The following is a 72,089-nucleotide window of genomic DNA, read 5'->3' on the forward strand; positions in this document are numbered from 1 at the left end:
TTACAATGTCACGTCTCAACACTATTATATTTTTAATTTATTTTCTATAAATTATTTTGACACCAAATTTTGGATGTCCAATCCTCTATTAAACTCGCACTAGCGAAAAATATAAAAAAATATTTTCAATAAAATACAATGACCAAAATACCCCTGAAAAATTAAAGGGGTATTTTAGTCATTATATTTTATCGAAAAATTATTTTTAATATTTTTGGTAGGTATGCCCCAATGAGAAGATAGAAGGTACCAAATTTCAGATTAATTCAATTTTTATAAAAAAACTAAAAATAAATTACTTTGAGACGTTGGATCTATGATCAAATAGTGAGTGGATCTCTTGATCAAAATTCGACGGCTGGATGGTAGGGGAAGCATAGATCTTCTATGTTGTAGGGGAAGTATAGAAACCTTTTCCATTAGATAAAGTCGTAGAAAATTGTAGAAAATGGCCGATATGATGCAAAAAAATAAAGAACTGCAAAATGATCCTCTCATTGGATAGTAATTATGGATATAAAAATTAGAAAAACGTTTATATAAGGTTGCAGCCTTAAAATGTCGAATTGTAGATGTACCTCAAAACTCCATCGGAAAAGGTTGTTTTAATGTTGAAAAAACCTCTAATTGATCATCTCAACATCGAGATGTATGAAATATATATATATATATATATCTAGTCCAAAAAATAGTGCATCTTGCAGTACATTATCTAGACCATCCATTTTCAATATTTTCAAATGTTTATAGATCTACTTGATTTTTAACCATTATTGGAGTTTAAAGTTTTATAATTAGATATGAAAATAAATTTTGAGATAATCCTAAGAATGTTTTTCACTAAAATTACATGTTATGATAAAATTTGGAGGTGCGCCTTAATTGGATTGTTTAAGCCACACCCTAAAAAGAATAGAGCTGAAGCCCTAAAGGACATTAGAACATGGGTTATCTAGACTATCAATTTTTTCATTGATCTATTATGTTTCCACCGTTTTTTAAGCTTCAAATAGTATAATTACGGGTGAAATTGATTTTCAGGCCATTATAAGGTTTTCCAATGCAAAAAGTGCATTTTGTAGTGGGTTTGTAAGGTGCATCCTTTGTTGGATTATGAGGGAAGAGTGGATCCCTAAATTATAAAGATTAGGGGCAGTGTCGTGAGACTGAAGATCGCAGAGTGGAAGGTTTTCCAGAACAATGAGAACTCAAGCTTCTCTGTGTGTGTACCTCTCCATGATCATGAAAAGCCTAGTTATAGAGGATGGAGGTGGCCGTTCTCCAACGTTCGGCTTTCTCATTAAAACTTTGAGAAATGTAACCCTGTAATCTTGGGATGCGGGTGGTTATTTTCTACCCGTTAGATAACAATATTTTCTTTCTTTAAGAAGCCTCCCTATTTTAGTGATAAAAATAGACTTTAAGATAAGGAGAGAAATATTTGAGAGCCCCATGGCCACCCACACGTGCCAATATTCTCCCACTTGGTCATGAGGGCCAGATATATTGAAATAATATCACTTAGTGATCTAACATTTATGAGCATATCCTTGTCATGAAGCTTTCTACGCTAGTGCGGTTATACATCTCATAATAAAAAATATCCAAAGTCATGTCATGGGTTTTTCATACTAATGCGGCTTTTCCTCTCATGACCAAGATATCAAAGAAAAATATCCCATTTGGGAGTTCCTGACTTAAATATTTTTAAGTCCCATCAAAGCTACATGCTTTGATAATATCTCTGCACTCAATCCCTTTGTTAAAGAGTCTGCAATCACATCTGAAGATGGCAAATAACTTACAGTTATTTCATTCTTTTAAACAATACCACAAATGTAATGATAATCAATTTCAATGTGCGTACCCTTGAAACTTTAAGCTCCATTTCTAATTGATGAAATAACATCTTGATTATCACAAAAAATTTTAACGGGTCCATAGGCTATATTCAGCTTCAAATCATTTATGAAGCGTTTAATCTAGACGACATAAGTTGTTGCAATGTTACAAGAAATATATGGTTTCTATAGTATACTAAGCTACACAACCTTGTTTCTTGTTAGACCAAGAAACATATCCACCTCCAAAGAGGAATACAATCCTGACGTTGATTTTCTATCATTTGGGTCTCTTGCAAAATCTGCATCAGAGTACCTAGTAACCTCTAAGTTGTCAGCTTGGAAGCACAAATTGTAATTTTTAGTTTTCTAAATATATTTGAGTATCCTTTTTACAGCTTGCCAATGAGCCATCCCAGGATTACTCTGAAATCTACATACAAGACCATATTCATGACTCAAACCAGGTCTTGTACACAACATGACATAATTTATGCATCCTACAGCTTGAGCATATGGAACTATTTCTATTTCAGCTTTGTCACTATTATTTGATGGACACATTTTTTTTTAACAATTTTAAGCTTTTACAAACTAGTGTGTCTATGGGCATGCAATATTCCATCTTAAATCTCTTTAAAATACTTTTTAAATAATTTTCTTGAGATAAAGATAGAAGCCTTGAACTTTTATCTCATGTTATCTTACTGCCCAATACATATGTGGCTTTTCCCATATCTTTCATCTCAAAGTGGGAACTTAGCCATGATTTGGTATGGTCAATCTTGCCAATATCATTACCAGCTATCAAAATATCATCCACATATTGTGACAATATAACAAAATTGTTCCCACTATTCCAGACATATACACAATGGTCTAACCTATTGGCTATATAACCAATTTCAGTGATTGCATTATGAAAAGTAAAGTACCATTGTCTAGAAGATTGTTTTAGACCATATAAAGATTTCTTAAGTTTATATACTTTGTTTTCTTGGCTTTTAATTACATATCCTTTTGGTTGTTTTATGTATATATCTTCTTTTAATTCTCTATTTAAGAAAACTGTTTTGACATCCATATGAAATAATTCTATATCATAATATGCAAGGATGATTCTAATAGAAGAAAATTTTTCTACAAGAGAATAAATTTCTACATAATCTATAACCTCCATTTGGGTAAATCCTGTAGCTACCAACCTAGCTTTATATTTATCTATGAATCTATTTGCATTAAGCTTTTTCTTTAGGACCTATTTACAACTGATGACTTTTCTATATTTAGGGAGGTCCACCAACTCCCAAACTTGATTTCTTTTAATATAATGAAGTTCATCATTCATGGCTTAAGTCCATTCAGTTGAATCATGTGAGTTAATAGCTTCATTGTAGCTTCGAGGTTCATCTATCGTATCCTCATTCATTGAAGACTAGTTATCTTCATTCATAAATACATAAAATTATTCTAAAGTCATAGGTGCGGCTCTAGTTCTATTAGGCATGTCTGGTATACTTGATTCAATTGAATCATTCTTACCAAATGTAGAGGGAGTCAGAGAAACAGGGTCTTCCAGACCCTTATCTTTATCAATTTCATGTAAGTCAACAGGCTTATTTAAAGTATTTTCATCATATATATTTTCTAAGAAATGACGACTCTCTATTAATGATCTAGTATAATGGTTATAGAATCTATACCCATTAGAATTTTCTGAATAGCCTATAAAAGAGCATTTTATGGTTTTACTTTGTAATTTATCTGTATTTTGTGGTGGTATAAGCACATGTACCCAAAAACCCCAAACTTTCAAGACAGTAAGATCAGGTTTCCTACATGTTCATAATTCATATGGGGTCAAGTCTATAGATTTATTTGGGACATGATTAATAATATACATTGCAGTATTTAGAGCAATGTTTGCAAAGTCGAACTGGAATGGTTAACCGGTCATGAGGCCGGGAGCGGTTCGAACTGGAATCAGACTAACCGGGGCGGTTAACCGGAGTAACCGGTCAAGTAAATTTTTTTATAAAAAAAGAGTGGCTCAAATTCCCCAAAAAAATTAAAAAAAATAGAAAAACTTAGATTAAGAATACACCATCATATTACATATATTTATCTTATAAAAAAAATTGAAACAACTTTTTATTTAATTTAATATTTAAATATTATGAAAATATGCAAGACAATTTATAATTTCACATAAATTCAATGGGTGAAGTTACAAAGTCCAACTAACAATGGATCATGCAACAATATATGCTTCTATATTGTTTTAATGTTGATGTTGAAAAATGTTGTTTTAATATTGAAAAACCATTTAATACGGTTTAGAATTGGGTTTGAGAGCGTATTTTTTTGTAGCATGATGTTCCCAATTTTTCCGAAGGGTTGTGAGTCAAGTAGTAAGTAAGAGCACCTCATTTACTTAGTAACTTGTTAATCAAATACAGGGTGTGGGTCAAGGTGTTAAGTGCTGCTTCAAAGGGCCAAATGACATACTTAAAAAAAATATGGCCAAGTCGATTTTGAAATGGGCAAATCGATTTTGAAATGGCCAAACCTCATTTATAACCTTTTGAGTTTTTAATATGAATATATATATATATATATATAAGATGGCAACTTTAAAATGTAAAATTAAAATGCATATTAAAAAAAAAAAAAAGGTTAAGTTTTTATCCATTTCAGCATGTGGAAACATGAGAGATAAGTAAAACACTTTTTAGTTTCTACCTCTTTTCTTCATAGAGGCTAATAAACATATTTAAGGAGTATGAAGTTGCAACAAATGATAGATAGCTTGTAACAAATAAAAAAACAAATTAGAAGAAAATGTCACAAATAAACAAGGAGTTGAGAACACAGACATAAGTAGCATACACCAAAAATAACTTGAAAAAGAAATAATTTTTTTCCCATATTCATCACAAAAAAATATTTTTATAAAAAAAATATATAACATTAAAAACAATCCAACAAACTCATCAAAACTATATAACATTAAAAAGAAACAAATATTTTTTTCTCATATTCATTACAAAAAACCACATTTTTGTAAAAAAAACATATAAAATTAAAAACAATCCAACAAGCTCACCAAAAAATGTATAATTTTTTTTAAAAAAAGAACATATTCTTTTTTTCTCATATTCATCACAAATTACATATTTTTATAAAAACAAAACGTAATTTTATTAAAAACACAATTTTTTTTAAGAACCCTAAAATCAAGCAAAAGAACACAAAAACTTTAGAGTCGAAATCGACCCCAAATCTTTCATTTTTTGAAAAAATTGACATGGGGATATGATAGATACTTCAATCAAGATTCCAATTCCCCAAATTTCATGAAAATTTATTCACTATTGAGATCTTTATTCAAAACGAAGCGGATTTTTCATGTCACGAAAATTTCAAGAAAAAACGTAGCAAAAAAAATCGATATAAAAACATTTAATCAATAGAAAATTAAAATAAATAGTTTATTTGATAGATAAGGCCTTTATGATCAAACTTCAGTGATTAATTCGATAAAAATCGATCAAATGATCGATCAGAAATCAATTTGTTTCGATAAAAGCAGTTCTTCGAGCAGCTGTACTTCGGGCTCAAAAAAACCAAAAAATCTTCATCATTTTGGAAAACTTGAAATATGTAAATTTTGAATCCTTCAACAATTAATCAAAGCCCTCCATTTTTACGAAAATATTTGAGGTGTTAATTTCTAATTTTCAAAAATCCCCATTTCAATAAAACGAGAACTCTTTGTTTTTCGACTTTTGATTCAATAATCGATGATCTATAGAAAGTTTATGCTGTATAACATCAATATTTGACCGAAAAAACAAAAACAAACTACATAATGGAAGAAAAAAAAAGCTGCAAAATCTTTTTTTTGTAAAAAATAACGGGCATGTGTTAAATAACGATCGTTATTTGATGCGTTAAAACGGAGTTATAACGGTCTAAAACAACAGTAAACAGGATCGGTTAGGAAAACCGGCCGGTTTTGAAGAAAACTGCCGGTTCGACATTGAACCGGTCGGGTTTGGTCTCGATTTTTTTTTGGAGAGTGCGGTCTTACCTGGTGTACCTTAAAATTGGCCCTAACCGGAATCGCCACCCTACCAGTAGTGATCTAATCGGCCGGTTTTGCGAACACTGGTTGAGAGCCTTGCCCAAAAAATGAGTTGATAAATTTGAATGGCTCATCATGGACCTAACCAGGTCCATTAGAGTTCTATATCTCCTTTCAGCTGCACTATTTTGTTGTGGTGTATATGACATGGTTGTTTGGTGAATTATACCATGCTCTTTACAAAATTCGGTAAACAAGGTGGAGCAATATTCACCTCCTCTATCTATTCGAAGAATTTTAATATCTCTAACTAAATGATTTTCTACTTTAGCTTTATATCCTTTAAATGTTTCTAAAGCATCTGATTTTTTACTAATTCGGTATACATATCCATAACGTGAATAATCATCTATAAATGTCATGAAATATTCCATACTTCTATGTGTTTTTACATTTAATTGGTCCTGTATATCAGAGTGAACAATACTAAGTAGTTCACTAGGCCTTTTCTCTTTAGGAAAAGACTTAGTTAATTTACTAGAAATACATGGCTTGCTTGTTCTGAACACAATTTCTCATAAATTGGGGAGTAAGCCTTTTTTAACCATTTGATTCATTTTATCTTTATTGATATGTCCTAATCTTAAGTCCCATAAATATGAATGATCTATATAAGCAAAAGCATCAAAAGAGGCATCAAAATAACCAGAAAAAGATGCACTTTCATTAATACGCAGTTGGTACAAATTGACAACTTTAGTACCATACACCAATGCTCTAGAATGCTTCTTAATAGTGACCCGATCAGACCGGAAACTTATTTCATAACCCGTGTCGTCTAGCCTAGGGACAGAAATCAAATTGCGCCTCATATTGAGTGCATATAATGTATCAGTCAATAAGAAATTTGTTTCTCCTGGTAAACACAGCTTGAAAGTATCGAAACCTAGTACATCGCAGTAAGTGTCATTTCCCATGTAAATCTACTGGTTACCGGCTGCAATTTCTTTTAATTATGTGAATCTGTTCTTGGTCCTCGAGACATGTCGAGTGGAGGCTAAGTCGACCCACTAATTTCTCAGGTCATAGTCGACAACTATTGATTCCAGAACTACGGAGATCAAGTCCTTTCTTTTATTTTGATTATTTCAAACACGGTTATTATTCTGGTTCCTATTTTTATTTTTCAGCTTAGGATAATTAAACTTGATGTGCCCAATTTCCTTACAATAAAAAGAGGTCTTCTTAACCTTATTTTTTTTATTTTTAAAATTTTTCCAATTTCTTTTATACCTATTATTTTTCTGATTATTGAACTTGGGGATTTGAGAAGATGAACTTTGGGCAAAGTGGAGCTCAATTGACTTCTTCCTCATTCTTCTCTCAGTTTCAATAATGAGATGCATAGAAGGATTTAATATGGTTATCCCTTGTACAAAATGTTTCAATGCAATTACAACAGACTCTCAAGATAGAGGGAGATTGTTAAGGACAATGAACACTTGCATGTGATGGGGGACTGGATTCCCGGTTGCAGCAATATCTTTTGCGAGCACTGTTATTTTATTAACATGCTCGGTCACTGAGTCCATTTCTTTCATTCTACAAGAATTGTATTTTTTTACCAACAAGAAGTGGTCCCATACTTTTCAGATAGGGTACCCATCATACTTTGAGCTGTGGTGTGATCTTCAAAGACTCTAATTGAATCATATTCCATAAAGCATAACGTAGTAGTCCTAACTACTTTATCATCTTCTTACCATTTGTCAAGCTACCTTTTGGCTTGACCATTGGCATTAGGCTCCAAAACTGGTGGTTCTATATCCAGGACATAATCTACCCCATCTTGGAAGAGAATATATCAAAATTTTCTTTTCCACATAGAAAAATTGGTTCCCATTGAGTTTTTCAAGTTTTGACAGTTCTGACATGACTAGCCTAGAGGTCATTTTAAATTTTTAGATAATACCTAAAAGTTCAAAAAAATCAATTATGTTGAAGAAAGGGTTGTCTGCTAGTTAAATCATTAGGTTTGCCGACTCTCAATGAGCTGTAACCTCAAAGAAAAATTTTCTCGAACAGTTTATGTTCGCACTGTTGTGATGCAACAAAAAATTAATAAAGTAAGACAACATCTACTTTATGTCAAATCTTGCATAAAAATAATTTTCATAAATATATGTTTTAGCTCTAGAGAGAGAGTCTACAATGATATTTAATATTTTTCAAGAAAAATATGGCATAATATAAATCACAAACATTGAATTCATAAAATCAAGATCATGAAATTTTCTTACTTAAAAAAAAGGCCGAAGCATAGAATAATTATGCAATGCAATGATAATTATTATGCAAATAAAATATGTAGAAAATCCCTAAATTATAAGCCACAAAAAAAAAATGCATGCAATTGATATTACAACCTTTACTTGAATAGTTGTTGTGTGCATAACATTTTTTTTTAATAATCCAATAAAAAATATGCACTAATTTTCAGCAATAAAGTATGGAATAAAAAAAGATGCAAGCCAACTGATTTTCAGCATTTATGTGTCTCTTTGTCTCTCTCTAAAATTACAGTAACAATTCTGTGTCTCTCTCTTAAAATATCGAGAGTTTTGACTTTCTAAAATTCCAGCAATAGCTATATCTTTCTCTCTAAAATAAAAGACGAAAGATCTCTTGATATTGAGCAAAAGTATGATGTAAAAAACAACAACAAAATTCTGCTTGGATAAATTCTGCACTATTGACAAACTTTTAGTTGCATTTAGCTTTTTACATCTTGCAGTGAGTTTCACAAAAATTTGTAAATTCGTGAGGTTGTGACATGGAGGTATTCAAAATCAAACAGCAAAGTTCACTGAAATTTCAGTGAATTTCACTGATATTCACTGAATTGGAGAGAAAGAGTAAATAATGAAGGCAACACAAAAATGCGGTTTCAACAACCGAACCCAAAAAAAGGGGGGGAAAATGAATTTTTTTTTTTTTAATCTTTATATAGGGAGAAGATAATAGAGTTTTGGATTGGTACAAAGTTTTTCTTTCTCCTTTCAATACTGATGCTTTCTTAAAAGCGATAAGCAGAGAATATTTGAGAGACAAAATAGGATAACGAGAGAATTTAAAAATGGATAAGCAGATAATATCTTAAAAAAAAAAAAAGATAAGCAGAGAATATCTCATAGAGCGGACAATATCTTAAAGAGGGAATAATGTTTCTTTGAGAAAGTGTTCATCTATTGGGTTTTAAAAAAAGCTCAACAGAAGAAAGGATCATGAAAGAGAAAAGGAGAATGGAGTTAAAAAGAAAATTCAGACTGTTAAATTTAAGGTTAGAAAAAATTTACAGCAAGATCTACATGAATGGCAAAACACAATATCAAAGTTACTGTAAATTAAACTCAAGAAAAATAACATACAAAACTCCAATAAAAATGAAAGATAGAACCTGAGACTGTAGGTTATGAGCCCACCACGCTTCCACAACTTCGTTCTGATACCAATGTTGGATTATGAGGGAAGAGATGGATTCCTAAATTTTAAGGATTAGCGGCAATGTCTTGAGACTGAGAATCGCAGACTGGAGGGTTTTCCAGAACAATGAGAACTCAAGCATTTATGTGTGTGCCTCTCTATGGCCATGAAAGGATTAGTTATAGAGGATGGAGGAGGGCGTTCTCCAACGTTCGGCTTTCTCCTTAAAACTCTGAGAAACGTGGCCCTGTTACCGTTAGATAACAACACTTTCTCTCTCTAAGAAGCTTCCCTATTTTAGTGCTAAACATAGACTTTAAGATAAGGAGAGAAAAGTTTAAGAGCCCCATGGCCACCCATACGTGCCAACATCCTTGCCTTTTATTGTAAAGCTTACCCCGTACACTAACTACTATCTGCACCCATTTTGAAAACAACTCAGGTTTCTATAATGTAAAAGAAGGATGAAGTTTATATAGGGCCTAGGCTTTATGAAAACAAAATAAAGCATCACCTCAAATTCTTATTCGGAAAGCACTTTCAGCATCGGAAATCTTCATGATGGCTCTAAAATTAATTTTCGACACCCACAATAAAATTTGAAACACAAAAAATGGTATAGATCTTGAAGATTTGTGAGCACTTATTTTTAGAGCGAAATGGGTGGTCTAGATAATTTGTTGCAATATACACTAATTTTGGAATTTAAAAATCTAATTCTTTTGCACAATCATAATATTCAAGCTAAGATGATAGATTTAAAGGTTTTTCAACACTTGAATTGCAATTTTTGATGAGTTGTGAGGTAAGGATTTACAGAGAGCTGCAGCCCTATCAAACTATTTTCCATAAAAGAAAAAAATTGTATCCCTAGACTTTATGATTCAAAGTAAAGCCACAACTTGAAAACCGGTTGAAAAGTGTATTACTAACACCCATTGATTAATCATCTCGACCTCAACCATGTTTAATCTAAGACAATGGATTTGAAACCCTAAATGGAATGTACCTTATAGCACATTATCTATACTATCCATTTCCCCATTTTTAAAATTGCAAATTTTACATTGAGACGCCAAAATTGAATATGAGGCCATCGTAGAATCTTCCAATACCTGGAGGTTTTTAAGGTAACTTTAGTTTTTATGGTAATCCTAGGTCCTTCCCTACCTGCTTGCACACATTCTGGAAACAACATTTATTCTATGCTCCCACGAGAGCATATACTTTGCATCCACTCCCTTAATTAAAACACCTATTTGAAACCTTTTTTGGGAACCATCTAACAATCACTAGATGATTATTTTTAAAAGAAAAAATATTTGATATTTATAAAAGAAAAAATATTTGATATATATAAAAGAAAAAATATTTGATATATATATATATATATATCTTGTCCTTTTGAAATTGGTCTTGAGACATTATCTTTTTGTTCTATTACATTGTGAGTCCAATTAGGAATTCTTTTTTATTGAGGTTAGTCTAAAATGACTCGCATATTCCGTTTTACTAGTGGGATTAAATAGACAGTATACGCTCACGAGAGTATAAAATCTTTTGACTTTTTAATTCTATTGGGTTTGAAATTTTGGAAACCCATTAAGAATCATTAAGATGATTATTTTCAAAGGGAAAAAAAAAATGATTATTAGTTTTTTGAGATTTAGGTCTCACTCTTCAGACATTAGACCATCTTTAATCAACCTTGAGACATTATTTTTTCCTAGGACATGGAGAGTTCAACTAGGAAATCTTGTTTTTTTTAATAAGGCTTAATATATGGGCCCAAGATATTACATCATTAAAATTTAGGTCCTAAACTGACTCCTTTATTGGGTTTTACCCGTGGAATTAAATAAACAGTAAACTCCTACCGGAGTATAAAATCTTTTCGCTTTTGTAGAAGGTTGAGCATTTCTTTATGAATATAGGAAAGAGTTGAAATTGGGATTGTATACTATGAGACCATTTACTTTTAGTTTACGGAGGTCACAATCACTTTTAACCATTAGACTTGAAATCTAATAAATTAAAGTGTGTCACAACGTTTGAGAAATTTTATTTTAGAATTTGTGGCCCATCAATGACACATCGCCAACCATTCGATTTTATATCTTTTTTTTTTTTTTTTGAAATTTAAGTGGAATCTCATTGAGGAAATGAATCAAGTACATATACAACATGAAAGAAAAAGGAGAAGAAAGAGAGAAAAGGGATTAGGAGAGAAAAGAGAGAGAAGAAAGAAAAGCAAGAAGAGGACAAAAATGGAAAAGAAAGAAGAAAAAACCAGAAGCTCTCACCGGGTAAAACCTCCTTGTGTGGCCTCTTTTACTAAAGCATATGTAACAATGCTTTCTTCTCTATTAATATGAGAAAAAAGGACATCCTTTCCCTCCAAATAAGAAAGAATTTGGTCAAACAAAGATGCCCAGTACCAATGAATATAAGTGAGTTCCTTACATCATCTGATCACATTCATTGAGTCTCCTTCCACAATGAGTTGCAACTGATCAAGTGTCAACTTGGTAACCCCTTCCTTATGCGCTCTCAATTTAGCTTTATTAATAATGCACATATCTAGCCTCCCATTATAGGTCTACAAAGTATTGCCATGGTAGACCCTTAATAGACCTCCATATCCCCCCTGTTTGTATTGTATTCATTACGCTTTCATCAAAGTTAAGTTTCAAGCAGCCCTGTTGTGGTGGAGATCAGTTAGCTTTCCTAACGATTCTAGGGCTGCTACAAAGTAGAAAATTGTTTACAGCTCGAAATCGAGAGAATTTCAAGCTTGAAATCCTTAAATTATTGATATAAAACTAGTTAATTTAAAATTCCAGAGAGATTGTGTGGGTGACGATCAAATTATGATTTAAAGGCCTATCAACCCATGTAGGCCAATTTTCCTTTAAATCGTCAGCAACACTGGCTTGATCTTTCTGCCAAAAATAAAGGAAATTCTTTGCAAATTAAATCTAATTAAAATAATAAACCTAACTACAAAGTAGAGAAAAAATGGAGAAAAATGTTACCTACCCAAGCCAATTGGCCTGGGACACCCAAATTAGAGGGTATCACCTGTATCAGGACCATAGATTGTTTACACCTCTTGCCTTCAATATTTCTGTTTGAACTTCATCGAATTTCCCATCTAAATTTTATTGGAAATCGTGACCAAGGATGGCTGATGGAGGTTAAAATTGAACTAGGACTTTTGTAGCCCAAATTTAGGATCATGGTTTTTGGAATCTAGGGTTTGAAGTTATCATCTTAAGGCTAAGGTTAGGATAACCTAGGTTAAGGTTTATTATTCAGAATTTAGGGTTTAGAAAACAAAAGTTTAGGTCTCTAAAGGGTTAGGCTTCTTAATTCTAGGTTTTTCTTTAAGTTTCGGTCTCTAAATCGAAGATTATGTATGTTCATTTTGAATGGCCCAAAACAAAACCCTTACATAGGTTTCAAAAGTCAGTCAGAAATGATTCCTAGGAAAACTTTGAATTGACTAGTCAAAGGTTGGTAGATGCTGCACTGCACGTCTTTTTAGTTAAACTAGCTCAAATGATGTTGTTGTAGGGTATTTTTTGACACTTGTATCCCCGGTGCGAATAAGGACGATGCCAATAACAACCTAGGCCTATGAGTCCCAAAATACGTGTGGACTTTGGAAGTGCTGACCGAATAAACCCTAATTTTTTAGTGAATTTTGAAAGGTGTCAGATTGGTCATAACAGGCATGTGAGGGCAGCATTTGACTCCCTAATAACACCCGTAAAGTTTCATCGAGATTTGACAAAGTTAAAGCAGATCAAACAACAAATTAATTTTCAAATCTGGTTCCTAATAGGCTAAAAAGTACCTCATAATTACTGCTCTATTATCAGGGTCTCATATGAGTACTAGACTGCTTCTATTGGATTTATGAGGTCTGAAAACTCTCACATATCAAATTTTAGCTCATTGGGATGCTTTTAGGGCAAACTTACCCAAAAAGGTAGGTTTTACACTATTCTAGTGCACCCTCGGTGAACCAATTTTCATTTCTGGAAACTGTACTTTGTGAACTCGAGATCATTTTCCAAGGGTCATAACTTCTCCGTTTTAAGCCCAATCGATCTTAAATTTCAGAGAATTGTTCATCTCGTCAATGAGCACATTTTAATATATGGCACGACCCAATATGAAAGAAATCCTAGAGAGAAGTTGCTTAAAAAGACTCATGTATTGTAGAATTTTGAAAGAGAGAGACGTCTTTGATCAAGTGGCCGTATCATGAAGCTCCAACCTCAAATCGCCTTGAAATGAGTCCATTGTGATTATGACGTCGATGGCTTCGATTTGAGGTAAAGATCAAACATGATGCAAGACCAAAGACACCGTATATTGAGGTTAGAAAAGGTTAAATTTTTCGGTGACCGGAATCCCTTTTTCTTTTGGCAACTTTCCTAATTCAAAAAGTAACAATTCGGCAATCGAATCGAGCAATTTTTATTACGAAATGATTATGGCAGCTTGCCTGTCAATCGATGATGAAAAAATCGACCCAAAACATTAAGAAATGGACAAGATCGGGCATTTAAGATTTCAAGTTTACCATCTTTCGTTAGATTTCAAGAAGTATTCGAAACCTCGATGTAAGGACCAAATTATATGTCAAAATGATCGTCTCAACGAGACCATCACTTTTACGATGTTATTTTTATTGGAAGGTCGCCGGAAGGACTCTAAAAGGCCCCTATCATGACCATAGTCTATGGAGCCTTTTCGGGGACCATTCGATCATTTTCATGATTCTGGGTGCAGGCGAAATTGTCATTTTTCCCAAAAACGGGATTCAATTTATGATAAAGAAAACTGTAATATTTGACAATTTGTCTTGTTTTTAGTCATCCACCCTTGTTTCAAGGGTGTTTATACTTGAAATTGCGGGTAGGGGACTCCACCCCTGCCTTGATTTCGGGTGCAAACAAATTGATGAGTTAATCGGGTATGGATCCCGTCAAATCACGTTCCGAGGGAGAATAGGGTCCTAAAACCTTGTCTCTCTTGGATCACCGATGAAGCCGGCTCCCCTACTATCTTAACCTCGGAGCTCAACCAAGAAGATTTTAAAAAGGGTTTTGAGAAAAGAGGAAGATTTGAGGAAATAAATTTAAAAAGAGAACAAGGAAGAGAACCATAAATAAGTGACTAAACTAGGGAGATGCAAATAAACAGGAGTAAAGAATCTAACTACTAAATGCAAGAAAAATAAGAAATTGAAAAGCATGGAGATAAAATAGTGAATCTAATCTAAGCATGCATCGCATTCAATGAAAGAGAGAGAGAGAGAGTAATATGGAGATACGAGCATGGTTACGAATAAAGAAAATGATGAGTTCCTCATCAACAAAGCAGAGAGATATGAGTATGAAATGTGAATGAAAATAATAATATAACATGAAGAGAAATAAAATGGAGGAGAGGAGGGTAGAAGGTAGCTAATACTATTAAGTAACATGGAATGAGAGTAACAAAACGGGATATAAAAAAGAAATAAAAGGAAAGAGCACTAGAAAGATAGTTAAAATAAATGGAATAGAGAGAGGTAGGAGATGATTCATTAAAAGGGGGGAAGTGTCAAATAGATGGATGCAAGTTCTTAATAGAAAATAGTGAAAGGCAAGAAAAGTAAATATGACAAGAAGAGGAGAAGATAGACTAAGCTATTGAACAAGATACAAGGGAAAACGTAAAATAAGTATGAAAGAAGGTAGAGAATGAGAGTGGTGGAGGAATTCTAAATTATTAAATACATAAGAGGAGGAAATATGAGTAAACACAACCAATCGAAGAAATAAATAAAACAAGGAATGAAAATACTATCACCAAATAGAGGGGATGAAAGATTAAGGTGAGAAGAGAGAATCTATGCCATCAAATGGGCGAAACAAAGAAGAGATATAAATATAACAAACGAAAAAGAGTATTCGCTATAAAAAGAAAGAAAATCACTATTTAATGAAGAGAAAAGTAAGGAGAGACAGACCTGTACCATTCAATGAAGGAAACAAAAAATAAAAAATAAATACCCGATGAAGAGAAATGAAAGCACACACACTAAATCCTACAAAAAAAAGAGTAAAAAAGGAAAGAAGAAAATGAATATAACTAACCTAGTACAATAAATACTACATTAAATAAGGGAACATAAATAGGATCAGGAGTAATAGAAATAAAGGAAATTAAACAAATCTAGCTAAAAGGAAATCAATGCAAAGTTCATAAAAGGTGGAAAAAGGAAGCTACATCAAGAATGAAGAAGAAAATGAAAGAAGTCATAAGTACAAATGATAAATGAGAATAAATCTTAGAAAAAAAAAAAAGGGAGAAAAGAGAAGAAAACCAACATTTAGGCCAGGTCCGCATGCCGACGCCGATTCAGATAGTAAAGTTGCACAATCAATCTCGAACTTTTTCGATTTTTGACGGGACAAATAGAAATAGGAAAAAGGGGGTCCTGAAGATTTAATTATCCAGATTGCCTTCGGTTTGAAGTGTAGCTTAAAGGGGTTTGAAGTGTAGCTTAAAGGGGTTTGAAGTGTAGCTCAAAGGGTTTTGTAGTTATACTTTTGGATTGGAGGGTTTGGTAGAATGGAGATTGCTCAAATGGGGCTTACCTTGGGGCTTTTCTCACAACCTCAATCTTGAGCTTAAGATCAAGGGGAGTTTGGGCTGAGACTAATACTCAAGAAATTTTGGCATAGCTTAGGCTAAAATATTTTCAAGATCTTGGACCTTTTTGAATGAGGTAAAAGGGGCTTTTTATAGGCAAAATGGACTCATGACAGCCTGTAGGCCGGTTTTGTACGATTTTTGGGTCATTAGAGCTTCGACAACACTTGGATAGGTGCTGACGCTGGTTGGAAGGGAGTCATATCATTAATGTTGTAATAATGATGGCCAGTAAATATTAATTGCTCATTAATGCGGGCTTCGTACCAGATGTCAGATTTCGACACCATTGGAAAAGGAACCCATGGCATTCTGACTACCTTCAAATATTGTTAAGGACACGTGTCATGTTCTGATGTCTATGATTTGGTCCAGATGGACCAATCACAGCTTGAAGCTATTCCGACAAGAGCCTGTGACATTTGAACTATCGCCAAATACTAGCTATCCTACTGTTTTGATTCTACCTTCGTCTTATCATTAACTAATGAGAGTTTGACAACTGCGCTTCGTACTAATGCCTGACATGTCAGTATGAGTCTGCCATGTCTGTAGGTATGAACTGACATGTCAGCTCGTCACTTCAGTCACATCGGCCAGGATGGTCCAGCCTGGTGATGGACTCAGGACCTGACGTTGGTGGAAATGATGCTGGCGGCATTGGCACTACATGCAGGCTTCTTGGTTCTATTGTAGCTTGAACATGGAGGCCCAAGTCTTGGCGCCACTTGGATTGGTGCTGGTGCCATTGAGAATGGTGCTAGGCGTTTGTTCTCCCAGGTCGCCCATGTTGAGACTAAGGTGCCTTTGGTACCTCGCTGTGGGAGTTTCGGTAAGGCTTTGGTGCCTGTTGAGGAAACATCAGAGCCTTTCCTTCTGAATGCTTCATGATCAGGCCACTTTGGGTTTACATCGCCTTGTTTTGCCTCTTGATTCCTTTAGTCTCATTGGAGTAATAAAATTTTGGTAAAGGCTAGGTTTACTGTCACGACCCCACCCCCTGACCCCTACCATACTAGCCGGAGGGCAACAGGGTGCGGGCCCATGGTCGAAGGTATAAAATGTCACTCAGGTGGGAATGTGCGTAACACTTTGAAAAAGAGGAACAGAGCAAACCATGAAAGAAAACATAAAACTTCAAACACAAGCATAACAAAATCTGAACCAACTGAAACCAAACTATATACAAAATCGCCAAGTATTACAATTAGGTCCAGGGCTTCAAAGGCCCAAAAAATCCATTTACAAGATTTCAGAATAAACGAGAACTATATGGCTACCACCATCCAAAACATACAACTGAAATTAAACGACTTCCACAAAGACGCAGAGCTCCAACTGCCGGTCACGATTACTGTATCGCCTGTGAGCACCTGCGGCTATCACTCTACATAGATGAAGGTTAAAGGAATGAGCTATAAAGCCCAGTAAGTAGATCCAAATGCCATGCATCACAATTATATCTAACAATGTGTCGTAAATGATTATTTTAAGGGATAAGCAATTACAATGCAGATATCATATATCATATGAATTAGCAATTTATTAGGTCTTCCCATCACAAGCATCATAGCAAATCATCATAAGCATAACAAGTACAAACCACAATAACATGCATTAACCAACTCACTCCCTAATTCACGTACTCTCAAAGTAGAAGCCCTATCCACCAGGCCAAGCCAATCCCATTGTTTAGAACTTCTACCATCACTCAGGAGGGAAAACAATGACAAATTGGAAATCCATTTCGTGATGTTTTCACACACACATACAGTTCGTAGTAGGCTTTGGGGCTTTTGATAGGCTTTTGCCTTGTAAGACCCGATATTCTCCCTTTTACATTTCACAGAACTTTGGAGAACTGTCGACACCGTTTGGCAATGCAATACGCTCAAAACATGCCAATAAATTACATATCATCTCTTGGTCATGCAATAAGCTCCAAGCATGTCAAGAGATCTCATAGTCATGCCATGCAAAACGCTCAAAGATGGCTGATCAATCACATATCACAGTATGGTCTTGCAATATGCTCAAAGCATGCTAACAAAATCAAAATAACATATCACAATCATATTACTCTACCAATGAATGACTCGTTGCGTAGAGCCTTAAATCACATTCATATCAGAACACATTCTTATCATATCACATTACTCTACCAACGGATGACCCGTTGCATAGAGCCACATATCACATTCATATCAGAGCACATTCTTATCAAAGTACAATATGGTCATACTCAAACATGCCTATAATTCACATATCCTTCACTCATCTCAGAATCATACACACATATCACTGACCACATTGGGCTTTATCACATAATACTTATCATATGACTGACCACCCTGGTTATATTATATAGCAAACTTATCACATGGCACTTATCACATAGCACTTATCACATAATCATGTACACTTAGAATTTATCTCAGAATTATACATAAATAACAGAACATGTATCCTGAATATGTACACATATCATAACAGAGTATATCACAGCAGAGCGTACTTTCATTTCATAACAAAGAATTCTTTCACTTCATAACAGCACGTAATTTCATTGCATGACAGAGTACGCCTCATATCCCATTCTTAATATATCACATCACATCACCAATGGATGACCCATTGTATAGTGCTTCACACTATCAATGGATGACCCATTACATAATGCTTCATCTCACATTTGTGACATACCTTATTACAACCATATACCTTCGTTATCACATAGGCATGTCTCCTACAACCATGCACATTCATTTTCACATAAGCATGTCTTATTACAACCATGCATATTTAACATTTCACAAGCATTCACTATTTCATGGGCATGTCTTATTCCAACCATGCATAATCAATAATTCATAAGTATTCACTAATTTATAAGCATTCTCCATTTCATAAGCGTGTCTTATTGTGACCATACATATTCAATAATATGTAAGCATTCACCACTTCATAAGCATGTCTTATTACAACCATGCATATTCAATAATTCATAAAAGAATAGAAACTTCAATGTGACAATTCCTTGAAAAATTGGGCATAACTCCCAGTTCACAGAAAATTTGGTCATGGTTCCAAAATCAATTTAAAACTAGACTCACTCATATTTCATTTAAAACTGGTTTGATTTTAATCAGAGTCATTTTGGTTAGTAAACAGCTTATTACAAGATGTGTAAGGTTTCTGGAAATTCCTGCAACCACAACAGTGACACCTTTATAGAAAAAGGAGCATGATTCCCAATCCATAAGGAATTTCGGCCTGACTCTAGATGATTTTTGAATTAGAATCACTAATAGTTTATTTAAAATTGGTTGTAGTTCATTTTAATATTATTTGGTTAGTAAATAGTTCATTATAAACATGTAATGGTTTTGGAAATCACCTGTATTCACAACAATGACCTATTTATAGAAAAAGGGGCATACTTGCGAAACCACAGAGAATTTCGGCATGGTTACAAAAAGGTTTTCGAATTAGACTCACACACATTTCATTCAAAAGTATTTTGGACTCATTTGGACATAATTTGGTTAGTAGACAGTTCAGAATAAGACATCTAACAGTTCTGGAAATTCGTTGCAACCACAACAGTGGCATCTTCATACAAAAAGGAGTATAACTTCCAATCCATAGGGAATTTCAACATGGTTCTAAAACTATTTTCAAATTAAACTCACACACCTTTCATTTAAATTATTTTGGACTCATTTGAACATGATTTGGTCAGTAAACAGTTCACTACAACACATGCAACAGTTCTGGAAATTCATTGCAACCCCAACAGCGACATCTTCATACAAAAAGGAGGATAACTTCCAATCCATAAGGAATTTCAACATAATTCCAAAACTATTTTCGAAGTATACTCACTCATAGTTATTTTAAAATTGGTTTGGACTCATTTAGATATGATTGGTTAAATGAAAAAATTCAATGCAACAACCTACAATGTTCCTGGAATTCATTTCCATGTTCTGGCAAACTTCAAGAAATGAATAATAACATCCAAACAAAAATAGGAATTAATACAAGGTATTTTTATTATTAAAATATATTCACAATAGTAATTTCACACCAATTTTCATAACCAACAGAAATATCCTCAATACTCAATCTATCATACAAATAAGAGTCACAATCCTGGAAAATCAGGGCTCATTCTAGCATAAATTCTGTAACATACAACCACATCCATATTCAAAGTTTCATCAATATTCACACTTAAACTTCATGATTTGCATATCCATACTCATGTTTTTACAGTCACAAATTCATATTTATGCTTAAACTTCATACTTGGATGTACTAACAAAAACATGTATCACAAATCATAAAAGCATGGAGAATGAATCTACTTACTGTACTACAATGAATCCCAATGCATTCCACAAAGGCCAAGCTCCAAGGATGGGTTTCCAGCTTGAGGCTTTAAGGGGAAAACGTGGGGGAGAGAGAGTGTAAAGCGCTAGAGAGGGGTGTTTGAAGGGGTACTTATAAGCAATGTGGGGAGAGGGCAGCATACATAAGCCAAGTGGCATTCATGCAAAAGCTAAGTGTCATGCAAGTTCTATGCAAGTGCCATGTAAGTTCCATGCAAGTGCCATGTAAGTTCCATGTAGAGCTTATAAAAGAGCAAGCATAGAAACTGTCACACAAGGCTGTCAGAAGTCACATACGGCTGCTGCCCAAAACACACTCGGCAGCATGAACTCTCTACGCTCGACGACCTCACTCTCTCACTATCGTGCATGGCGGCCTCACTCTCTCACTGCCACGCATGATGGCCTCACTATCTCAATGCCGCACATGGCAGCCTCACTCTTTCACTGCCGTGAACGACCAATCTCTCACTGCTACGCACGATGGCCTCACTCTCGCGCTGCCGCGCACAGTGGCCTCACTCTCTCACTGCCGTGCATGGTGGCCTCACTCTCTCACTACTGCTCATGGCGGCATCATTCTCTCACTACCGCACATGGTGGCCTCAATCTCTCATTGCTGTGAACGGCGGCCTCACTCTCTCTCTGCCACACATGGCAGCCTCCACGTGCCGGCCACTTGCCCATGCACTTCAACATGTTGGAAGGTCCTAGTCCTTACATTTACAGAGAAGGGGTCCTGGTAGGGTGAATGGTTTATAATACTCGGGTGGTATGCCTGAGACATTTCAACCTAATCATAAATTCTCATGTCGTGATTGTTTAAAGGTATTTTTCAACACCTTGGTCCCTGGTAGGAAACAGGTCAATAAAGTTTACAAAACAATGGAAATTCTCGACTGTCTCCGAATGGCCCCTGAACTGGTCAGGATCTTCATCAGCACTTTGAAGGACTACCTGTCAAGTTTCATCGCGATCAGCCATGTCTAAAGCAGTGAACACAAAGAAATAATTTCAGCAAAATCGGTCTCTAGCACCTTGAAATGGACCCTGTAACTAAGATATCCTTTTAGTGCGTCAAATAGCTCTGGGACCACTGACATTAGATTCAGCACAGTCGAAAACCCTTATGGGGCAAGTTTCGGCTTCATCGCGCACTCCAAGACAAAGTTATGGGTAAAGGACTAAAAAGGGATAGGCCACACACTATTCTCGTGTGGCCTCACTGCACCAAAACACCATAAAAGGTGGCTGTTTTTACAGTCATGGGCAGTCACTTTTGGGGCCTATATCTCACTCTTTCCAAGTTGTATAGCTCCCAAATTCGGTAAGCGTGTTCGTCTCATCAAGACGAAGAATTCGATATGTGGTACGCCTCGTGACAACGTCCGAGCAGAGAGAAAAACTAAATCAAAGTCACTGATCCATGAAGGAAGTTGCATAAAATTCAGCAGCATCACACCTCGTTCGAGGAGCCAGATAACGATGCTCACATCCCCGATCGGCACAAAACCAATTGCATTATGTGCGTGAGGTCCGAGACTATCTCTTGTCCAAACCTCACGCACGATGAATGGTTGGATTTCACACACAAAGGCGTCAAAACTGCTGTAAATTTCGGCTGCCGAACTTCAAGATTCTGGCCAAAAATGCAAGATCACAAAATATTCATACGGACACGAAATCAAGCTACGTTCATTGTAACATGATTGTGGCGGCATGCTTAGTGTAATTCAATGAAGAAATCAAGAAGAAACATCAAGGAATGAGCATACAATCGATTCGAAGTTTTCAGGATTCATCCAAGATTCAAGACTCATGATCATGGTTTGAAACATGATTCATGGCTCGAAGTTGGTATCAAAATGATCGCCATATCAAGCCCTATAAGAAAACAATAATCTTTCGATCAAACAAGCATCAGAATAACCTCGGGTCAGCCACAAAAGATCACGCAAGTTATCGGGCAACAACAGGGACTGTTCTAGAATTTCACACATTGTTAGGTAGGGGCAAAACAATATTTTTATACGCATTTTAAGAATTTATTTAAATTCAATTAAATTATAATTATCTTCAATTCTAACTATTTTTGGGCGTATAGCCATGTTTTAGCGAAATTCTATATAAACATGCAAAGGCTAAATCGTAAGGGCCTTCGGTTCATTTTTGGATTGATTCAATAAATTTCCATTCCTGCTTTAGTTCGTGAGTACATCTTGGAGAGGGAGAGAGGAGAGAGAAGAAAAGGGCTTGTACTCTTTGAGCAGGTAACTTTCTCTCTCCTCCCCTCTTTCTCACTCTTCTTTCTCTCTCCTCCTCCCTTCTCGTCTCTATCTCCTTCTCATCTCTATTTCTTTCTCTTTCCTTCTCTCTTTCTCTCTTTCTCCTTCTCATCTCTATCCCCTTCTCATCTCTATCTCTTTTTCTCTCTTCTTCTCATCTCTATCTCCTTCTGTCACAAATGACGAGGCTTAGCGTCGGGTGGTTTTCTCCTGTCACAACTGACGAAGCTTAGTGCCGGTTGGTTTTCATCTTTCTATGTCAATCGATGAAACCTAGTGCCAGTTGGCTTAGTGCCGGTTGGTTTTCTCCTGTCACAACTGACGAAGCTTAATGCCGGTTGGTTTTCATCTTTCTATGTCAATCGATGAAACCTAGTGCCAGTTGGCTTTCTCTCTCCTTCTGTCTGTTAGTTAGTGAGACCTAGCATCGACTGGTTTTCTCTCTCCTCCTCTGTCAGTCAACAAAACCTAGCACCAACTGATCTTCTCTCTCCTTTTTTGTCAGTCTGTGAGACTTAGCGTCAGTTAATTTTCTCCTTCGTCTATCAGTCGATAAAACCTAACACCGGTTGTTTTCTCTCTCCTTTTGTCTATCAGTCGATGAGACCTAGCATGGACTGATTTTCTCTCTCTCCTTCTGTCAGTCGATAGACTTAGCACCGACTGATCTTCTCTCTCCTCTCCTGTCTGTCGGTGAAACTTAACACCGACTGGTTTTCTCTCTCTTCCTTTGCCAGTCGGTGAAACCTAACGCCTACTGATTTTCTCTCTCTTCCTTTATCAGTCAACAAGACCTAACACCGACTGGTTTTTTATCTCTTCCTCTATCAATCGATGAGACTTAGTGCCGACTGTTTTCTCTCTCATCTCCTGTTAGTTGGTGAAGCCTAGCACCGATTGGATTTCTCTCTCTTCTTTTAAACACAATCGGCTTAGCCCCGACTGCACCTTCCTTCCCTCTCTCTTCTTTATCCTCTCATCTTTCATACTATTCTCTTCCTTTCTTTCCCTTCTTCTCTTCTTATTCTCTCCTCATAGCCTTAATTCTGCTACTCTTTCGTTTGACTAAGAGGGATTGAGATTAGCCCCTCATGGTAGTCCTATCGCCTAGCCGTAATGTTGTTGTGCTAGGGTTACTAGGCTTGCGTTATTGCCACGGCATACTGACCTTCGTGCCTAGCTAGTCGATATTAGTAATGATGTTTAGTAGTAATCCTGTGAGCCGATCTTTGTTACTGAGCCGGTGTTACTACCACATCAGGCCAATTATCCATCAGCCTAGTCACTGCTCTGATCCTCTCACTTAGTAGAACTCTTCTCTCCCCCATCTTTCTTCTCTTCTTCTTTTTAAATGCGCATGCTTGTGTACATTCATCAAAGAGGAAAAGGGTGACGTCTAACCCACCTGTTTTCTAACCTTTGCCATATATATGTGTGATTGCAGAAAAGCAAAAAACAAGAAGAATACAAGCCAAGGGAGGTGATTTTGAACCATGTTTATTACTGGGGGGCTTTCTTTGTGATCTAAGAGGGCGACCACTCGAGTCAGCTCGAGTAAGTCCCGAATCCACCTTTTATTCCTCTCTCACCGGTTGGTAACACCTGCCCCCATTTTCGAATGGGGTTCCTGAGACAGCGATCTCAAAATGTCTCGGGTCTTCCCTCGAAACTCGAGATGCGTGCTGCTCGATCCTAAAAGGATCCGAAGGGCGAGATCGAGGCACCTAACCCGCATGGCGACTCCATTGGGGACTAACTACCCCTTAGTCGGATCATTCTTGTTTGGCTAGTTTCTTCTTTTATTATTTTCTTTCATTGTCTTTACACACTTTATTATGGCTTGCGGGTTCTGTAACCCATTTATCCAGATCGGGGATTTTCTTATCCCCGTATTTGAGAGTGCCCTTAAGGAAAAAGTTCCTTCAACTTTGTTCCCAACCATCCTCTTTAACAAAGACTGCTTGTCTAGCTCCTAGGTCTTAACCTGGACCGACGTGATGTGGGACCTAAAAATCTGTCACTCCCTATCTCCTCGCTCTGGCGAAAACTCCACCAAGGTGCCCTACATTGGAAGCACTTATGTTGTCCCACACAACATGCACCCATCCACTGGCAAGTCACTTGTTGGTCATGTTTTCGAGGTATGCCAGAAGGCTGCTCAGTTCCTTTTTGCAAAAGGCAAAAAACCTGCCATTGCTTTTGTGGGTCGCCATAAGGCTACCCCCACATTTCTGCACCATTGCTCTCTATCCCTAAAGGCTCATCACGTCGAGGTGGAAACCCCACAGTCTCCACCCCTCACACACCATAAGGCTCGTGGGTTACCCACTCGTGCCACACCTCAGGGTAACCCTCCTGTTACCTCGAGACTGTGTCCAAGATCGAACCTTTTAAGGACAGATCCTGCTCACGCTACTCATATGCATCGTACTGCTCGGGGCAACGCCAATGCCACGCCAACCCGAGTACACAGGAGACGACCTTCTCGTCCTCCTACTCTGCACACACAAGCGCACCGTGTAAGGGGCAGGCATCTATCTGTTCCCTTGCAGACACTTGCTCGAGCCCTGGTTGACCCCCAAGTCTCTCGTAACCCTTTGTTAAGGGGCGCATACGCGTTGCTATCACAAACGCCCTCTCGCCCTCGACTCAGGTCTCCTCATGAGTCAATCTTGCTCTAGCCCCCTCCTTCTTCATTGAGCAAGCCCCTTTAGCCTTGGTACTCAAAGGTTTTCTATAAGAGTTCCATCCTGAACCAGCCCCGTCACTTTGATCGTGTCTCTCGAGCCCACAAGAGACCTCGGGGCATCGAACTGATGGAAGATCGAGTCCTTCATCCTCCCCAGCCCAAAATGATTCCAGTTCTTGGCCCTCATCCATTACCGCACTTGATGGAGAAAGCTCTCTCCTGTGCCAAAAGAGCTGACCAGCCGCAACCTTGATCGCAGTTTTTGACACGATGTCCATCAGAACCTCAAGACTAAACACGATAGGGGTCTGCAAATTTTGACCAGGGAGGTGACCAAGGCAGTCAAAACAAACAATTATGACAACCCTTTTTGCCTGAATCCCTTCTACCCCCTTCAAACGATGAAGCCTAAAGAAGAGCTTGATGAGCCTTGTCCTGTGGTTACTGTTGTAGAAAAAGACCCAGCCGCTCAGCGGCCATGGTCCCAAGATCGTCGAGAAACGATCCAAACACAATTAGCATACAAGAGTCGAGTTCAGTCAGGGCATGCTGGCCCCCTGCTGACCGACCTACCACGTACAACCCGTCAGGTTCGCAAGCCTTCAGTTGCCACTAACGTTGACCTCCCTAGAGAAACGGTCATTGTAATGGTTGTAAGCAAGCCCGACGATATGCAAGAAGAGCGCATGAACAAGTTTGAGGATATGGTGCCAGCGATGATGGAAACGATCGATCGTATCGACACTGTAAGACAGTTGACTAACCATGAGGTTAATTCCCATCACTTGGATGGTGCACCTCTAAGGCAGCCCCCTCTTTCTACCTCACAGGATAATTTTGTCCCCATCCCGTCTCTCAGATAGACATTGATGCTATGGCCACCCATAGCCTAAAGAATAAACAAATCCTGGGGATACAGGGCGTAACGCCTTGTCAAACGCCATATATTGATCAGGTCCTATTTCCCTCAGATTATAAGAAAGGGAAGTTTCCTTTATTCAACAGAACCACGTCCTCGAACCAGCATATTGCCCATTTCCAGGCAGCATGTCGGGAAACAGCGGCTGATGGGAGACTTCTTCTCCGACAGTTCATTGAGACGCTTGATGGCCCAGCATTTCAATGGTATGCCTGACTCCCTCCAAACTTAGTCCACACATGGAAGGAGATGGAGAAGCTATTTTATCAACGCTTCTATGAGGTCGAGAGAGAGGTTCAAACCATCAAACTTCTCACCCTGACTCAAGACCTCGATGAGCCTGTGGATCAGTTCATATCAAGATGGAGAAGCTTGGCTTCCCGCCATCTTAACCCTATGCCTGAGAAGGAAGCAGTCCAAACTTGCATGCGGAACATGTGACCCACAATCGCTCTACATGTCGAGGCCTCTAATTTGACGTCCATGTTAGAGTTGATCTCTAAATCAATCCGCATTGAAAATCTATCATGCCACTATGATGCGACACGACAACCATTTACAAGTTCAGCAAAATGGTAAATCTCGGAATGACACAAGGGGTAGCCAACAGAAAGGAGTAATCAGTGCGGCCGTCTTGATCACTGATTCAAAGAAGGCTCCCTCCCATACTTTGGACCTCTCTAAAGGGGTAAGCACAACAAAGGTAGCACCCAAGCTGGCAAGCAACAATTGTACAATCGGGTACCCCCACCAGCCAACCTTGATCGAGGTGATTATTTCACCAGGCACAGGAACAAGGTCTACGCCTTCGCGAAGGAATTGGTCCTTGCACTGTTCTAGTTATTATTGGAACAAAATATGATCCAGCTTCCAGAAACAAAATTCCATGAGCAGCCTGGCCTTGACACTCAGGTGAATTATTGTGGCTACCATCGGAGGATCAATCATCCGACAGATGACTGCTACACGTTGAAGGATATTATTGAGGCCTTGATTCTGAAGGGTCACATAAAGCTTGAAGACTTAAAGAGAGCCTTCGAGGCAGCCTAGGCCTCTCATGTCCCAACCATCCAAGAGGAAGACGAAATGCCCGATATCCTTTACGCCTTCTTCATTATAATGCTTCAGGAAGGCATAATCACATTGAAGCAAGCAAGGTAGCCTCGTCACCTTGCTAAGGGGACTGAAAATCATTGGTGTCCATACCATCAGATAAGAGGTTATTATATATCAGAGTGCACAAGCTTCCTTGATATATTCGCAAAGAAAATGTAGAAGTGTCAGGAGTTCTAAAATCTCCCTATAAGTGATCCCCAAGTCATTCCCCTATCGGGGCAAGAAGATCTCACAGAGTAGGACCTTCCTATCAATGACTTGGACTTTACGGAACGCTTGATTCCCCAGCCATGGATAGTTTACCATGGCTGAACTAGACTCAAGTGCTTAAGGCGAGAAGCAGTTTACCAACCTAGGGTTGTTCGGCAGCTCAGTGAGATGAATCAAACATCACCTTAGAAAACCAGAAAAAGACGGCCACCAAGGTCCACTCGCTGAAGAAACAAGACGGCTATACCCATAGTTGGAAGCGATTGAGAAAGACCCTGGCACAGGCAGCAGGATTCCTAACAGTTGTTGATGCCCTGACAACTAAAACTAAAGTAGAGCCACCTTCTTCAAAGACGCACAAGGAGTCGAAACTAAAGAAACCCCCATGGCTCCCTGAGCCGTACTTCGTGCAGACACTAAGAGAATCGATGGGGCAAAGTTTTTATTCTCAAGAGGCTTGCCATATGGTACAAGTCTATGAAGCAAAGCACTACACACATCTGCGCAAGGGCCGTGTGATTCATACGAGGACACTTCACTCCCAACCTTTGCTGAACCCCAAAACAAGCTCCAACAGCCTGATTGGCTTCCCATGTTTGATGTCGACCCTTCTGTCCCTTGATTCGAGAAAGGCGCAAAAATCATGACATGCTCTGAGGTTGATGAAAAGACCTCTGAAAATAATGATGAAGAGTTTCAAGAGGCCTCAGAAGAATGGGAAGAAGATGGTAAGGCCACATCTTACGAACTCGAAGAAATAAATCTTGGAGACGAAGCAGTTCTCAGACCCACTTTCATTTCAGCGAATATGTCTCTAGAAGAGAAAGAGCATTTCACTGCCTTCTTGCTAGCAAACCATGACATATTTGCTTGGCATTATCATGAGATGCCCGGCTTAGACCCTCAAGTAGTTGTTCACCATCTCGGCATCGATTCGACTATCAAACCCGTCAAATAGAAATCGAGAAGGTTTAGGCCTGACCTCGAGTAGATAGACCCTGAGGTGATCAAACTCAAACAAGCAGGCTTTATTCGCGAAGTCAAGTACCCGAAATGGCTAGCAAATATTGTTTTGGTCAAGAAGAAGAATGGTCAAATCAGGGTGTGTATTGACTTTCACGATTTGAATACCGCCTGTCCCAAGAATGACTTCCCATTGCCATTCACCGAGACACTCATCGACTCTACCGCTCACTGTCAAATCGTTTCCTTCATAGACGGATACTCCGGCTATAATCAGATAAGGATGACGCTTAAAGATGAAGAGGCCACTGCATTCTTAACTCTAAAAGGGGTCTTTTAGTACACATTGATGCCTTTTGGATTAAAGAATGCTGGCACCACATACCAGAGAGCAATAACGACCATTTTCAAAGACATGATGCACGATGAAGCGAAATGCCATGTAGACAATTTGGTGGTAAAATCTAAAGAGGTGGATGCTCATATGAGAGACCTTGAGAAGGTATTCGATCGTTTGCATCTTCATCAACTTAAAATGAACTCGCTGAAATGCGCTTTTGTCATGTGCACCAAAACATTCTTGGAGTTCATCGTCAGACATCGAGGGCTTGAAGTTGAGCCAGTCAAGATCAAAGAAATCCAAGAAATGCTGTCACTAACGACGCTTCAAGAATTGCACTCCCTCCAAGGGAAACTGGCATATATTCGTAGGCTCATCTCTAACTTGTCAGGTCGCTATCAACGCTTTACACACCTGTTATAGAAAGATATGCCATTCATTTGGGATGAAGCATGTCGGGTACCCCTTGATGATATCAAGCATTATTTACTCAATCCTCTCGTATTCTCGACACCAATATTGGGAAGACCCCTCATTCTATATGTGACTGCTTTAGATGAGTCCCTCGGAGCATTATTGGCATAAAACAATGAAGAAGGAAAATAAACCGCGTTATATTACCTCAGTCACAGGATGCAAGGGGCCGAGAAGAATTATCCCCCTATTGAGAAGATGTGTTTGGCCCTGATCTTCGTTGTACAAAAACTCCTCCATTACTTGCTCGGTCATCAAGTGAAACTTATATCTAAAGCTAATCCTATAAAGTTTCTCATGACATGCCCATGCTTGTCGAGACGCTTGGCTAAGTGGGCACCATTGCTGATGGAGTTTGACATCACGTATGTCCCACAAAAGGCCATCAAGGGCAAGGCCTTGGCTGACTTTCTCGTAGCACACCCTGTACCGGCAGAATCTCCTCTATCAAGCGACCTCCCTTATGAAGAAGTATTATGTGCTGACCTTGCTCTTGTGTGGGAATTGTCCTTCGACGGAGCCTGCCAATCAGATCGAGGAGACGCTGGAGTAGTATTCCTGAGTCCAAGCGGATGAATATTTCCACTTTCTTTCTCTCTTCCTCAAGCCGGTTCTCATAATGAGGCAGAATATCAGGCCCTTATAATCGAACTGGAGCCTTTGACCTCGACTTGAAGCAACTCAAGATCTATGGCGACTCTGAGTTGTTTATCTGACAGCTCAAAGTGATTTATGATGTGAGAAAATACACTCTCAAGCCTTATCACGATACTGCAAAATCGTACATGGATCAGTTTGAGGATGTATCACTGAGTCATATCCCCAGATACACTCCAGCCTGGTTCACCAGTCTTCCGAGCCCTTACATCCTACGGTTGCATCATGGCCCTTCTCACAATGGGGTATGGACATCGTAGGGCCTATTGACCCTCCTTCAGCAACTGGTCATGTTTTTATCTTAGTTGCAAGAAATTATGTCTCTAAGTGGGCTGAAGCGGTGCCCCTTAAGCAGGTTCCTGGGAAAGCAGTGGCCTACTTTGTTCGACATCATATCATATACCGCTTCGGGGTGCTCGACCAGATTATATCTGACAATGGTCCTCAATTTAGGAGTCATCACATTGATCGCTTAGTTAACCAATTCGGTTTCGAATGGAGGTACTCGACTATGTACCACCCTCAGGTGAATGTATTTGTTGAGGATTTCATTAAGACTCTGTGCAATGTTTTAAGAAAGTCAGTATCAAAAACAAGGAAGAACTGGCATGAGAAGCTTCCTGAAGCACTATGGGCTTATCGTAATACTATGCGAAGTACTACTGATTCCACTCCTTATTCTTTTGTTTATGAGGATGAAGCAGTTTTACTTCTCGAACTACAAATCCCTTCACTGTGAGTACCTATCCACCAAGGAATAACCGAAGTTGAGAGAACTAATCTCCGGTATCAAGAATTGGACGCGCTCGATGGAATGAGGTTAGAGGCTTAGCAGAGCCTTGAACTCAACCAAGGAAGAATGAAGAGGGCTTTCGACAAATCTGTCAAAGTCCGCTCATTCACCCATGGTGATCTTGTCTAAGCTATCAAAAGGCCTATTATTATGCACGGCCGGCGTAAAGAGAAGTTTGAGCCTAAGTGGGAAGGTCCCTTTATAGTAAAAAAGGTATGCCCAACGGAGCCTATATACTAACACGTCCTGTTGGAGATGAGGCGATGCCTTCTATCAATGGATGATACTTAAAGAGGTACTATCCGTAATGCATATTCAAAACAAAGGGACCCAACCAAAAATAAGCAAGATGGTCCAAACAAAATTTTAACTCTTTTTATTGTAGTAAAAACGAGTTACAAAAAGCCCATTACTAGGGAGATTACAAGTCTCTTGCATCTGAGGATAAGAGGACAGTTACAAACCAAAACTTGTACTTTCGCTCTTGCATCGGAGGATAAAAGAAAGGTTACAGGCTAAAACAAATGCTTACGCCATGAAGAAGAAGAAAACCCACAAAAGAAAGGCTTTCCTCATGAAGAAGAAGTGAAACCACTTGGAGAGTTAGCTTTAATTCATCTGACGAGTAAGAGGATGGTTACAGGTCAGAAGACAAAGTAGAGCCACTCTAAGGAGCTAGCCTCAATCCACTTGACGTGTATGTCAAACATATAAGTCAGGTATCTTACTCGACCTGTACATCAAATATACAACAAAGGATTCATTCAACATGTGTATCAAACATACAAAGCGGGCTGCCCTGGCAAGGAACTGACTTATGACGAAAAGTGTACCCTGTTCACAATGGATGCCCTCCCACAGAACAACATGGACCTCACTGTTGTGCTGAAGGATTTAGCTTCCAACAGGAACCATAAGCCACGCCTTACCATCATTCACTATTTTTGCCCGGCCCATGAACATCACCGTATGTAGCTTGTCACCGAGAGCCACAAATCTCGTACGTAACTTACTGCCATAAGCCAACATCACTCTTCGCACCATGATAAGCCATACGTGCTGATGAGCATCGACTGTGTCCTCCAAAGTCCCACTGCTTGTCGAAACTTCAACCAACCACCCTCTCCTCACCGTTAAGGAAATTTTCTTTTAAGTTTTTTTACCCGTGGTGAAAAGGTGAGGGAAAACGGGATTTTACCCCATTATATAGACCACACTACCCTCAAATGCCCTTCACAAACTCGGAATTCCGGTCGCATCCAAGGGAAGCCAAGTGACAATGAGCCGGGTCGGGCTTTTACTCGAGGCCCGAGGTAACTCTCATCGATCCATCCCTAGTTCCAGTTGACTTAGCGTCGGGTGTGTTTTCAAAACAACCCTAGCTCCGATTGACTTGACACCAGGTATGTTTCAAACAACCCTAGTGCATGTTGATTTTACGTTGGGTGTGTTTCCAAATGACCCTAAATCCTGTTAACTTAGCACCGGTTGTCTTCAAACAATATCACGGGTTGTTCACAGCGCCAGCTGAGTCTTTAACAACCTAGTGCCGGTTGTGTTTTTGAGAACTCAGCACTGGTTGAATACACATAAGAAACCACTAGTACTACTGAGGGCACCAACTGTATTCAAGCAGCCTATTGTCACCTACTTCAGGTTGAAGTCTTGTCCGTCCTACCACTTATCCTTAGTGGGGTTGCACCCATGCCATGACCTGTCATCCCCAGTGATGTTGCACCCAAACTGTGGCCTATCATCCCTAATGGATTTATGAGCTACCCTTCATCCCCTTGGGAGTTACACCCATATTGTAGCTCATTATCCCCAGTGAAGTTAGGGTCATTCTTACCTCTTCAATTTTCGGTGGGTCTGTTTCACACCAAGCTATCTTAACCCCAGGGAGAAAGCTTGGCCCCCTAAGCCCTAGTGAAGACCGCCTCTATTGGCCATCCTTCATCAGATCACCATTTCCATCTAAGCCCTTTGCTTGTGTATGACGTTAATCATTTTATCCCCAGAGAGTCAGATTGTCAACCACAGACCTATTCCACAGCGAGCTTCACCTACATGGCGACCCACACAATGGTCTTAGCTGCATGACCCTAAACTGCACAGCTGTGGTGAAAATTATATGACCTTAAACTATAGCGGAGGTCTAGTTGCACGACTTTAAATTGTACGGTTCTAGTTGTATGACTTGAAACTGCATGACCACGGTCCAACTTATGATCTTAAACCATAGTACAAGTCCTAGCCGCATGACGTTAAAAGACTCAAAACCATGGTCCAAACTATATGACCTTAAACTGTAGCGATGGTCTAGATGCACAACCTTAAACTGCATAACCATGGTCCAAACTGTATGACCTTAAACTATAGCGTTGGTCTAGTTGCATGACCTTAAACTGCACAACCATGGTTCAAACTATATGACCTTAAACTGTAGCGATAGTCTAGTTGCACGACCTTAAACTGCACTGTCCTAGTTGTATGACTTTAAACTGCATAATCACGGTCCAACTATATGACCTTACATCATAGTGCACGTCCAGGCCTCATGACATTAAACTGTTTCGCACGGGTCTCGAAGGCATGACCTTAAACACGCCTTCACATAAAAAAATAAAAAAAAATAAAAAATAACGGGCATGATGTATATCTGAACAAGGGAACAACACGAGTAAAAATAACGGGCAGGCATGGTCACGAAACCATGAGTAAAAGAGTTGCGTGAATAAAAACCTGGCACGATGAAAACTTGAAAGGGCATCATGAAAAAAAATGGATGAAAAGGGTGGACATAGCTGAAAGGTTATGGGTAAAAGAGCCCCAAAATAAAAAGAAGTTGGTGAAAACCGTCTCTACGGCGTTGCTTCCCAAGTTCAAGTGAAATTCTACAAACGAAGCTTGGATCAGTAAACAGGTTGATGCAGCACTAGTCTCAACAGGCAGCTTCAATCCTCACTCAAAAGAAGAAAAATCTCTGGTATCATAGTATCGAGACTCCAAAAATATGAGCTTCAAGGAAAATATTCTGACACCCTGAGTCCAGTTGCAAAAGGACTCGAAAGAAAGAAGACTTGCCATGACGACAAGACAAGTCTCATGAGGAAGAAAATTATTCCCATGAGGTCACTCTAGAAACAAATACACCAAAGGTAATAAATTGACAAAGTGAGGGGAGAACCTACCAGTGACGTCAGCTTGTCTAATTGGCACGACCAGACCTTCGGGATCGGCTAATAGAACCTGCCCCCGACTGGACTCGATAGACGAGACCCATAGTGGTACTCTGAACGTCAAAAGAAAACTGATGTAGCAGGAAACAAAGCCTACCAAAGCAAACCAACAAACCCAGACCAAATGGGAACGATACCTTTCTACATGGCACTTAATTACCGGACGGGCCTGATTCTGACTAACAAGGTCCGTGCAAAATCCTCAGCTTCAGAATCACAAACAGTCTGCACGAGGATGAGGAATTCAACATGATCCCTAAAAAAAGTTTCTTCTGCCCCTAAAGTCTTCATTCATGGACGGACCCGCAAACAATGCATCCCTACGTCTGCGCAGCGTAGTCACACCATTATGTGAATCTCCTCGGCGTTCACTTGGTCATGTGTCTAGGAAAGAAAATTTTCGAATGATTGTCCTTCTTGCTTCTCTTGAAGCACAACATTCGGCGGGGCAAGCAGTTTGAATGTATTTTTCAGCACATTGGTCCTTGGTAGGAAATAGGTCAATAAAATCTACAAAACAATGGAAATTCGTGACAGTCTCAGAATGGCCCCAAAACTGGTCAGGATCTTCATTAGCACTTCAAAGGACCACTTGCCAAGTTTCATTGTGATCAGTAATGTCTAAGGCACTGAACACAAAGAAATAATTTAAGCAAAATCGGTCTCTAGCACCTTGAAATGACCCTGTAACTAGAGCTATACTTTTGGTATGTCAAACAGCTATGGGACCACCATCATTAGATCTGGAAAGGTCAAAAACCCTTATGGGTCAAGTTTCGGCTTAATCGGGCACTCCAAGACAAAGTTATGGGTAAAAGACTAACAAGGGGTAGGCCGGACACTATTTCCATGTGGCCTCACTGCACCAAAACACCATAAAAGGTGGCTGTTCTTACAGTCACGAGTATTCACTTTCGGGGCCTATATCTCACTCGTTCCAAGTCAGATCATTCCCCAATTTGGTTAGCATGTTCGTCTCATCAAGACGAACAATTCAATTCTCGTGTACGATGAACTATTGGATTTCATACACGAAGGCATCAAAGCTGTTGTAAATTTCGGTCGTTGGACTTCAAGATTCCGATAAAAAACTCAAGATAACAAAATCTTCATCCGAAAATGAAATCAAACCATGTTCATTGCAATATGATCGTGACGACATGCTCAGCGTGATTCAATGAATAAATCATGAAAAAAAAATCAAGGAACGAGCACAAAATCGATCAAACGGTCATCAGAATGACTTCGGGTCAACCACAAAAGATCACACATGTTCTCGGGCAGCAGGGACTGTATTGAAATTCCACACATTATTAGGCGGGGGCAAAACAGTCCTTTTACACCCATTTTTACAATTTCTTTAAATTCAATTAAATTGTAATTATATTCAATTCTAGCTAGTTTTTGGACATACACCCATGTTTTAGCCCAATTCTATATAAACATGCAAAGCTAAATTGTAAGGGCCTTCAGTTCATTTTTAGATTGATTGAATAAATATTTCATTTCTGCTTGAGTTCATGAGTAAGTCTTGGAGAGGGAGAAAGGAGAGAAGAAAATGGCCGGTACCGTTCGGGCAGGTAACTTTCTCTCCTCCCCTCTTTCTCTCTTCTTTTTCTCTCCTCTCTTCTCATCTCTATCTCTTTCTCTCTCCTCCTCCCTTCTGGTCTCTATCTTCTTTTCATCTCTATATCTTTCTCTCTCCTTCTCTCTTGCTCTGTCTTCTTTCTCTCTCCTCTTTTCTCATCTTTATAACTCTCTCTTGCTCTTTCTCTCCTCCCTTCTTTCTCTCTCTTTTTTCTCTCCCCTCCTCTCATCTCTATATCTTTCTCTCTCCTCCTCCCTTCTCATCTCTATCTCCTTCTGATCTCTCTCTTTTTCTCTCCTTTTTTCTTTCTCTCTCCTTCTCTCTTTCTCTCTCTTTCTCTCTCTTCTTTCTCTCTCCTCTCTTCTCATCTCTGTCTCCTTCTCATCTCAATCCCCTTCGCATCTCTATCTCTTATTCTCTCTTATTCTCATCTCTATCTCCTTCGATCACAACTGACGAGGCTTAGTGTCTATTGGTTTTCTCTTGTCGCAACTAACGAGGCTTAGTGCCGGTTGGTTTTCTCCTATCACAAGTAACGAGTCTTAATATCGGTTGGTTTTCTCCTTCCTTTGTCAGTTGGTGAAACCTACTGTCAGTTGATTTTCTCTCTCCTTCTGTCAGTCAGTCGGTGAGACTTAGAGTCGACTGGTTTTCTCTCTCTTACTTTGTCAATCGGTGAAGCTTAGTGCCAATTGGTCTTCCCTCTCTTCTTATATCTCCTCTTCTGTTAGTTGAAGAGACTTGACGCCAGTTGATTTTCTCCTTCCTCTGTCAGTCGGTGAAACCTAGTGCTGGTTGGTTTTATCTCTCCTCTATCAGTCGGCGAGACCTAGAGCTGACTGGTTTTCTCTCTCTTTTTCTGTTAGTCAGTGAGACCTAACACCCACTAGTTTTCTCCCTCCTCCTTTGTCAGTCGGTGAGACCTAACACCGACTGGTCTTCTCTCTCCTCTCCTATCAATCGTGAGACCTAGCATCAACTGGTTTTCTCTCTCTTCCTCTGTTAGTCAGTGAGACCTAGCATCGACTGATTTTCTCTCTCTTCCTCTGTCTATCGGTGAGACCTAACACTGATTACTTTTCTCTCTCGTCTCCTCTCAGTCGGTGAAGCCTAGCATCGACTGGATTTCTCTCTCTTCCTTCTAAACACAGTCAGCAATCCTTAACCCCGACTGCACCTTCTTTTTCTCTCTCTTTCCTTTATTCTCTCCTCTTTCATACTCTTCTCTTCCTTTCTTCTCCCTCCTTCTTTCTTTCCCTTCTTCTCTTCTTATTCTCTCATCATAGCCTTAATTTTGCTACTCTTTCGTTCAATTAAGAGGGATTGAGAGTAGCCTCTCATGGTAGTCCTATTGTCTAGCCGTAATGTTGTTGTGCCAGTGTTACTTGGCCCGCGTTAATGCCATGACAAACTGACCATCGTTCCTAGCTCGTCAGTTATGGTAACGACGTCTAGTAGTAATCCTGTGAGTCGATCTTAGTTACCGATCCCGTTTTACTACCATGTCAGGCCAATTATCCATCAGCCTAGTCACTGCTGTGATCCTCTTGCTTAGTCGAATTCTTTTCTCCCCCATCTTTCTTCTCTTCTTCGTTTTGAATGCACATGCTTGTGTACATCATCAAAGAGGAAAAGGGTGAGGTCTAACCCACTTGTTTTATAACATTTTTCATATATATGTGTGATTACAGAAAAGTAGAAAATAAGAAGAATACAAGCCAAGGGAGGCGATTCTGATTCAGTTTTATTGCTTGGGGACTTGCTTCGTGATCTAAGAGGGCACCCACGGAGTCAGCCTGAGTAAGTCCCAAACCCACCTTTAAATTCCTTTCTCACCGGTTGGTAACACCTGCCCCCATTTTCGAATGGTGTTCCTGAGAGAGAGATCTCAAAAACGTCCTTGGTATTCCCCAGAAACTCGATACACGTACCGTCTGACCCCAAAAGGATCCTGAGGGCGAGATCACCTAACTAGTGATCATGGTATCTATAGTTGCCCTTCTTTATCGCTTGAATCTCACTCGAGCTGTGAGAGACAAAGCGACAAAGAAGTAGACCCTTACAGTAAAAGAGTTGGGTGGGGGAGAGAATCTGGACTCGTCATCCACGAAGTTATGGCCTCATGAGTGATTATGAGTGCAATGTGATCATCATTATAGGGGTCGTTCCAACTCCTTTGTTTTTGAAAATTGTTTCTCAGAGCAAGAATGTTTTGAAATCAGGAAGAAAGGTTTTAGAACAAATGCTAATGCTGGGTTACGATTTGAATACAAAATATTAAAGTTTTTGAAATGATGAACACCGAGTGAAGATTTCGTTGGGTAGTTTTGAAGGGACATTGACTTTGGCCAATCAATTGATTATTTGGGGGATCTGGTATCCATCTTGAGTCAGATCCGGGTCACTTTAGAGAGTAATATATGGTGATTTCCAATGTCGCCAGTGAATTGTAATTGTCTCCAAATGACGAGAATGGTACCATGGTCATTTACTAACATGTTCCCCTAATAGAATCATCCACTGGGTCCGACCTGTCCCGTTTGGGCTCGTAAGACATTATCTTAGATCCCTTGAGGGTTGGTTTTGAAATAGTGAATCATTTCCTTGGCTCCATTGGAAAAGTCTCTAGCAGCATTTCAAATGGCTTCAAATGGTTAAGGGGTATTTTTATCATTTGACAACTCATGGCCCAAAGGAATCTTGTCTGGTCATAGGCCTGCCCTGATCTTGGCATGATGGGACTCGCTTCTGATCCCTTGAGGAATGATATGAAATGGTGAAGTTAAGGGTGTGGGCGACAGTGGAAATGCCTTTGTCAACATTCTGAATGTCTTTAAGGCATTCAGGGGTTTTTTCATCATTTGACGACACATGCCCTAAAGGAATCTCCCGTTATCATTGGTCTACCTTGATTTTGGCCTGATGGGACTCGCCTTTGATCCTTTGGGGGTGACATGAAATGGTGAATTATTTTCTTGGGCGCCATTGGAAATGTGTCTGGCGACATTCCAAATGGCATTAAATGGTAAAGGGGTATTTCATCATTTGACGATTCTTGCCCCAAAGGAATATTTCGCCATTATAGGCCTGCCCTAATTTTGGCTTGATGGGACTCGGCTCTAATCCCTTGGGGATTGGTTTTAAGGAGACAAGGCATGGGATTTGGTGATTGGCATTTTCAGCCATGTACTAGGATTCTAGGAATGTCTACTACCTTGGACCATCGTGTTGTTAGAAGATTTTGTCTTTTGTGATTCCCCTTTTCGTAGGTCTTGTTTTTTCGGACGATACTTGATGGGACCATTTGCACATATCTGTTGGGGGGTGCCATTAGCAATGGCGTCGGCAGCTTTGCAAGTGCCGATAGCCCATTTCGGGTTGGCATATATATGCGAGATTCGGGATGGTGGATTTTGTTGTTCAGTCACTTGAAATTTTCTATCCATCCCTTGGTATTATCCAATATCCACCTGATGTTCGGACAAAGGCAATTGATACTTATGTCTTAAGAGGAAGACTTTCCCATTCATTCCGATGATATTTCTTTCCCTCACATTTTCTTGAATCAGTTAGCCCACGATACCCTTGCTGAGGAGCATCATCAAAGGGTTTGAGGGTACTCCCTTATTCCTCCTTAATTTCGGAGTGGTATGAGTCAGCCCCGGTTTGGGTTGAATTGGCCTCATCATTCTCAGTACTCTCTTTTTTTAGAGTATTTCGTATGGCTTCATCTCATGTGAATTTTAATTTGTTAAAGGCATTGGCTCCATGGTTTAACCCACTCATCAATACTTCCTTTCTTCCCATGAGTGAAATCACCATAACCTTGGAGGAATTATCTCGGATTTTTGAACTTTGTTTGGTAAAAAATGTGTATGATCCACTAATTGGCAATGACAACCATGCTCCCACAGGTCGCCACTTTTTGCACATCCGATTCCCACTGAGGGTTAAATGGATTGATCTCGAGGCCTTAGTTCGTTCCCAAGCTGAGGCCTTAGCGGAGGTTAGGCTCTGAACCCTCTACTTTTGCCTTTTTGCCTTGCTTTTATTTCCTTCAGGTCGAAATATTGTCTCTTCTACCTTGTTTCCCTTGACAGCCTCCTTTTGGGATAGCAGTGAAATTTCCATTGTGCCGGCGACCTTTGCTAGCATTTTTTTGGAGTTTTATGATCGGGTTTCCCAAGGAGCTTGGTCGAACCTGATTTTTCTTCACGCTGACCGTGAGAAAAATTCTCTCTCAAACAACCACGAAAGCTGCGCGCGTTGGGCGCGTACTCTCATATGTGCAGATAGGAACTAACAAAGAGAGAGTTTTTATGACAAGGGATGTTTCGACGCTTACCTCGTCATTTTGGGGTTTGGGACACGCTTGGGCAGTTTTCCCTCGTAGAACAATTATGAAGCCCTCCTGCTGTCTGCCAACACGGTTTAATCACAGACTCTCCTCGGGCTTTTTCAACTCGCTGTTTCGTTCTCTCTTGCTGGATGCTACAATCCTCTATAATGATTCGCTCGAATGGGGGCTGTCCAACGAAAGAACTTGATAAGGAAGAGAGAGATGGTGAAGATTCCCCTCTCCATGCTGATGCTGTACACTTGAGAGATGAGAGTAATCAAAGGATTAGAACCCTCTTGATTTTTCGACTCAGGAAGACATCTCTCGAGTGAAGTGAGAGCGTATATGTCTCTCGTGACTCAGCTCAATTGTACGGAGAAGAAGTTAGAGCGATGATCTGAGGGATGGAATCCTTAGGTTAACTCTGAGGGCTATTGGGTCGAGCGTACGTAGGATAACAAGGTGTTATACGTTACCATAGGTATTGCATCTACGCTAGAGATACGGCCATGCCTTCTCCGTTGGCACGAGTTACTGTGTGGAGCAAGTAATACGTGAAGAGAGAGAAAAAAGAAAGGAGAGGGAGAGAGGGTTTTGAGTCGTGCAGTTAGCAAAGGCTAGGGGTAGTTTTCTCTCTCCAAAAAGTTTTCTCTCTCTTTTGTGCTAGATTCAAGGGTTAAGAGCAAAAAGACAAATAGAAACAAGCTCAATGCCTGTATTTCATTAATGAATGATCCGATCCTTTTACAATTTCCCTAGGTTTATATTTATAAAGGATCCACAAAAGCTAGGTGGATGCTCAAAACTAAACCGAATTACAATTAAAAGAAATAACAATAACATCTCGAATTTAGGAATAAAGACCAAAATGCCCCTTAAACGTTTTGTGTTAATGATGAAACCATCCCTCTCTTAGGGGCCTTTCACCATTGCTATATGTTGGAAGCTTGTTTAGATGCTTGTGATGGTGTTTGAGATGATTGATCGTCGTAGTCTGAATGCTTGCTTGATTATGAAGATTTTGACATCTTTTGATTGTCTTGCTGTGGATGTTTTCCTGAGCAGTGAAAACCTGGTTAAATCATGAACTTTCTGCCATTGCTGCAGTGCAATCTATGGTGTTTCGAGCCTCTATTTTTATTACAGATCAAAGAGGAGACTTCCACAGTTGCTTTGCACCAATTTTTATCCATTTTTGGTCATTCCTTGAAGTACTTTCTATTTTTCAGGAGATCTCCGAAAAAGTGGATTCTGGCGATCGGGCAATCTTATTTTATTCTTCCTTGGAATTTGTGGTTCATTTGACCTTGGATTGAATGCAACAGTTATACCCCAGTTTGTACCCCTTCGTGATATAGTCTCATCGGCACTATCTTTTCGATGATCCGATGTACAGTTCTCGAGTTTATTGCTTCACAAAGTTTGAGATGCCCTTTTCTTCAAAATTTATATTTTTCGTGGCTTCGAGCTCATATTCTCTCTAGGAAAATCTTGATTCTAGGTCTCGTGATTAAGCGTGCCATATATCAAAATGAGGTTGTCGAAGCCTATCTCGTGTTCGAATTTGAGCTTGATTCGACTTCAATTGAGTGATGAGTAGATGTTTGTAGGTCATCTTGAGTGGTGAAGATCATGATCTCCATAATTGGGGACTGTTTTTGGTGAGGCCCCATTGCAATAGTGTACGACTTTACTCTTTCAAGGTAATTTTAGCCTAATTATTCCTAGGAGGTCTGATTGAGCCCAAATTTGGTCTATAGGGGTTTTTCGATGTTCTGGATGCAACGATGGTGGTTAAATACTGTTTTGAAGCCCATATAATAGGGCTATAGTTATAATGTATCTTTGTGGTGTGATGGTACTTTTTCCAAGGTTGCCTAGTGTTAGGCTTATTCTGTAGTGTTCCCTTGGTCTGGTGGCGTCTTGTGAACTAGCAGGACTAAGTTTTCATTAGATCCCTTTTTATTTGTGTTAGGGATGTAGGTACGTCAAAAATGATGTACAACAACTTGACCCGACGGATGTTGCGCTCCAAGTGAAGCGAGAAGTGCAACATTCAAAATGTGATTTGTTGTCAAAGTTCATCTTTCGAATCCTTACCAGGACGTGTTTATTCCTATCAACAAAATATTTTTTTTCTTCTCGATCACCGGCGTCACTTTGATCCTTGAGGGGGAGATCATGTTAAGCTTCTTCTTGAGGAGCGACCGAAGTGGAGTCTTAGTCATTTGGGGATTTCGCTTAAGGCTCCCTTCCCAATGCTTCTGAAGTCCTTTTTTCCTTTATTGGAGAGCGTGCTGATAGGCTGCCTCGTAAAGGGCTTACCATTCCATTTCGACGATGCCTTCTTATTAGACCAGCTAGTGGGTTCCCTTGGTCGGCTTTGCCCCAATCTAGCTGGAGGGGGATTTTTTTGCTCTATTTCAAGGGGATTTTAATTTTTGGCTCTAGGGCCGAGGATTTTGATCTTTGGCTCTAGGGCCGGGGATTTGGATTTCAGCATTGGGGCTGGAAATTGGATTTTGGCACTAGGGCTGGAGATTTGGATTTTGGAATTGGGACCAGAGACTTGGATTTGGCTCTAGGGCCAGAATTTTGATTTTAGCACTAAGGCCGTAGAGTTTTGGATTTGGCTTTAGGGCCGGATATTTGGATTTAGCTATAGGAACGAGAATTTGGAGTTTGGCGCTAGGGCCGAAGATTTTGGGGATTTGGCTCTAGGGTCGGAGATTTGGATTGGGATTTAGGGCCAGGAATTTGGATTTTGGCGTTGGGGCTAGAGATTTGGATTTTTTTCTTGATTTTGAAGTTGGCTGAAGTCTTTTCTTCTTCTGTAATCAACAACTACATTAACCTGTTTTATTTTAATCCAAGCACCCTTTCGGGTTTTCACTTGAGTTGGATAGGAGCGGTGCCACAAGCATGGTTTCGCTCACCAACTCTTTTTTGAGGCATTTTTACTCGTGACTTCAAGGTCACGTCCACCTTTTTTATTTCCATTTTTACTCATGGAGCCCTTGCAAGTTTTCACTATGCCCGATTTTCTTATTTTTCGGGACACTTTTACTCATGGCTTAATAGTCATGCCCACTTATCATTTTTACTCGTGGCTCCCTTGCGAGTTTTTGTCATGCCCCATTTTTTCTTATTTTTTTGGGGGTTCTTTTCGGAGGGATCCTATTCGGATGGGGTTTTCTTGGCACAGTGAATTCCGCAGATGAGATGTCAGGGGATAGGATAGCCTATGCGTCCGAGGAATATATGAGTGCTGATTGTCAAAGTGGGACTCCGTGAGGTGGGATGCATCCACGTGGAAGCAGGATATTCCCTGGGAAGGCGGGTCATTTTGATGATAAGTTGACTTGTTTCTAGGAAACGTCTCCAAGAAGGCAAATGATTTTATTGTACTTTGTTGAAAGTGACGCATGGGAAGCAAGACGACGAAAGATTTGACTGGTGATCCTTTGAAAATGATGCCTAGGAGGCAAGGTGGTGGAGAACTTTGACTGGCAGTCGATCAAGGCAATTATCGTAGTGACATGTGTCTATTAGGTTGGACGAAGCCTTACTCAGACGCCAACACCCTTCACTCTACAATTATGCAAATAAGATGGAATGAGCCAACAACTCAGTAAGCAGATCTACACCATTGCATTCCAATTAGTATAACAATGATGACAATATGCAGTGTACACATATTCACAAGGTATCAAGTGAAGTCCCCCAACGTACTTCTCAATGCTCTAACAATAATATGATACAAGCAGTTTAATAGACAATGCATAAGTGACAATCACCTTACTTACAACATAACAATAAAGGCAAGAAATCACAGTTATAAAACTAGTAAGGCTTACTCCCGAAGTAGAAGTTCCATTGCTCAGGTTAAGCCAATCCTGTCGCTTGAAACCTCTACCCTCATTCGGGAGGGAGGACAATGACAAGTGCGTTCCCTACTACGTAATTCCCTCACACACACATACATATCCCCAGCGCGCTTTGGGGTTTTTGATAGGCAGTGGCCTTGCAAGACACGACCCTCTCCTTATGCCCTTCTGGCAAGAGAGCATTACACTACCATTGGGTGACCCAATGCGTAGTGCCCATATAAATTTGGGGGGCACGACCCTCCCAAATACTCACATCCTGACTCCTGTCCTATCAAGCGAAGTTAGTGAAAGATCTTAGCTCCCAGCACCATCATTCACATAGTAGGTGCCCATTCACATAACACATAAGCAGCACGATACCATCATTCACACAGTAGGTACCTATTCACATGTCACATAAGTAGTATGGTACCATTATTCATACAGTAGGTACCCATTCACATATCACATAAGTAACACGATATCATTATTCATATAGTAGATACTGATTCACACATCTCATAAGTAACATAGTACCATTATTCACATAGTAGATACCCATTCACATATCACATAAGTATCACGATACCATTATTCATATATCACATAACCAATATTATTATCACATTATGACAATATCAGTACCTCAACATAATAGTAGCAATATCACATTCTGATAGTGGCATATCACATTTAAATAGTATCACTATGACAATACCATAGTTATAGTAACATTATTCTGGTTAAGCCTTATCGCTCAATTTCTTGCCATCAAGGGCAAAGACGTGCGCTTACCATTAAGGTCATAACTTTTGGGCCATTTAGAGTTTGAAGACAGTTCCAAAATCAATTTTGTCGTAAACACACCTAAATTTCAAATGGGCATGGTTTAAAGACAGTAGGACCCCGTTTAGCCTCTTTAAGGTTCAAAGAGGTGAAGGTTTACTAGCTGCACCCTGCGGTGCACAGGGGATAGCGACATACCCTGCTTCATATCATTATAACTCCCAAACTGTGGAGCAACTTGTGATGGTGTCAAAATCAAAGTTTAAGCCAAGACGTATATATTTATAATAAAACTTATTTGGAAGCATGTGGATCCAATTTGGTGGTTCAAAAATTAGTGCCAAACAAGGTGATGTTCTGAAGTTTATGAACACTACCGACAGTGACATACCTTCATAAAACGAAGTATAACTTTCAATATAGGAAAAATTTCGAAATAGTTTATTCTTGAAAATTTTATCTCATTCAAATTTCTTCCAAATGGCTGTGGTTTTACCTAAAATGAACTCCTTTTGGTTAGTTAAACTCAGTTACTACAGTAGTATTAGTGAAACATCTAGAAAATAGTCAACAGTGATATACCCTCTTAATTTGAAACATAACTTCATTTTCATAAAGGATTTCAGCAGTGGGAAAAGAAAAAAAGTTTACTAGACTCACTTTTCTTTCTAATGGCAGCTATTTGAGGTTAATCGGACCTTGTTTGACAATTCAAAAGTCCCTTTCAAGAACATACATATTTCTAGAATTTCATAGTAGCATATGACATATTTCAAGAACACATCCCATAACCTTCATTCCATGGTAAAGGACATGATAACAACCATCCTCTCACAATATACACTCACAAGACGCATTTCTTACATGATCTAAGAATCATATATTCATTCTTAGCATCCACTTCCATTATAGAACAAAAATCCCAAATTTCAGTGAATAAGGCGTAAGGAATTTCTACATCACTCACACATTCATTACTCATCCTACAAGCATAAAGATCATGCATCCTTATGACTATAATGTAATGGTGATGGATCCACTTACATAAACAACAATGGTTCCTTCTCGAATCCTCTTCTCACAGCTCTCATCTGCCTAATAATGGCTGCCCTCCAATAGTAATTTCTTCAAACCTTGTGTCTTAGAGAGAGATGAAGTAAGAATGAGTGGCGTGGGTGAGAGAAGAGGCTTAAGCACTCTTATATTTGAAGTGGCTGACCAAGTGTCACCAAGAGGCTCAAAATCTGGACAAGTGGCTCTCAAATCAGCATGCATTTAACAAGTGGCACTCATAATCCATGCATGTCAGAAACACAGCCGGCGCTACGAACACAACGACACATAGCCGACGTTGGTCCATCCTTTCTTCACAGCCGGCGCTGCACACTCAACACAGTCGGCACAGGTCTCTTCACAGCCGGTGCTGCACACAACACAGCTGGTGCTGGCCTCTTCATAGCCGGCGCTGCACACAACGTAGCCGGTGCTGGTCTCTTCACAACCGATGCTGAACACAACACAACTAGCATTGCACACTCAACACAGCCGACGTTGGTCTTTTCACTATCCTTCCTTCCTCCTTATCCCACCATGCACTCTAACTGGCCGGGAAAAATCTGGGTCGTCATAGTGGGTTTGTGTCTTCAAGTCCCTACTGTTTGCTTGCGATCCCAAGAACAAGGTCTGAGGCTACGCGTCAGGTTCTGAGGGATTGTGATGGTGTTCGCCTTCCCATTATCATCTTCATGATGTTGGGTCAGATGGATGATTTGGTCCACTTCAACATTCAATTTTGGGTGGACTACCAACATGTCAAGCGGGAGATTTCCTGCTTGGCTCTTCTCTTGTGGCTGCTCCCCTAATCACCGCCTGGTTCTTTGCCTCACTTGAGGGTGGAATGACACAAGAGGTTTTTATCATTCTTTTCAAGCTCCATTTTTTAAAAAAGAATGATCGATCGTCTTAGAAGACACGACCATTTTTAGAAGGTGGAAATGGATTTGGAGACCATGTCTCCAGGAGAGAGACTCATTTCAGAACAGACTTCTACTTTGCAATCAATGCTTTGTAATCACACCTTTGTTCATGAAATAAAAAAGTCTTTCCTTTTGGCTTGCATCCTCCTTTTCTTGTGATTTGCGCTTCCTTTCCTTTTCGTGGTTTGCTTTGCTCCTCTTTCCCTTCTGTACTTGGTTCTTTTCCCCTTCTTGGTGGAGAGCATAAAGAATGGACTTAGGGGACTTGTTTTTTCCCCAAGTGGCGTGTGCAGACCATCTGGCTTGGATGGTTCGAATGCCTTTTCAGGTTTTCATTCAAACCCTTAGGGTGCATGCTATTTCTGGTTTTCATGAAGACCCCACTTCCTCTTTTTTCTTTTTCTTTTTGGCGGTGGATTTTAAGGCCATGCCACCGAGACCATGGGTGGCGTAGTTTTATTGTTGCACTGTCAGGACATGCGCTAATAGTTTAGCGGTCGTGTAGCTTGGACCTTAGCTTTGGGATAATACTTTTTCAAATATCTCCCATTAACTAGTGGCATGGCCTCTTATCCTTCAGAATTGACCGGGACGTGGGCTCCATTGGGAAAGGCTTTTTTCACCACAAATGGGCCTTCACATTTTGGTTCGAATTTTCCCTTAATTCGACCGTGAGCGATAATAGGTCTTGTTATTGCTAGGACTAGTTCTTGTTTCACGAATGATATTATTTTGTTCGATTTGTCAAAATCTCGTTGCATACGATACTTGTAAGTCTCAAGGCTCTGTTGTGCTTGCAACCTCTTTGCATCAAGTGTGTCTAGTTCTTGATAGCGGAGGTTAACCCATTCTTCATTTGTCATTATGTAGTGGAGGGCTATCTTCAGGGAAGGCAATTGAATCTCTAGAGGCAACACAGCTTCACCCCCATATACCAGAGAGTACGGGGTCGGCTGAGTGGGGCCTTGGGCTGTGATGCAATAAGCCCATAGAATTTCATCCATGCCAATCTCTTTTAGTATTGGAAAAAAACTTTCTTATAATATTGCAAAGACTCTTCTAAAGAGTTTCGACAAGACCATTAGCTCTTGAAAGGTACATGGTCGAGTATTTCCTTGTAAGCCTGAACTGATCAACCAGTTAGTCAATTTGATTACTTCAAAATTGGGGCTGTTTTCAGAAATGATTTGGTCAGATGCAAAATAAAGGAGAAGCTGGTCAATAAAGCCCTGACATACAGTGAAGTTTTTAGTAGTATCAGAATAGTCTCGAAACAAGTTAGAATATTGCTAAAGACTTCAAAAGACCACCGATGAAGATTTTTTACAATCCGACATGTCTAAGGCAGTGCAGAAAAAGAAACAATTTCAAAAACATCCACCTCTAGCATCCTGAAACAGACTCCATAACTAACACTCTATTTTTGGTGCTTCAAAATGTTGTGAGACCATCGCCATTAGATCCGACGCGGTCGAAAAACTCTAGGGAATAAGTTTTGGATTAAATAGATGTTTCAAGACAAAGTTATGGGTGAAACATTAAAATAGGGTAGACCACACACTATGCTTGTGCGGCCTCCCTGTCCCAATCTCTATTAAAGAAGATTAGTTTGCAGAGTTAAGAGCAGTAAATTCAGAAATTCATATCTCATTTGTTCAGAGTCGGATCACATTCAAATTTTGTGAGCGTGTTCGTCTTGTCAAGACGAGCGTTTTGATATGTGCTATGCCCCTGATGATGCCCGAGTAGGGAGAAAAGCTAGGGAGAAGTTGGCTATTCGTGAAGACGCATACAGGAAAATCATAAGTTGCACAACCCACTCGAGCGGCCAAATCACAAGGCTCGCATATCCAATCGACGCGAAATTAGTTCCATCGCATATGTAAGGTCCGATGTATGTCTGGTCCGAACCTCGCACATGATGAATGGTTGGATTCCACACACGAAGGCATCGAAGTTGCTACAGATTTTGACTGCCAGAATTCAAGATATTCCTCCTCTCTTCTCTCTCTTTCTCTCCCCTCCTCTCTTCTCTCTTTCTCTCTCCTCCTCTCCTCTCTCTTCCTCTCTCCTCCTCTCTTCTCTCTATTTCTCTCTCCTCTCTTCTCTCTCTCTCATCCTCTCTTGTCTCTCGTCCTCTCTTCTCTCTTCTCTCTCCTCTCTCATACTCTTCTTTCTTTCTCTCTCCTTTCCCTCTTCTCAGTGTCTCTCTTTCTTATTCTTTCTCCCTCTGTCTCTCTCCTCTCTATCTTAAACATGCACAACAATAACCATCGCCGTGTGTGTGTCTCTTTCTCTCTCATCTTCTTCTTCTTTCTTTCTCTCCCTTCTTCTGCTTTTTATCTTTCTCTCTCTTCACTCAACATGCATGGTAGTGGGCCATTGTTGTGCATGTCTTTCATCTCCTGCTTTCTATCTTTGTCTCTCTTCACTCAACATGCATGGTAGTGGGCCATTGTTGTGCATGTCTTTCATCTCCTGCTTTCTTCTCTCTCTCTTTCTTTCCATATTCATCTTTCATTCTTTCCTAATCCTTCATCTCTTTCTTGATCTTCTTTCTTCAATTTCCTTTTCTCTCTTCTTTCCTTCCTTTCTTTTCCTCTCATTCTTAATCTCTCTCTTCTTTCTCCCTATTATTTTCTTTTTGTCTCTTCTCCATTCATGAATGAAGGAACCTATCGTCGGGTATGATGTCCTTCTTCTCTTGGAACATGCACATTGTGCCGGGTCTTAACCCGAGAAGCGGGCCGGGCCTCTATCCAAGTTCTTTTTACCTCATGGCGCACAAGGTGATGCTCAGGTGCACAACATTCCTTCTCCTAAACTCTGACAAGGGTATTTAACCGGGCCCTTTCCCAAGTTGTGGGTCGAGTCGTGCCCGGGTCCTTTTCGACACACACAGCAGCAACCATCGCCGCGTGTGTCTTCTTCTTCTCTCCTCTCTCTCTTGTCTCTCCCTTGTCATGGACAGTGGAACCTATCGCCATCCATGTTTCTTCTTTCCCTTCTCTCGCCTCTATCATGGACGACGGAATCCCATCACTATCCATGCTTTCCTTTCTTCTCTCTCCTCAGTCATGAGCCACAGAGCCTCATTGTTGTCCATTCTTTCATCTCTCTCCTCTCCCCTCTATCATGGATGATGAAACCCCGTCGTTGTTTATGTTTTCTTTTCTCTCCTCTGTCATGGATGGGGAGACCCATCGCCATCCATGTTCTTCCTTATTCTCTCTCCTATCATAGGCAGTGGAACCCTATCACTGTCTAGGTTTTATTTTCTTTTCTCTCTCTTCTGTCATGGACGGTGGAATCTCATCACCGTCCATGTTTTCTCCTTCTTCTCTCTCTTCCATCATGGACGGTAGAACCTCAATGCCGACCATGTTTTCTCCTTCTTCTCTCTTCTTAGTCATGAATGGCGGGACCTCATCACTGTCCTTGTTTTCTCCTTCTTCTCTCTCTTTTGTCATGGATGACGGAACCTCATCGCTGTCTATATTTTCTCCTTCTTCTCTCTCCTCGATCATGAACGGTGGGACCTCATCGCCATCCATGTTTTCTCCTTCTTTTCTCTCCTCGATCATGAACGATGGGACCTCATCGCCGTTCATGTTTTCTCCTTCTTCTTTCTCCTCGGTCATGGACGGCGGAACCCCATCGCCGCCCATGTTTCTCTTCCCTCGTCTCTCTCATCTTTCCCCTTCTTTCTCTCTCTTCTTTCATCTTTCTTTTTCCCTTCTCTCTTCTTTCTTTCTCTTCTTCCCTCTCGCTCTTTCTTTCTCCTATCTCTTCTTTCTCACTTCTCTTCATTTCTTCTCTTCTTTTTTCCTCTCTTCTCTCCTTTCTTCTCTTCTCTTCCTTTCTTTTTTTTATTTCTTCTTCCCCTTTTATTTTCTTCTTCTCATCTCCTTCGCTTTTCTTTTCTCTTCTTCTCATCTCTTTTTCTTTTCACCACTCTTCTATTCCCTTCTTCTCTTCTTCTCTCTCATGTTGTCTCTCTTAATCTCTCATCTTTTTCCTTACTTCTCTTCTCATTTTGTCTTCTTTCTCTTTCTTTCTTCTCTCTTATCTCTCCTACCTTTCTTTCCGCTTTTCTTCTCCTTCCCTCTTTTTCCTCTCTTTTGACCAAGAGACAGGCTAAGTCTAGCACTACCATGATAGTCTCGTCGTCCAGTAGTATTGGCGCCATGCCGGTCTGAGTTACCGTGCCCGTCTTACTACCACGACAGGCTAGCCATTGTGCCAGGTTGATAGGTGTTGGTTTTGTTGTGGAGTAGTATTACCACCGTGCTGGTTTGAGTAACCGTTCCCGTCTTGCTACCACGCCGGGTCAATCACTTTACTGCTTTAACCACTGTGTCAGTCTTGCCACTTGGTCAAATTCTTCTCTTCCTTTTCCCCTATTCTCTCTCTTTCCATTCCTCTCATCACCCCAAATCTCTATCCTCTTATTCTTTCCTTCTTCTTTTGGATGTACATGCCTGTGTGCATTCGCCCAAAGACAAGGTGGGGTCTCTTGGCGCACTTGTCTTGTAAATTAACCATGTGTGTGTGATCACAGAAACTGGAGAATACAGGTCAAGCGAGGTGATTTCGAACCCGTTGTAGGACTGGGGGGACTTCTGTCATGATTTAAGAGGGTGCCCACGCGAGTCAGCCCAAGTGAGTCACAGACCTAGGTGAGGTGTGTCCCATGTCACATCAAATTCATCTCTCATCGATTGGAGTACCGACCCTTGTTTCTTAACAAGGTTCCCGAGAGAGCAGTCTCAAGTCCCAGGTTTTCCTTGAAAATCGAGACACGTGCCACCAAGTCAACTTGACCCAAAGGGCAAGATCGAGGCTTATAACCAGCTTGGCGACTCCACTGGGGACTTACTACCCCTTTGTCAGATCGTCCTTATTTGGCTAGTCTCTCCTTTGTTTTTTATATTACACACTCATGGCTTCTGGGTTCCTTAACCCATTTATCTAGATCAGGGATTTCTCATCCCCGTATTCGTGAGTTTCCCATGAGAATAAGTTCCTCGAACTTCGTTCTCAACTTTCCTTCTGAGCAAAGACCTAGTCTCTAGCTCCCAGGTCCTAACCTGGATAGGTGTGAGAAGGGACTTAAAGGTGCCTAACTCCCCATCTTCTAGCTCTGGTGGAACCCCCACCAAAGCGCTTTGCATCGATAGCACTCTGTTGCCACTCATAACACGCACCCTGTCACCAGTAAGTCACTTGCCGAGGTACACCGAAAGACTACCCAGTCCCTTGCTGCAAAAGGTAAAGAAGTTGCCATTGCTCCTGTGGGTCGCCACAAGGCTACCCCATACATTTCTGCGCCACCTCGGGTCTCTATGCTTAGAGGCTCAACACATCGAAGCGGAGACCTTGGAGCCTGCACCTCTTGCACACACCTTAAGGCTCCTGGGTAATCCACTCGAGCCACACCTCGGGGAAACCTTTGTGTTACCTCGAGTAAGTGTCCAGGATCAGGCCTCCTCGGGCCGAAACATGTACATGTGCATGTGAATGTGCATCCCAACGCTCAGGGCAATGCCGTTGTTGCGCCATTTCAAGCACACAAGAGACAACCCCCTCATCTTCCCTCTAAGCACACACTAACGCACCCTATAAGGGGCAAGCTTTCACTTGTTCCCTTATAGACGCTTGCTCGCAGCTCTCGGCCTCCTAGGGCTAAACAACTTGTTCGAGCCCGAGTTGATTCCCATGTCACCTGTGATCCTTCTTCAAGGGGTGCACACACGTTGGCTTCCAAAACTATCGCTCCTTGCTCCCGACTTAGGCGTCATCATGAGTCGATCATTCTCTCGCCTACCCCTTTTCTTTAGGGCAAGCACCTCAAGCCTTGGTACTTGAAGACCTTCCCCAAGAGTGCCATCTTGAACCAACCACATCATCTCAGTCATGCCTCTGAAGCCCATAAAAGAGCTCGGGGCAAAGATCTGATGGGAGATCAAGTCCTTCATCCTCCTCGACCCAGGTTGACCCTAGTTCCTGGCCCACACCCATTGCTTCACCTAATGGAGATGGCTCTTTCTTATGCAAAAAAGGCCAACTAGCCACAGCCTCGGTCGCAGTTCTGGCACGAGGTTCATCAAAGCCTCAAAGCCAAGTGCGACAGGGGTCTGTAAATCCTAACCAGGGAAGCCACTAAAACCGTCGGGGCACCCAGCTTCGATGACCCTCTTCACCATAACCCTTCTACCCTCTTCATATGATAGAGATCAAGAAGAGGTGCATTAATCCTACACCATGGTCAGCATCGTAGAAGATGACCCAACCTCTCAGCAGTCATGGCTCCAAGCCGTTAAGAACTGGTCCTCACACGGTTGGCATATAAGACCTGAGTTCAGTCGGGGCATGCTGAGCCCTTGCTGAACGTTTTGCCACGTGTGACCTGCCAACCTCGGAAGCCATCAAGTGCACCTAAGGCTAACCTCCCTAGAGAAACGATCAACGTTATGGTTGTGAACGAACCTGGCGACTCTCAGGAAGAACGCATGGATAGGTTCGAGCAAATGGTGTGCACAGAAGATTGATCTCATGGAAACCATGGGGTCCCCAGTCAATATATCCCATCATGAGGCCAATTCCCATCACTCGGACGATGTAGCTCCAAGGTAGCCTCCTCCTCCAGCCTCACAGGACAATTTCGCCCCTCACCCCATCTCACAGGTAGACATCAACGCTATGGTAACCCATAGTATAAAGAATAGACAAATCCCGGGTATATAGGGTACGACGCTTTATTAAAAGCCATACCCCTCTTACATTGATCAGGATCTGTTCCCCTCAGACTACAAGAAAGGGAAGTTTCCCCTGTTCAATGGTACGACATCCCTGCACCAGCATATCGCCCATTTCCAAGCAGCATGTCGAGAGACAGCGGCTGATGGGAGACTCCTCCTCTGTCAGTTTGTTGAAACTCTTGATGGCCCGGCCTTTCAGTGGTATGCTCGGCTTCCCCCAAATTCAGTACATACTTAGGAGGAAATGGAGAAGCTATTTCACCAGCGCTTCTATGAGGTCAAGAGAGAAGTTAAAACCATTGAGCTTCTCACCTTGACCCAAGAACCTGATGAACCCATGGATCAATTCATAGCAATATGGAGAGATTTGGTTGCTCGCCATCCTAATCCCATGCTTGAGAAGAAGCAGTCTAGACTTGTGTGTGAAACATGAGACCTGAAATCGCACTACATGTTGAGGCCTCCAATCTGAACTCCATGTCAGAGCTGATCTCTAAGTCAGTTCACATAGAGAGTTTGTCACGCCACCATAGCAGGTCAAGACAACAGTCTTCAAGTTCGAGAAATAATCAGGGCAATGGAAATTCTAGAACCAACTCTCAGGGCATCCAGCAAAAAGGAGTAATCAGTGCGGCTAAAAGTAATCCAAAGAACGCTGTCTCTTAGACTTTGGACCTCTCAAAAGGGGTAGGCACAAGAAAGACAGAGCCTTAGGGAGGCAAGCAGTAGCAATCATACAACTGGGTACCCCTGTCTGCAAACCTTAATGGAGATGATTGTTGGACCAGGCATAAGAATAAAGTCTACCCTTTTGAAAAAGAATGGGTTCCCACACTACTCCGACTATTACTGGAGCAGAACATGATCAAGCTGCCTAAGACCAAGTTCCTTATTCAAGCTGGACTCGACACCCATGCAAATTACTGTTCTAAACATCGGAGGATAAACCACCCCACAGAGGAATGCTACACACTCAGATAAAACTCAAAGAATTTAAGAAAGCATTCGGGGCAACTGAGGCCTCCCACGTGGTGTTAGTATAGGAGGAAAGCAAAGGCCCACACTCTTCTGATGAGCTGCCATTGGATCTCCTTCAGGCTTTGTTGCTCCAATAGGGACTCATCACACTAAAGCCGGCAAGGCAGCCCAAGCACCTTGCTCAAGGAACCGGAATCAATTGTGCCTGTATCATCAAATATGGGGCCACAAGCTGAGTGATGCTATAGCTTCGAAGCCATAGTCACAAAGAAGGTCCAAAGGTGTCACATTGCCTACACCATCATGGAAGAACACCCACAAGTCAGTGACCCCATTCATGAGGATACTTCAGTACAAGAATCTGTTGATGCCTTTGATCCTGCTAAACCCTCGACTTCTCAACCATGGAGAGTCTATCACGGGTAGAGCCGACTCAAATCCTTAAAGCGAGAGGCAGTTCGTCAAGCTAAGACTGTCCACAAACCTAGCAAGATGAATCAAGCACCCCTCAAGGAGACCAGGAGGAGACAAGCACTAAGGGTTGCTCGCCAAAGGAACAAGATTCCTCAAGCGCTCGTCGAGCAAGAATTTCTCTGGCCTCTTCCCCCGTTGCCGACCTTACAAGACTTCATCCCTAGTGCAATTGTCCTTGCTCCCTCACCTCACCAAGAGGACATCCCTGGGCCATCTCCTACTCGGGGCACGTCCAATGAGGGTGACGACATTAAAAGAACCCCCCAACAATCTAAGCACAATGAGGGTGACGACATTAAAAGCAGCCCCCAACAATCTAGCACGGGGCAAATGAGCCTGAGATTGGGGAAGACATTGCAACCTATCACACTACCTAAACCCATGGAGGACACATGGGAACATCGTGAAAGTTCTCATGAAGCACTGGTTGTCTGTACAATCATTGAGTTGCAGCCATCTTAGGTACCTCTGAGCGAATTCCTTCAACCAGATACGTCGGCCCTGCACAAAGTTGATCCTTTCATCGAAAAACAAGATGAGGATGCAAGAACCATGTTCCATAGCAAAGCCTGGATAGAAGAAATGTTAGGAGTATGGGTGTCTTCACTGGAGGTTAATGACAAGTCCTCTGAAGCCAATGATGAGGAGTTGCAGGAGGCCCCAAAAGAATGGGAAGAGTGCAGTCAAGTCACAACTGATGAACCTGAAGAGATAAACCTGGGGGATGAGGCCGACCCCAAAACCACTTTCATCTCAGTAAAGATGTCTTCAGAGGAGAAAGAGAACTTCACTTCCTTCTTGCGAGCAAACCGGGACATCTTTGCCTAACATTACTACAAGATGCCTGGTTTAGATTGTCAAGTCGCAGCCCACTGCCTCGGCCTAGATCCATCTGCTAGACATGTCAAGCAGAAATCAAATACAAATCGATGTTGAGGTGACCAAACTTAAGCAAGCAGGCTTCATTTGTGAAGTCAAGTACGCAAAATGACTGGTGAATGTTGTCCCAGTCAAGAAGAAAAACTACCAAATCACTACATTGACTTCCGCGACTTGAATGCCGCTTACCCAAAGGATGACTTCCCATTGCCAATTACAGAGATGCTCATTGACTCCACAGCTCACTGTCAGATCTTCTCCTTCATGGACGGATACTCCGGGTACAACCAGATACGGATGACACCAGAAGATGAGGAGGCCACTGCATTCTTAACTCCAAAAGGAGTCTTCTACTACACAATGATGCCTTTCGGATTGAGGAATGCCAATGCTGTGTATCAAAGAGCAATGACGTATATCTTCAAGGATATGATGCTCAAGGAGGTGGAATGCGATGTGGATGACTTGGTCGTGAAATCTGAAAAGAACGATGCCCATATGTGAGACCTCAAAAAGGTGTTTGAACGATTATGCCTTCATCAGCTCCAGATAAACCTGTTGAAATGTGCTTTTGACTTGAGTTTAGGAAAGTTCTTGGGATTCATCGTTAGGCACCGAGGGCTGGAGATTGAGCCAGTCAAAATTAAGGCAACCCAGGACATGCTGCCACCAATTACATTGTGAGAGCTACGGTCCCTTCAGGGGAAGATGGCTTATATCCGCAGGTTCATCTCGAAACTCTCAGGTCGTTGTAGACCTTTTAAGCACCTGTTAAAGAAGGATACCCCATTCATATGGGATGAAGCATGTCAGGCGGTGCTTGATGACATCAAGCAATATTTATTCAATCCTTCAGTGCTCTTTACACCTGTGTTGGGAAGACCTCTGATCCTGTATGTGACTACTCTTGACGAATCACTCGTCGCATTATTGGTAAAGAATAATGACGAGGGGAAAGAGACCGCGTTATACTATCTCAACCACAGGATGTAAGGAGCTGAGAAGAATTATCCCCCTATAGAGAAGATGTGCCTGGCCTTAATCTTCGCTGTACAAAAGCTCCACCACTACTTGCTCGGTCATGAAGTAAAACTTATGTCAAAAGCAGATCCTATAAATTTTCTCATGAAACGCCCATGCTTGTCAGGACTCCTTGCTAAGTGGGCATCATTACTGATAGAATTCAACATCACATATGTACCACAAAAGGCCATCAAAGGGGAAGCCCTGACTGATTTTCTCGCAGCACATCCTTTATCAACAAAATATCCTTTATCAAGTGACCTCCCTAATGAAGAAGTATTCTGTGCAGAACTTGCTCACGCATGGGAGATGTACTTTGATGGAGCCTTCCAGTGTGAACGACGAGGTGCCAAAGTAGTATTCATGACTTCGAAAGGAGGAATACTGCCTCTATCCTTCTCTTTCTCTCCGAAGCCAGTTCCCATAACAAGGACGAGTATCAGGCCCTTATAATTGGGTTGGAGATAGTCTTCGATCTATACCTGGAGCAGTTCAAAATCTATAGCGACTCTGAGTTGGTAATACGGTAGCTTAAGGGTATTTATGACGTGAGAAAACACACTCTCAAGCCTTATCACAATACTATAAAATCATACATGGCTTAGTTTGATGATGTATCCTTGAGTCACATCCCCAGGAGGTTAAACTCGCAAGCTGATGCACTCACAAAACTCGGGGATACAATTCAATTGTCTTCACCAGGGCCCACGCCTATCTGGGTTGTGGAGTGAAGACATAACTGAGAACTGAAGTGGACGCGGATGATGAGAGAATTCTCTTCGCCGAGTGCCCGTCTTACCCATTCAGAGCACTTCTATCAACTAAAGAGTCTATTAAAGCTGAACAAGAAATAACACAAAACCAAGGAGCTGAGGTTCAGAAATAGGAACCGGGGTTCTTTGAACCAATATGTGTAGAAATCGAGCAGATGGAAGATTGGAGAGAGCCCATCATTAATTTCATAAAGCACAATAGACTGCTTAAAGATAGTGCCGAGCACAATAATGTGTGTCGAATGTCTACCAAGTACACCCTCCTTGAAGGGGACGCTCTCGTTTAGTGATCTTTCGATGGTATTCTTCTTAGATGTGTAGATGCGCAAGAAGCGAATGAGGTGTTGAAAGAAGTACACTCAGGCATCTGTGGATTGGATTAGTTCGACCCTAAGCTCTATGAACGGATACATAGATTGGGGTACTATTGGCCTTCGATGGTTGCTGACTCTATAAACTATGCCAAGAGATGCCAGGTGTTCCTAATGAACTCGAGCCTCATTCATCAGTCTCCAGAACCCTTACACCCTACGGTAGCATCATGGCCCTTTTCACAATGAGGCATGGACATTGTAGGGCCTATCGACCCTCCTTCTGCAATGGGTCATGTCTTTGTTCTAACATTGACATATTATTTCTCAAAATGGGCTGAAGAGGTCCCATTCAAGCAAGTTCTTGGGGCTACAGTGGCCAATTTCGTGCGGCATCACATCATATACCGGTTTGGGGTACCTGATCGAATTATATTTGACAACGGCCCTCAATTCAGATGTCATCACATTGATTGCTTAGTTAACCATTTCGGTTTTGAGTGGAAGTATTCAACTATGTATCACCTTAGGGCGAATGGCTTAGCTGAGGCTTTCAATAAGATCCTATGTAGCATCTTAAGGAAGTCAGTGTCAAAGGCGAAAAAGAACTGGCATGAGAAGCTTCCTGAAGCGCTGTGGGCCTATCGCACCACCACACGAAATGCTACAGATTCCACTCCTTATTCCCTGGTCTATGGGGGTGAAGCAGTCTTACCCCTCGAGATTCAATTGCCCTCGCTTAGTATCGCCATACATCAGGGTTTGACCAAAGATGAGAGGGTCAAGCTTCATTATCAAGAATTGGATGCACTTGATGAGAAGAGATTAGAGGCTCAGCAAAATCTTGAGCTCAACTAGGGTAGAATGAAAAGGCCCTTTGACAAATCAGTCAAGGTTCACTCATTCACCAGTGGGGATCTGGTTTTAGCCATCAAGAGGCCGATCGTTATGTATGGGCGGTGCAAAGGAAATTTTGAACCTAAGTGGGAAGGCCCTTTCATAGTTAAGTAGGTCTCGCCAAACGGAGCTTACATACTGGCACAACCTGATGGAGAGGAGGCGATGCTCCTCATCAATGGGTGATATTTAAAGAAATACTATCCTTGATATGTGCTCAAAAGGCTCAACGTGCAAGAGAGTTGAGGATAAAAAGAAGAGGAAAGACGACATAATAGAGGGATGGAAAGGACATCTTGAGTAAAACAAAGAAAGTAAAAGATAAAGAGGGGCATTTTATTACTATTGCCAAAAATTTGTGTACAAGGGATTATAAATGAAGATGTTCGCTCAATTCTTAAAACTAAGCCTATAGTTTTATTGTGCCCATTTGATTCTATCCTTCATAGCCACCGCTTGGACAAGGGCAAACCTTCTAACCAAAGGGGGATACTTAGCTGAGGTGAAAACGGGTCTTTTCCTACATCACAGGCCATAGTAAGTAAGCCTTCCAAATCATTCATGTTACGTTCAAGAATCTCTGTGTCATCCTCATTTTCAAAACATGAGATTTCTTCAAATATTGAAGGAATCTCTGAAGGCAAGATCTCAAAATCTGAATGGACAAATTGTCGCATGAGCATGTTAGTTTCAAGGTTACCCAAGTGTGTTGTCACGGAATGTGTGATAATCAAAGGACCAAGGAAGAACCTAAGTAAAGGCCTGATAGAAGGATATTTCTCAATAAAGCTAATTCTTCTAAATCTAAAACTGCCCTAGTCCATTGAGCTATTTCTGTTACTTTTGTTTTAAACGAGTCTACACAGGGGACATTGAAGTCTATGAGGTTGTCCACCAACCTTTTCACCAAAAATGGGAACATGATCATCTCGGAGAAAGAAGTCCGACTGAAAAGTTGATAAGTGGCTCTAAGAAGATCACGTCCATTGTCCATAGAAACATTACGACGATTGAGCGTAGTACCTTATATAGGAAAAGGCATCATGGCCTGCAACACGACAAAGCCCCCGCGAATGCGCCAAATGAGAGGATGAATAACTTGCCCCGAGAAGGAGGTGACTATAAAAGCTGAACCTATGATAGGTTCCCTTCAAGCAGAAAGCGCAAGGCTCCCTCTCATCCTACGAAAGGTTGCAAGAGAAATCACCCTGTTGGCCATTACTCTCAGTTCACACGAACCATAATCATGCCGAGAAGACAGTAGCACAGCCCTGCCCCTAGGAGCAAGAAGTTGAGATGAGGGATGTAGTTCGTTAGGGTCAATTATCATCAATTCTCTCCTATCTTCATTCTTAGTAATAAGAGGCTCTTCGTCCTTAATAACAATAAGGACCCTTTCCGAAGAGACCTACACTTTGGGAACTTTCGAGGCCCTGGCTGACTGCCGGGAAGACATCCGTTAAAGGGCTTTATCCAACCACCGTCTGTGCACAATCAATCACTAAGGCACTGACTATCATCATGCGTGAAAAGGTACTGGCTAGCATCGGCTGTGTTCTCAAAAGCTAGCGCTGGCTGTGTATGTCAAAATCGGACACTGACTGTGTTCTCAAAAGCTAGCGCCACTTGTAATGAATAAAGCCCAGCGCCGGTTGTGTTTGTCACATGCTAGCACTACTGTGTCTGTTAAAAGCTCAACACCGACTGTGTTTATTAAAAGTCCAGCACTGATTGTGTTCTCAAGGCCTAGTGCACTGCCTGACAACTGTCAGCCACGATGTGGTCTGACGTGCCTCCTTGCACGCGTTGATGGCGACTATTACCTTCCTTGAGATAGTTCGTCTCCTCAACGACTTTTCACTACCCTGCATCCTCTCGGTTTCTCACAGGACAACCTCTCCACTTGTCGGAAACCCACTATTGTACCTTCCCTTCTTCTTCACAACATCGAAAAACAAAAGTCAACAGAAGTCTTCGGTCGCTCCTTGCTACAACTTGGACCCCTTTCCCCTTCTCTGGTACTCCGAAATGACTACTACCGAAGTTTCTCGTTGTTCCCCGGTGAGTTCCTTGCTATTCTCACCCTGACAGCAACCCTCTCCAGCAATAGTAACCCATTGTGAAGGCTCCTATGCTCTCATGCTGGTGTTCTCTCTTCTCAGCCGAAACTTTCTTACTAAGGTTCTTACTGTCAAGCTCTTGTAAACCTTCTTGAGTACCCTACGTTCTTGCTGGAGCTCTCATCGAAAGCTTCTCTCACTCACTAAGACTTCCTTAATCGTCGATAAAACGGTGAAAAAAGGGGTTTACCCCTTATATAGGTGACATTTCCCCGAAGTACCCCTCATAAACTGGGAATACTAGTCTGGTCCCTGTAGCACCAAACAGCAATGGGCCGGACTGGGTCTGGCACAGACTCGAGGCCCGAACAGAGGTTGATCGCCGCCCATGTAGCACCAAACGTCGATGGGCCGGACAGGGTCGAGGTCAGGCCAGAACACATGTCACCGCCACTAATGAAACCCCAGGCAACAAGTGTTGAAAGAATTAGGATCGGGTCGGGCAAGGCCCAAGGCCCAAACTTAGACCAATGCCGCTTGTGATTGACGCCGCATGTGAAAGCCACAGACTAATGCCGTCTGTGACTAACTCCGCATGTACAAATGCCACGCGCGACCAACGCCAAGTTATACTTAGCGTTGTTTGTGTAATTATCACCCATGCTAGTGTCACGTGTGTTACCGCCGCACATTTTAGCGTCGTGCGTGCAATGCTACTGCCGCTCATGCTTGCACCGCACATGTCAAAACCTTGTTACTACCGTGCATGTTACTACCAGCACGAGGAAAGTCTGAACCCTGGTCACCACTGTGAGCGTTCTGCCAACATCCCCAGTAGGAGTTACACCTGTACTGCAGCCTGTCATCCCCAGTGGACTTAGGTGTATATAAAAAAAAAGGGTCATGCTTACCTCTTCACCAGTGGGTCTATCTCGCACCTAGCTATCTTCCATAAGCTTATTCTCCATGGAGTCTTATCTTTCACCCCGGGAAGTCACACGTGCCCCCCTAATTCTTGGTGAAGCCCGCTTCCATTCACCATCTCCATCTAAGTCCCATGCTGACATTAACTATTTTATCCCTAGGGAGTCGTATTATCATACAAGCTTCTATTCCCCATGGAGCTCCACCTATATGGCGACCCACACCATGGTCCACGTTGCATGACCCTAAACTACATGGTCCAAACTATACGATCTTAAAATGTAGTGGAGGTCTAGTTGTATGACCATAAACTGCATGGTCCATGCTGCATTACTTTAAACTACATAACCATGGTCCGGCTGTATGACTCTAAACTATAGTGCACGTCATAGCTGCATGACTTTAAAATGCATAACAATTGTCCAAACTACACGACCTTAAACTGTACAGTTCTAGATGCATGACCTTAAAATGCATAACCATAGTCCAAACTATATGACCTTAAATTATAGCGGAGGTCTAGTTGCACGACCTTAAATTGCACAGTCCTAATAACATGACCTTAAAATGCATAGCCATGGTTCAAACTATACGACCTTAAACTGTAGAGGAGGTCTAGTTGCACGACCTGAAACTGCAAGGTCCTAGCTATATGACTTTAAATTGCATAGCTACGATCCAAGCTATATGACCTTAAACTATAGTGCACGTCCTGACCGCATGATGTTAAACTGCTTTACACAGGTTTCGGAGGAAAGACCTTAAACATGCCCCCACACACGTGCACGCACCCTTTATGTACGTCTTCACGCACGCCTTCCCCAACTGACCTGTCGGTGTGAGCGCATCACCTTCATCAACTCCTCAGTAAATCCATCTTCCTTTATTACCATTCATCATTCCCCAGTGAGTCTCACCCATGCTCACAAATGACGAGCAATCCCGCCATCCATACTCGCTATTAGCTAGTGGGTCACCACTTTCCACCTTCCATCCGTACACCATCCATCCTTTATAGGAAGCCTTGTGCCATCTCCCCTAAGTGAGTCCAACCACCACCATACTCACTCCATGGCCTTCAAGGACTGTCATCCATATCCACCACGGTCCAGCTATATGACCCTAAACCATAGTATACATCCTAACAACATGACGTTAAAAGGCATTGCATAGGTCCTGAAGGGATGACCCTAAACACTCCTTCACAAAAAAAAAATAACGGGCATGGTGTAGACCTGAATAAGGCAACGCCATGAGTAAAAATGAAGGTCACGAAACCATGAGTAAGAGAGTTTCGTGAAAATAAAAACCCGGGCACAGTGAAAACCTGAAAGGGCATTGCGACTAAAAATGAATGAATAAGGGTGAACATGGACGTAAGGTCATGGGTAAAAGCCCCAAATAAAAGGAGATTGGTGAAAAATGTCTCTACATCACCACTTCCCTAGTCCAAGTGAAAACCCGCAAAGGGCGCTTGGACCAATAAGTAGGTTGATGCAGCACATGTCTCATGGGAGGCTTCAGCTGACATTTAAAAGAAAAATCCCTGGTGTCAGAATGCCTTGATATTGGGACCCAAAAATACGCTTCAAGAAGAATTCGACAGTTTTAGTTCATTCACGAAAGGACCAAAAAATCAAAAGAATCACCAAGACGGCAAGACCAGGGTCCCATGCTAAAGCACCACATTCTCAAGAAGTCAACCAAAAATATGAAATTCATTTCAATAAGCCTAAGATGCTCCCAAATGGAAATTGTAAAGCTAGGAAAAGAAGTCAGGGTGATGCCTCACCATGAGGCCGCTTTGCCAAAACCCTCCCTAGCTGATAGGCCCAGACTTTCAGGAAAGGCCAACAAAAAGCCCCCGATTGGACCTGGCAGGATAGGACCACAGAGGTACCCCGCTTGTCAAAGAAACCTTGAGTGTAGTAGCATATATGCCGACCAAGGGCTCTTTGACTGTCTATCCAAGCAAGCTCCAGACATGGATGGTGCGCATTCCAAGCAGTGGCCCCCACCGACAATAAAACAAAAGTCCCTGTCGTGGATGATGTGCATTCCATGCAGTGTCCCCCACCAGAGAACACAAAAATTTGACTAACTGGGAAGAATCCCTTAAGCAAGGCACCTGACTATTAGACAAGCCTGGATTCTGACCAACTGGGTCTACAAGCTTTCGAAGCCCCCAGCTATCGAAACTTGAAAAAGCTCCTGACATGGATGATGGGGATTCCATGAGATGTCCCCCACCAGTGGCTCAAAAGTCTCTTCTCCCCCAAAGACTCCATGGATGGATCTTTGACAAATATGTCAAAACGTCTGAGCATCCTAGTTATAACATTACGTGGATATCACCTCAGCGTTGACGTGGTCCTGTGGCTAGGAAGAAAAAAAAAATAAAGCCAAGGAAATTTTTCGAATGTTGTCCTTCTTGCTTCCCTCAAAGCACAAAATTCGGTGAGGAAAGCTGTTTAAAGACATTTATCAGCACCTTGGGTCACAGATGCGGAATAAAGGAGAAACCAGTCAATAAAGTCGTGACATACAGTGAAATTTTTGGCAATCTTATTATTTCCCAAGAACAAGTTTAAATATTCCTAAGGACTTTTAAAGGCCACATGCGAAGTTTCGTCGCAATCCGACATGTCTAAGTCAGTGTAGACAAAGAAACAATTTCGAAAAAATCAGCCTCTAGCATCCTGAAACGGACCCCATAACTAGAACTCTATTTTTGGTGAGTCAAAAAGTTGTGGGACCATTTCCATTGGATCCATCATGGTTGAAAACCCCTAGGGGTCAAGTTTCAGCTTAACAGACGTTTCAAGACAAAGTTATGGGTGAAACATTAAATGGGTAGACCACACACTATTCCCATGCAGCCTCCCCGCACTAATCTCCATTAAAGGAGACTAGTTTACATAGTTACGAGCAATAAATTTGGAGAGTCATATCTTATTCGTTTTGAGTCGAATAGTATTCAAATTTTGTGAGTGTGTTCGTCTCGTCAAGACGAGTGTTTTGATATGTGGTACACCCCATGATGATACCCGAGCCGGGAGAAAAGCTAAATAGAAGTTGGTGATTCGTGATGACAGTTGCAGGAAAATCAACAATAGAAAAACTCACTCGAGCGACCATATCATGGCGCTCGCACACCCGATCGTCGCGAAACTAGTTCCATCGCATACGTAAGGTCCGAGGCTATGTCTGGTCCAACCCCGCACATGATGAACGGTTGGATTTAGTTGCTGTAGATTCTAGCTGCCCAAATTTAAGATTCTGACCACAACGCAAAGACAACAAAATCTTCCACTGGGCACGAAACCGAGCAGCATTTGTTGCAACGAAATCGTGATGGCATGCTCAGTACAATTCAACGAAGAATCACGAAGAAACGTCATGAAATTAGCGCACTATCGACCAAAAGTTTTCAAGATTCATACAAATTTGAAGTTGCATGATCGTGGCCTAAAAACGTGATATGTGGCTCGAAATTGGTATCAAATCAATCGTCATGCCGAGCTTAACGAGAAAATAATCATCTTTCGGCCAAACGGGCACTGAAGCAATCCTGAATCATCCATGGAAGATCACACACATTTTAGGGCAGGAGCATGGACTGTTTTGGAGTTTCATGTATTGTTGGGCAGGGAAAAAATCATCATTTTTCACCCATTTTTAGATTTTAGATTTTTCTTTAATTCAAATAAGTTGTAATTATCATCAATTAGGGTAGATTTTGGGCATCCACCTATGTTTTGGGCCCAATTATATAAATACATGCTAAACTTAATTGCAAAGGGCTTGCCTCAGTTTTCAATCTGATGAATAAAATTTGAGAGCTTTCCATTGAAATTCTGGGCACGTCTTGGAGAGAGATAGGAGAGAGAAGAAAAAGTTTGATTCCCTAAGTAACTTTTTCTCTCCTCCTCTCTTCTCTCTTTCTCTCCTCCTTTCCTCCCTCTCTTCTCTCTCCTCCTCTCTTCTCTCTCTGTCTCTTCTCCTCTCTTCTCTCTCTTTATCTCTCTTCCTCTCTTTTATCTCTTTTTCTCTCCTCCTCTCCTCTATCTCTTTTTCTCTCCTCCTCTCTTCTCTCTCTCTCTCTCTTTCCTACTCTCTTCTCTTTTTTATCTCTCATCCTCATCTTTCTTTCTCTCTCCTTCCCCTCTTCCCTCTGTCTCTCTCTTTTCTCTTATTTCTCCCTCTGTATCTCTCCTCTCTGCTTCTTCTTCTTCTTTCTCTCTCATCATCTTCTTCTTTCTTTCTTTCTCTCCCTTCTTCTTTCTGTCTTTCTTTTTCTTTCTCTCTCTTCACTCAACATGCATGGCAGTGGGCCATCGCCACGGGTGTCTTTCATATCCTACTTTCTTCTCTCTCTCTCTTTCTTTCCTTATTCATCCCCCCTCTCTCTTCTTTCCTTCCTTTCTCTTTTCTCTCTTTCCTAATCTCTCTCTTGTGTCTCCCTATTCTTGTTCTTTCACTCTCTTCTCCATTCATGGATGGCGGATCCTATCGTCGGGCATGATGTCGTTCTTCTCCTAGCACATGCACAGTGCGCTGGGTCTTAACTCAAGAAGTGGGTCTGGCCTCTGTTCAAATTTCTCTTGCCTCATGTCGCACATGGCGATGCTCATCACTGTGAAGGACATTCCTTCTCCTAAACTCTGACAAGGGTATTTAATCGGGCCCTTTCCCAAGTGGTGGGTAGGGTCGTGTCCTGGTCCTTTGCGATAGGCACAGTAGCAACCATCATCACGCGTGTCTTCTTTTTTCTCCTCTCTCTTGTCTTTCCCTTGTCATGGACGGCAGAACCTATCCCCGTCCATATTTCTTCTTCTTCTTCTCTCTCCTCTATCATGGACGATGGAATCCCATTGCCATTCATGCTTTCCTTTCTTCTTCTCTCTCCTCAGTCATGAAAGACTAGACCTCATTACCGTCCATGCTTTTTTCTCTCACGGAACCCCATCGTCGTCCATGTTATCTTTTCTCTCTCCTTTGTCATGGATGGTGGGACCCATTACCGTCCATGTTCTTCCTTATTCTCTCTCTCCTATCATGGACGATGGAACCTTCTTTTCTGTCTCTTCCATCATGGACGGCAAAACCTCATCGCCTTCCATGTTTTCTCCTTTCTTCTGTCATGGACGACAGAACCTCATCGTCTCTCCTTGGTCATGAACGACCGGACCTCATTGCCTTCCATGTTTTCTCCTTCTTCTCTCTCTTTCATCATGAATGATAGAACCTCATCGTCGTCCATGTTTTCTCCTTCTTGTCTCTCCTTGGTCAGGAACAACGGGACCTCATCGTCGTCCATATTTTCTCCTTCTTCTCTCTCCTCGATCATGAATGGTAAGACCTCATTGTTGTTCATGTTTTCGCATTCTTCTCTCTCCTCGATCATGAATGGTAGGACCTCATTGCCATCCATGTTTTCTCCTTCTCTCTCCTCGATCATGGACGGCGGAACCCCATTACTGCCCATGTTTCTCTTCCCTCATTTCTCTCATCTTTCCCCTTCTTTCTCTCTCTTCTTTCATCTTTCTTCCCTTCTCTCTCTTCTTTCTTTCTCTTCTTCCCTCTCTCCTTCTCTTCCTATCTCTTTTTTCTCACCTCTCTTCTTTTCTTGTCTTCTTCTTCCTCTCTCTTCTCTCCTTTCTTGTCTTCTCTTCCTTTCTTTTTCTTCTTTCTTCTCCCCCTTTTATTTTCTTCTTCTCATCTTCTTTGTTTTTCTCTTCTCTTCTTCTCATCTCCTTTACTCTTCACCACTCTTCTATTCCCTTCATCTCTTTTTCTTTCTCTCATGTCTTCTCTCTTAAACTCTCATCTTCTTCTCTTCTTGTTTTCTCTTCTTTCTCTTTCTTTATTCTCTCTTATCTCTCTTACCTTTTTTTTTTATTTTCTTCTCCTTCACACTTTTTACTCTCGTTTGACTAAGAGACATGCTAAATCTAGCACTGCCATGATAGTCTCGTCGTCGAGTAGTATTGCCACCATGCCAGTCTGAGTTACCATGCCCATCTTGCTTCCACGATGGGCTCTCCATCATGCCAGGCTGGTCGTTGTTGGTTTTGTCGTTGAGTGATATTACCACTGTGCCAGTCTGTGTTACTGTGGCCATCTTGCTACCATGCCAGATCGATCACTGTACTGGTTTAGCCACGGTGTCAATCTAGCCACATGGTTAAATCCTTCTCTTCCTTTTTCCCTATTCTCTCTCTTTTTTCTCCTCTCATCAACCGAAATCTCTATTCTCTTATTCTTTCCTTCTTCTTTTGGATGTCCACTCCTGTGTGCATTCGCCCAAAGACAAGGTGGGGTCCCTTGGACCACTTGTCTTGTAAATTAACCATGTGTGTGTGTGATAGCAGAAACAGGATAGTATAGGTCGAGGGAGGCGATTTCGAACCAGTTGTAGGATTGGGGGGCTTTCTGTCGCGATCTAAGAGGGAGCCCACATGAGTCAGGCCGAGTGAGTCATGGACTCAGGTGAGGTGTGTCCTGCCTCACATCAAATTTCTCTCTCATCGGTTGGGGTACCTGCCCTTGTTTCTTAACAAGGTTTCGAAAGAGTGGTCTCAAGTCCCGAGTTTTTCTTGAAACTCGAGACACGTGCCACTAGGTTTACTCAACCTAGAGGATGAGATGAAGGCATCTAACCAGCCGAATCTATATATGATATGGTGACGCACAAAATTGAAAACTACGAGCCTGAGGACTTTCTTGAGAGGGACCAACCCCACCCATTTGGAGAAGTAATCTACGGTCGCAAGTATGAATACGTGTCCAGAGGAAGAAGGTGGGTCGATAGGTCTTATAATGTCCACGCCCCATTGGGCAAAAGGCCAAGATGCCACTGTTGGGTAGAGAGATTCGGGAGGTTAGTGAATGAAGCTTGAATGAATTTGACGTACTATACATATTTTTACGAACATAAGGGAGTCAGTATTCATGGTAGGCCAATAGTTGCCTATTCTGATGATCTTGTTGTACAACACAGGACCAGACTGGTGCATTCCACAAACTCAAGAATGAAATTCTTTGAGCACGCTGTTGGCTTCTTCTTTATCAATGCATCTGAGCAGCATGTCGTTGTAGGAAGTTCATAACAGGGTATCATCACGACACACATATCGTGTGGCTGACCTTCGGATCTTGTTTCTCTCAACAGGATATTCGGAGAGTCGATTATGCTGGAGGTAATCTTTGACTGGTACGTGTCAGTAGGTTCTGGTTTTATTTTTGTGCATGTGTAGTCTAGTGGTGCTGGTTCTTTTTCATCCTCTTTGTCCTCTTTGATTACAATGGATTTGGGTGAATGACATGAAGTTTACGTGTCTCCCTCATCAGTGCTATCTCTTTCAAATGAGCATCGTCCGGATGGTTGTTCTTTTCCTTTTTCGTCAGGGTCATTAATGATCTCGGTGCATCTCCATTCTGCTACCCATACTGGTGTGGCCCATTTTAGCGACATTTGAATAGTTGTTGCTAATTTGGTGTGTGCATCAGCTTATCCATAAGCGTCCACGGTACGTGCTCAAGAGTAATCTCTTCGAATTTGGCCATCAATGACTTCATAATATTGAAGTAACGTTTGAAATTTTCATTCCTTATATCAGATACCTCTTTGAGCTGTCGAATTACCAATTTCGAGTCCCCGTAAACATCCAAACACTTCAGGTCCATATGGGAGGCAATCTCCAAGCCTATGATGAGTGCTTGATATTAGGCTTCATTATACGATTCTATCCCTAGAAGGGAAAAGGACAGAGGAAGAAGGCCAGCACGAGGGGTAAAGAACAATACACCCGCACCTACTTTCTCGTACTGGAATGCCCCATCAAAATGCATCTTCCATCCACCTGAGACTTCAGCAGGGAAGACCTCTTCGTCTGGGAAATCATCGATCAAGGGGGTACCGGATGATAAAGGATGGGCAACCAAAAATTCTACGAGGGCTTGGCCCTTGATAGCTTTTTGTGGCACATACATGATGTCGAATTTCATGAGAAGTAGTGACCATTTAGCGAGTCGACTCGATAGTCAGGGGCACGACAGGAGGTATTTTATAGGGTCTACTTGAGAAATGAGCTATACTGGATGAGCGAACTGATAGTGTCAGAGTTTTTGTACTACAAAAATGAGATCTAGGCACATCTTTTCTATCGACGAGTAATTCCCCTCAGCTCCCTACGTCCTTTGACTCAGGTAGTACATAGTTGTTTCTCTTCCCTAGTAATTGTTTTGGGCTAGCAGCGCTCCAAGTGACTCGTCCAATGTCGTCACATATAGAATGAGGGGTCTCCCTAGAATTGGAGTAGAAAAAACCCTATCTGGGTTTTTCAAAGGTTTTTCAAAGGCTTTTGATGTTCTCAAAGGCTTTTTGAAATGCCTCAACCCATTCGAAGGGTGTATCTTTCTTCAAGAGATGGAAAAGGGCTAACATCACCCAGATAGGTTGGAGATGAACCTTCGTATATAGGCTAACTGGCCCTGAAACGTTCTGAGCTCCCGCAGATTTCTTGGCGGTGGAATTTCTTGAATGGCTTTAATCTTAATAGGTTCTATTTCTAAGCCGCGATACCTGACAATGAACCCCAAGAATTTTCCAGATTGTATGTCAAAGGCACACTTCCGAGGGTTCATTTTGATCTGATGTGATTGCTTCTTCTGTCAGACTTGACCACAATGTCATCCACATGCATTCCACCTCCTTGTGGAGCAAGTTCTCTAAGACAGTGGTCATGGCCCTTTGATAGGTGGCACCCTCATTCTTGAGGCCGAAGGGCATCACTGTGTAGCAAAAGACTCCCTTCGGAGTAAGGAAAGCATTGGATTCTTCATTTTCTGGGGCCATCCTTATTTGGTTGTAGCCAGAATAGCCATCCATGAATGAGAATGCTTGGCAGTTGGCGGTCGATTCAATCATCAACTCCGTGAAGGGGAGTGGGAATCTTTGGGACAAGCTGAATTCAAATCACGAAAGTCGATACAGATCCTGATTTGTCCATTTTTCTTCTTGACAGACACTACATTAGCCAGCCATTTTGGGTATTTCACTTCTCGAATGAATCGTGCTGCCTTAAGCTTGTTGACTTCTGCTTCGAACTGTATTTCTAAATCTGCTCTGAACCTCCGTGACTTCTGCTTGATAGGTTTTGAGGATGGATGAATCCCAAATTTGAGGACTGCTACCCAGGGATCGAAACCTTTGCAAACACGTCTCGATTAGCCCTCAGGAAATCTGTATATTCCTTCTTTCTTCAGGAGACATGATGGCTGAGATAAAAGTGGGCTTTGTGTCAGTTTCGTCACCCAAATTCACTTTTTTTAAGTCATCAGCTGTGCTTGGCCATCGTCTTCTAAAACCTCCAAGGCTTCATCTATGTCCTCTTCATCGAAGGGAGGCGAGTCGAAGGTCTGCTCTTGACTTTCAAGTACTTCGACTGTCTGCCTGGTGAGTGATGTTTCTTTCTCTATTTATTTGGTCTCCTTGGAGGCAGATTCTTGATCAATCTGGTTTACTCCTGTCATCACTTGAGGTTCTTGAAGAACAACTTCCTCAACGGTAAGTTCTTCCTCATAATTTGATGGGCTTTCAAGGCTGTATAGAGCCCATCGGGGTATGACTTCGGCATCTAGAAGACGATTACTTCGCGAGCTTATCTGGCCAGCTACTTCCTGAGTTTCTGAGGTAAAACCTGGTAAAGGAATGAGCATGGATTTAGAGGGGCAACTTCCTCCATCTTAGCTTTTCCTTTTCTTATAGCTTCCGTTTGGTCAGACAAATTTTGTGTCTATTCCATTGGTTCTATAATCAAGACCTTTCCTTGAGGCCCATGTTGCTGATCAAAGGCACCAGCAAAGTCATGAATGGGGGAGGACAATCTACTTCTCACCTCTTGGCATGCAATTCTAACTTTTAACCTGAAGGTTGAAAAGTGCAGGGTCCTTTATGGGAATCCTTTATGTGGTAAGCTTGGCTTGTGAGTGTGGCGTCATCTCCTTCCTTTTCAAGGACTGGGGTAGTAAGGACTTCAGGGATTTGTAGGACCTTGAGATAGTCTGGCTGGTGCATCGGGGAAGAACGAGACCGACTTACACCCTCCTCATCCCTGTGCAGGAATTTAGGTATCTGTAATACCTTAACTTGCCTTCCGGAACAATAGTCCGGAGGAGTGTTTGGGTTGTCATCCTTTCCCCTTAAGGGAACTGGAATGTGCACGACTTTCTGATTGGTTTTT

The 72,089-nt window shown here is 41.3% G+C and overlaps 1 protein-coding gene and 1 long non-coding RNA gene across 2 annotated transcripts; both read right to left on the minus strand.

Annotated features, from left to right (window-relative positions):
* Nucleotides 1-17,309: 17,309 nt before the first annotated feature.
* Nucleotides 17,310-20,589, minus strand: LOC148783202 (uncharacterized). Its single transcript, XR_016050383.1, has 2 exons — nt 20,500-20,589; nt 17,310-17,512 (listed from the first exon to the last, which is right to left on the minus strand). It is a non-coding gene; the product is annotated as an uncharacterized LOC148783202 (long non-coding RNA).
* Nucleotides 20,590-47,331: 26,742 nt separating this feature from the next.
* On the minus strand, nt 47,332-47,766 carry LOC148783203 (uncharacterized). The gene has a single exon (XM_088859834.1). The coding sequence runs from the start codon at nt 47,764-47,766 to the stop codon at nt 47,332-47,334; it is 435 nt and encodes a 144-aa protein (XP_088715960.1).
* Between the last annotated feature and the right edge of the window lie 24,323 nt (nt 47,767-72,089).

Source organism: Amborella trichopoda, chromosome 2 (assembly GCF_054954075.1).
Source record: "Amborella trichopoda isolate Santa Cruz 75 chromosome 2, AtrichopodaSantaCruz75HAP2 v2.0, whole genome shotgun sequence".
NCBI classification, from domain to species: domain Eukaryota; kingdom Viridiplantae; phylum Streptophyta; class Magnoliopsida; order Amborellales; family Amborellaceae; genus Amborella; species Amborella trichopoda.

Excerpts from the sequence above, each read along its gene's own strand:
- LOC148783203 (XM_088859834.1), bottom strand. The coding sequence starts at position 47,766 with ATGGATGAAATTCTATGGGCTTATTGCATCACAGCCCAAGGCCCCACT.